This window comes from Arachis stenosperma, chromosome 7 (genome assembly GCF_014773155.1).
Source record: "Arachis stenosperma cultivar V10309 chromosome 7, arast.V10309.gnm1.PFL2, whole genome shotgun sequence".
NCBI classification, from domain to species: Eukaryota; Viridiplantae; Streptophyta; class Magnoliopsida; order Fabales; family Fabaceae; genus Arachis; species Arachis stenosperma.
Genome location: NC_080383.1, coordinates 19,378,278 through 19,450,366, shown reverse-complemented (window position 1 = coordinate 19,450,366; position 72,089 = coordinate 19,378,278). Strand labels below are relative to the sequence as shown.

Sequence of the window (72,089 nt, the reverse complement as noted above, 5' to 3'; positions counted from 1 at the left end):
CCAACGTTCAGAATAAGTTCCAAAATTGTCCCTAATGTTTAAATCGTTCTATTTAAGTCCTCCAATGTTCCCAAATTGGCTCAATGTTGTCCTATTGTTAGGGATCTGTTAACAGAATTGACGGCGGGACAAAATTGAGACGATTTTGAAACGTTAGGGACTTAAATAGGATAAAAACGTTGGGGATAAAAATAATACATAAAAATAATTTTATCCTTCAATAATATCAATTTTTTACTATACATAGTTATTCAATTTTTAACCACATCTAAGTAAATTAAACTTAATCACATTACTTTTATTCTAAATAAATTTATTTTTTTTATAATTTTACTCTTAAAGATTTTTACTCATCATAAAATATTTGTAGAATGACTAGTATATAAACTTGTGAAAAAGAAAAAAATGATACATATACAATAAAGTATAAATTGTATCTTTTATCTCTAATGTATCGAAATTCTTTAATGTGTAAGGGTAAAAATCTTTAAAAGTAAAATTATATATCAATATTTTTAGAATAAAAGTAACGTAATTAAGTATAATTTACTTAGATGTGATTAAAAAATAATTGAATAACTATATACCGTAAAAAATTGATATTATATTAAAGGATAAAATTAAAATTTATTTCTATGTATCGTTTTTGTCTCCAATATTTTCTTCTTATTTACGTCCCTAACGTTTCAAAATCGTCTCAATTTTGTCCCGCTGTTAATTTCGTTAATAGATCCCTAACGGCAAGACAATATTGAGCCAATTTTAAAACGTTAGGGACTTAAATATGACGATTCAAACATTAGGGACAATTTTGGGACAAACTCTAAACGTTTGGGACAAAAACGATACTTTACTCAAAATAAAAAACATTCCACAAATTACCTAAATAAAAAATTTCACTTAGTTATTCTAAAAAAAAATAACCATCTCAAACCCTAATTTACCAAAGTATTTCACTCCATATCCTCTTCTTTCCCAACCGGCTGCCACCTCCACCTTCATCAATAATTATCCCACTTCACTGTCGCTACTTGGTTTGTCACACGCTGGTGTCCCTTACCCCTAGTAAAAACAATCATCCACTTAAGGATAAAAATAATCATCCGCATGCCTAATGAATTGAACATCTAGCATGTTTTAATTATATATAACTAAACCCAATCCAATAATCAAAATAATCATCCACATAAAAATTAAAATAACCATCTACACACCTACTAAAATGACCATCACAAACTGACTATTAAAGTAAAAGAAAAAGAAAATGAATAAACAAAAAAATGTGACTAGAATTAGGGGTGTTCAAATCCAAATCGATCCAAATTAAACCGCTCATCCAATCCAATCCAAACCGAAACCGATTAAAACCGCACTAATTTGGATCTGATTGGATTTTATTTTTTACAAACCGCTGGATCGGATCGGATTTCGGATCTACTTTTTAAAACCGATCCAATCCAATCCAAACTGCACAATGTGTTATAATATTATTATTTTATTATTATATTTATAATTATACTTATAACATGTTTAATTTATTATATATTTTTATATTATTCATGTATTATTATTATTTAATAAATAGTTTATATTAAAAATGTTATTTATTATTTATTTTAACTAACCTATAATTTTATTTTTATGTTATGTTATCGTTAGTTTTTTAAGATATTGTTGAGACTTATTATGTCATTGTTAATTATTTAAAATTTGATGTTAAGACTTGTTATATGTATTTAATTTTTTTAATTTACAAAACCGCAAATCCAATCCAATCCAAACCGCTTGAAATTGGATCGGATCGGATCGGATTTTTTTTAAAACATCATCCAATCCAAACCGCACCACAAGTAAAATTAGTGTTCGGATCGGATGAGTTTTTGACTCAAAACCGATCCAAACCGCACCGCGAACACCCCTAACTAGAATACATTCAAGCAATATCTAAAGAATCACCGTCCACTGTTAACACTGTCCCGTTGCAGCGGCATACACGTGCTAGAATTTCTGTGGTACTTGGATCAATTTGGGAAGACGAAAGTGTACAACAATACGTGTGCGACTTTGGGAACTCTCAGCCTCCGGGGCCATGCTCGTGTCCGTTGAAGTAAGCATGGGGAAGCCTTGATGTCCTGATTGGGTGGTTGCAGAGTTCATCGGCCTTTGCTACAAAGGAAGACTGCAGCGGTACTGGTAAGGACCAAAAAACGATGACGATGAACGTATGTTAAAAATTATGGTGACGTAGTGTAAATAAGTTTAAATATTAATCTTAATTTTTTAAATTTTAAAATTTAAAATTAAATAATTTAATTTTTTTTTAGTTTTACCTTTCTTTCTTAATCCATTCTTCATATAGTTCACAATTAACATTATTTTTCATACTTTCTCGTAATAAGACACTGCATAATTCTTCTAAGACCCCTAATTCCCACTCCCATAATTCTATACACCAATGAAAATTTCACACCAAAACTAATATATCCCAAAAACCACATTCTACTATATATGACTCTCGTTGGTTCGACACAAGAACAATTGAATAAAGATGTTCATTTTCTCTCATTTTGTATCCACATATCGTTTCAATATCTAATTATTATGTGATACGTGCTTCAAATGTTCGAGATATAAAGAGTTCAAGTATTATTTAGAAGATATTAGTTTACATGTTTAGAATATTTTAATTTAATGTATTTTGATTTTGTTTATTTAATTACTAGATTGGGCCTTATGATTATGGGCTTTAGGGTTTTTCTTTGTTTTAACCTAATAAGAGGTTATAAATACCTCCTTAGCTATTGTAGTGGCAGAATAGAATTTTTAGAGGTTTCAAAACCCCTTTTTGGTTTCGTGATGAAACCATGGTGTGGACAATTGAGGTTGAGGAGTCCCTCTCTTGTTACATCGGGGAATTGAGTAGAAGGTTGAGGAGTCCCTTCGATTCAATTTCCAAACTATGGCGTTGGCAAGTTAGGTTGAGGAGTCCCTTTCTTGTTGCGTCAAGAAATTGGGTAGAAAGTAGAGTGATTCTCTTTGTATTCAATTTCAATCTATCATTTTTATTTTTATTTTAATTTCAATGTATCTTTTTATTCAGTTTGAATCCTTATTTTCTTGTTTATCTTTTATTTTCCATATCATTTGGTATCAGAGCTCAGGTATTAGATTAATTCTTATTAATCTATATTTGTTCTTCTTTTATCATAAAAAAAGAGTCCAGTATGTCGCATCTTTCTTTAAGTTTTCGTGTTCTTGTTTTTCGTTTGTGTTTCATTATTGTTTTGTCATCATTGTTGATTTTTATTGTTTAAAAAAAAAAGCATACAGTGCAAAAAAAAAAGAAATATATACAAAAAAAGAAAAAAAAAAGAAATTATCTTCCTTGTAATTTTTGTGCTTTTCATATTCTATTTTTTTCACCTACAAGATTCGAGGACGAATCTTTTTTGAAGAGGATGAGAATGATACGTGCTTCAAATGTTCGAGATATGAAGAGTTCAAGTATTATTTAGAAGATATTAGTTTACATGTTTAGAATATTTTAATTTAATGTATTTTGATTTTGTTTATTTAATTACTAGATTGGGCCTTATGATTATGGGCTTTAGGGTTTTCCTTTGTTTTAACCTAATAAGAGGTTATAAATACCTTCTTAGCTATTGTAGTGGCAGAATAGAATTTTTAGAGGTTTCAAAACTCCTTTTTGGTTTCGTGATGAAACCATGGTGTGGACAATTGAGGTTGAGGAGTCCCTCTCTTGTTACATCGGGGAATTGAGTAGAAGGTTGAGGAGTCCTTTCGATTCAATTTCCAAACTATGGCGTTGGCAAGTTAGGTTGAGGAGTCCCTTTCTTGTTGCGTCAAGAAATTGGGTAGAAAGTAGAGTGATTCTCTTTGTATTCAATTTCAATCTATCATTTTTATTTTTATTTTAATTTCAATGTATCTTTTTATTCGGTTTGAATCCTTATTTTCTTGTTTATCTTTTATTTTCCATATCATTATGTTTCTATCCCCTATTTCTGTCACCGTCCCCCTTATCATTTTATGTTTAATTTGATCATTTTTGAATTGCAAACTTCGTAAATTTGTCTAAGTACCAAGTACCAACCTCTCAAACTAGTATTTGTGACGCAATCATTATGTTTAGATCCAAGATGTTGTAAGAGCATATGATCTTCTTTCAAAGAGGATATTCCTCATTGAATAATAGTCAAATTTTTCAATAACGCATATTTAATTCCTAAGCCTTCCTTCTTTTTTGGAGCATGCACTATCTCTTATTTCACTAAAGACATCCTATACTTTTCATCCTTTTTTTCCAAAAGATTTTATTTTTTTTTGTAAAGCATTTATTTTATGCACAACAACTTTTAATATTGACAAAAATATTCAATATTGACTTAATGAGAACCAATTGTTATGCCTTGTTAAGAAATTTTCTTTCCATCTCTTTGGTTTGTTTTTAACTTTTTCTATTATACGCTTTCATGTCTCAATTCTTTTCAGATTTGCACTAAAAAACAACTCTAGAGCCACATAAATATTTTTTTTACTATTTTTTTCTTTATTTTTTTGTTACTCTTATTTTTTTTGTTTTATTTTTTTTTCTTTGTTTGGTTCTTATTAAAACAAGAGAAAAAAAAAGAAGAAACGAAAAATACAAAAATAGAAAATGCTGAAAATTAAAAAGGAGGAAGAGACGAAAACTGAAAACAAACAAAAAAAAGCGTAAGAAGAAGAAACTGTGTATACGTAAATATACATTAAATGTCGCATGTCGCATGTCGCATGATATGGTTTAAAATTTAAAAATGTGAAAAATGTTACTAAAAAAGATACTTCATCACCATTTCAACTAAATCGTAATGGCTTGGTATTTGTCTTTTTTGTCTGGGATCTTTCGCATACCATGGACATGGAGAGGGGGAAAAGGTTCACACTTGACACGTCACCACGTACCTGAGAATTCACCTTTCACTTTCACGCCTCAGCTGCGTGTGTCACGTGTATCCAATATTATATTATTTATTTACTAGGGGGAACATAGTCTCATTCAAAGACTCAATCCAGATCCAAATATTTTAAAGACTAATTTGATGTAATTTTATTGGATTTAAAATTGATACAAATTTTTGTTGGATTTTTGGGCTCCCTTCCTATGTGGAGAAAAAGCCCAAATGCTAGTATCCAAGCCCATGATTAGTTGAAGTGGCTGAGGTGAGTTAGGGTTGAGAGAGAGAGAGGTCATTTTGCAAGGAGAACACCAAACACCAGAGAGAAGAGAGGAGAGAAAGTCATTTTCGCACATACACAAAGCTGTCTCTGTAAATTGGTCACTGCAGATTCGTTAACCGTTGGATCAAGCTCAAATTTGGACAGTGCGTTCTACACATCTGATTCTTTGATTTCACCGTTCGGATCTTCAATTTGACATCTGTAGCTGGAGATATTGGCCACGCACAGTAGCTCTATTTTTGTGGTATTTTCATCTTCTTGTTCTTGTTTTGAAAGCTTTGAAGCTTGGGTTGTTTGGCTTGTTGTATGCACGTTTTGTGCAGTAATTTGTGACTCTCTTGTACCCTATTTTTCATCATAGTGAAGCTATATCCTGGTCTTGGTGACTCGTGGTTTTTACTTCTCTCATTGAGGAGGTTTTCCACGTTAAAAATCTTGGTGTGTTAGCTTGCTTATAATTTTTTGGTTTATGTGATTTTTCTGCTGCTATTGGGTATTATTGTGCTGGTGTTAATACTTCTTGTGAGTGGATATTGTTGCTCCTCTGATTCTTGCAAGTAGGAAATTGTGTTTTATTCCTATCAATTGGCATCAGAGCTCAGTTTTGGGTATTTGGCTATAACTTGCTTGAAAGATGGAGGCAAATAATTCTACTAGGATGATAAGTTTGAATGGCACTAATTACCATCTATGGAAGGGCAAAATGAAAGATTTGTTGTTTGTCAAAAATCTACATTTACCCGTATTTTCTACACAAAAACCAGAATCTAAAACAGATGAAGAATGGGAGTTTGAACACCAACAAGTTTGTGGTTTTATTAGGCAATGGGTGGATGATAATGTTTATAATCACATTGCTAATGAGACTCATGCTAGGGCTTTGTGGAATCAAATTGAATCCTTGTATGCTTCCAAGTCTGGCAACAATAAATTATACTTGTTGAATATGTTGATGAATTTGAGATACAAAGAGGGGTCACAAGTATTAGATCACTTGAATGAATTTCAAGGAGTTCTGGATCAGTTGTCAAGCATGGGAATCAAGTTTGAAGATGAGGTTCAAGGATTGTGGTTGCTAAATACTCTACCAGATTCTTGGGAGACATTTCGTATCTCTCTCACTAATTCTGCTCCGAATGGTAAAGTGAGCATGCAACTTGTTAAAGGTGGCATTTTAAATGAAGAGATGAGAAGGAAGACGCAGAATTCTTCGTCACACTCTGAAATGTTAGTCACTGAAACCAGGGGGAGAAATCAGAATAGAGTTCAAAATGGTAGAGGTAAAAGCAGGAGCAAATCCAAGGGAAGATACAAGAATGTTGAGTGTCACTACTATCACAAAATGGGTCACGTTCAAAAATATTGCTATCTTTGGAAAAAGGAGAACAAAGGTAAGCAAGAAAAGAAGGATGATGGTGGTAATGATCGTGTATCTTCTGTTTCAGATGATCTTCTTACTGTTGATATTGCTGATTATGAGTACAAGGTCAATCTTGTTTCTGATGATGAGTTCAGTTGGGTAATTGATAGTGGCGCATCAATACACGTTACACCGAAGAAGGAGTTCTTCACTTCTTATACTCCAGGTAATTTTGGAGTGCTTAAGATGGGTAATGATGGTTTGGCCAAGGTTATTGGTGTAGGAGATGTTTGTCTTGAGACCAATATGGGAATGAAGCTACTACTTAAAGATGTTAGACACGCTCCAGATGTTCGCTTGAATTTGGTTTCAGTTAAAAGGCTTGATAATGAAGGCTTTGTAAACACTTTCGGCTTTGGACAATGGAAGCTTACTAAAGGCAACTTAGTGGTGGCTCGAGAAAAAGGTACTTCAAGTTTGTATGTGATGCATGCCATGATTGCAAAAGGTAGTGTGAATGCGATTGAAAGTAAAGAAGTTTGTAGCTTGTGGCACAGACGACTTGGTCATATTAGTGAAAAAGGACTTAGCTATTTGGCTAGAAAGGATGCTCTTTCAGGTTTGAAGAATGCAGAGTTGGAGAAATGTTCTCATTGCATGGCTGGCAAACAAAGAAGATTATCCTTCAAGAAGCATCAACCTTCAAGAAAATCAGAATTCTTGGAATTGGTGCACTCCGATATTTGTGGTCCTTTGAAGGTACGGTCTTTTAGTGGAGCTATTTACTTTATTACTTTTATTGATGATCATTCAAGAAAGCTTTGGACTTATGCTTTAAAAACAAAGAACCAAGCTTTGGAAAAATTCAAACAATTCCAAGCTTTGGTTGAGAGGCAAACAGGTAAAAAGCTTAAATGTATTCGCACTGATAATGGTGGTGAGTATTGTGGACCATTTGATGTGTATTGCAAGCAGCAAGGCATTAGGCATGAAAAGACACCTCCTAAAACACCTCAGTTGAACGGTTTGGCAGAAAGGATGAATAGAACACTGATTGAAAGAGTTAGGTGTATGCTTACTGAAGCTAAGCTACCTAAAGTCTTTTGGGGTGAAGCGCTACTTACAGCGGCTCATGTGATTAATCTGAGTCCTACAATTGCTTTGGACAATAATGTTCCGGATCATGTTTGGTCGGGTAAAGATGTCTCGTATGGTCACTTGAGAGTCTTTGGATGCAAAGCATTTGTTCATGTTCCAAAGGATGAGAGGTCCAAGTTGGATGTGAAGACAAGGCAGTGCATTTTTATTGGGTATGGTCAAGATGAGTTTGGTTACAGGCTTTATGATCCAGTTGAAAAGAAGCTTGTAAGGAGCCGTGATGTAGAGTTTATTGAAGACCAGACCATTGAGGACATTGATAAGGCAAAGAAGAGTCAATCACAAGAGAGCAGTGACTTGACTGATGTAGATCCAGTTCAGCCGCCTCCTTCGTCAGAACAAATAGAGAATCAATATCAGGAGCATATGCAACAAAATGAGCCTTTGGTTCCTGATGACCAGGAGATGGGAGATCCAATTGATGCTCCAGTTGATGATGATGCTGATAATCAACCTGAGCTACCTGAAGATCCACCAGGTTTCCATCCTAGGAGGTCTACTAGAGAGCGACGACCTTCAACGAGGTATCCTTCTAGTGAGTATGTAACATTTACTGATGGATATGTGACCTTGACTGATGGGGGAGAACCTGAATGTTATACGAAAGCTATGGAAGGTGACGACAATAAGAAATGGTTTGATGCAATGCAAGATGAAATGAAATCCTTGTATGATAATCAAACATTTGAGCTTGTGAAGTTGCCAAAAGGAAAGAAAGCTTTGCAGAACAAGTGGGTTTATAGGTTGAAGCATGAAGAAAATTCTCAGTGTCCAAGGTACAAGGCTAGATTAGTGGTCAAGGGCTACAGGCAGAAAAAGGGAGTTGACTATAATGAAATCTTTTCACCGGTTGTGAGAAGATCTTCTATTAGGACTGTTTTGAGTTTGGCTGCAAGTCTTGATTTAGAGATAGAGCAGATGGATGTGAAAACTGCTTTCCTTCATGGCGATCTTAAGGATGAAATTTACATGGAACAACCTGAAGGTTTCATGGTAAAAGGCAAAGAGGATCATGTTTGCAAACTGAAGAAGAGCTTGTATGGCTTGAAGCAAGCTCCAAGACAGTGGTACAAGAAGTTCGAGTCTGTTATGGCAGAACAAGGCTACAAGAAGACTACTTCTGATCATTGTGTATTTGTTAAACAGTTTGCTAGTAATGATTTTATTATCCTTTTGATATATGTTGATGATATGCTTATTGTTGGTCAGAATGCTTCTAGGATTGATATGTTGAAGAAGCAACTTGCAATGTCATTTGCAATGAAGGACCTTGGTCCAGCAAAGGAGATTCTTGGCATAAGAATTGAGCGTGATAGAAAGGAGAAGAAACTTTGGTTGTCACAGGAGAAATACATAGAGACAATGTTGCACAGGTTCCAAATGGAGAAAGCAAAGGTCGTTAGTACTCCTCTTGCTACACACTTCAAATTGAGTTGCAAGCAAAGTCCATCAAGTGATGAAGAGAAGAAAGACATGGAAAAAGTTCCATATGCATCAGCCGTGGGTAGTTTAATGTATGCAATGGTGTGCACAAGACCGGATATAGCTCATGTTGTTGGTTGTGTTAGCCGTTTTGTTTCAAACCCAAGAAGAGAGCATTGAAATGCTGTAAAATGGATAATGAGATATCTTCGTGGTACTTCTAACATGAAGTTGTGTTATGGAAGTGATAAGCCTATTCTAGTTGGTTACACTGACTCAGACATGGCAGGAGATATTGACTCTAGAAGGTCCATTTCAGGCTTCTTGATCAACTTTGCGGGTGGAGCTGTGTCTTGGCAATCAAGATTGCAAAAATGTGTTGCTTTGTCTACTACCAAGGCTGAGTTTATTGCCATTACCGAAGCGTGCAAGGAGATGCTTTGGATGAAGAAATTCTTGAAGGAACTCGGGTCTACTCAAGAGAGGTATGTGTTGTTTTGTGATAGTCAAAGTGCTATACATCTTGGTAAAAATTCTACTTTTCATTCTCGGTCCAAACATATTGATGTGAGGTATCATTGGATACGTGATGTTTTGGATGCTGAGTTGTTGGAACTTGAAAAGGTTCATACTGATGAGAATGGTTCTGATATGATGACCAAGGCATTACCAAGATGGAAGTTTGAAGTTTGTTGCTTAATCGCCGGATTGGCGGTTACCTCCACATAGTCGTGAGGGGGAGATTTGTTGGGTTTTTGGGCTCCCTTCCTATGTGGAGAAAAAGCCCAAATGCTAGTATCCAAGCCCATGATTAGTTGAAGTGGCTGAGGTGAGTTAGGATTGAGAGAGAGAGAGGTCATTTTGCAAGGAGAACACCAAACACTAGAGAGAAGAGAGGAGAGAAAGTCATTTTCGCACATACACAAAGCTGTCTCTATAAATTGGTCACTGCAGATTCGTTAACCGTTGGATCAAGCTCAAATTTGGACAGTGTGTTCTACACATCTGGTTCTTTGATTTCACCGTTCGGATCTTCAATTCGACATTTGTAGCTGGAGATATTGGCCACACACAGTAGCTCTATTTTTGTGGTATTTTCATCTTCTTGTTCTTGTTTTGAAAGCTTTGAAACTTGGGTTGTTTGGCTTGTTGTATGCACGTTTTGTGCAGTAATTTGTGACTCTCTTGTACCCTATTTTTCATCATAGTGAAGCTATATCCTGGTCTTGGTGACTCGTGGTTTTTACTTCTCTCATTGAGGAGGTTTTCCACGTTAAAAATCTTGGTGTGTTAGCTTGCTTATAATTTTTTGGTTTATGTGATTTTTCCGCTGCTATTGGGTATTATTGTGCTGGTGTTAATACTTGTTGTGAGTGGATATTGTTGCTCCTCTGATTCTTGCAAGTAGGGAATTGTGTTTTATTCCTATCAATTTTAAAAATAGACCTAATTATTATTTAAAATTAAATTCGAATTAAGACGAATTCAGTTTTACTTGACTCATGTGTATTTTAAGAGAACTAAAAAATATATATATTTTTTAAATTAATTCTAATATTATGTTATATTAATTATAAGTTTATTGTTTTATATTTAATTATATTTGTTGAATTAGAAAATAGATCAAAGAAATATTAAATTAGAATTTATAGACAAATTCAAATGCAAATATGAATATCAACTTTTTCGGTAATAATTTTTTTTATAAATAAATTTTTTTATAAATTATTATTAAAATTTTAAAGGACCAATTTTCATTCAATTTAGATTTAGTATAATTGTGACGTGAAAAAATTTAGATTTCATCGGGGTTTAGAATCGAATTAAGGTCTAAAAAATAAATCTAATGTATATTTAAAGTCGAATCAGGATTACGATAAACTCGATTTTACCCATCATGTACACCTCTATTATTTACTATTTAACTCTTTAAAAAAAGATATATATGTTTATTTGGATCGAATAAAGTTGATAATGTAATATAAGCATAGAAAATTAGTGATTTAGTAATTATCTTATAAGAATATAAAATTATATTATATTTATATTTGAATTAAATTTTATAAGTATAATTTAACAAAATTTTTATATATAATAAAAATACAAAAAATAAAATGATAACTATTTTTTATTCATAAAGAATATAACTATTCTGCTATATATAAAATTAATTATTCTATTGTAATATGTATTAGTGGTAGATTAATTTAATAAAAAAAATTTAAAATACATATAAAATTATATTGACAACTTTTTTTTATAATTGTAAAATATTTTTTATATAATAATAAGATTAATCTTCATTTTGGTACTTCATATACACATGTGAGTTTTTTTTATTTTGCAAATTAAATAAGTTAAAATATTTTTTTGAAGATAAAAATATATAATCAAGTTAATTTCTAAACATGAGTTAAATTATTTTTAAGATTAATTTGTCAAATGTTTACTAGATAAAAAATATAATAACAACAATAACAAAGAATTAAACTCTAAAATAATTTTGAGATTGATAATTTGTATTAATTTAATTCCTAAAATTTTAATTATAATATTTTAGTCTTTTAAATTTTAAAAAATACATCAAATTAATTCCTCATAGCGTTAGGTCATATTTATTAGAAGAAAATTAAGACTAACTTAGTACAGTTTCTTTTTTCGAATATGAGAAAGTAAAATAATATATTTGGAATCTTAATTAAAAGCCGAATTACTAAAAATGGTCAATTTGCTATATAGATGAGAGACTAATTTTAAAACTTAACAAAATTATATTTTATTAGGTAGGATTGGCCTAGACAAACTCTTAAATGAAATTTTGATTTGTAATGGATTAATTCTTGACTTATTAGATTAGGAAATGCCATGGGTAACAAAAAAAAAACTATATCAATTAGAATAAATCTCTATAATCAAACAAAATAATTAACCAAATTCAATCAAATTGTTATAATGTGTTTCATATCCACATTTATTTTACGTTATTATCTTCTTCTCCTCTTCCTCCTATTTCCTCATCTTTCTCTTTTATTATCATCGTCATTACCGTCATCTCACGACCACCTCCATCTCCTCCTTCTCTTCCTCTTCTTCTTTCTTTTCTCATTTGAATTTTTTCGATTTCTTTTCTTCATCCTCTTCCTCTATCATTGTTATCATCGTCGTTATTGTCATCATCATCATCTTCTTCTTATACGTATGACATTTTAAATTCAGAATACATCGAAATTTCTTAATAATAACGACATACAAACAAACTTAATTCAAAATAAGGTTAGACTAAAAGTGCACCTTATTTAAAATCACAATGCACCGAAATTAAATCTAAAATGTACCAAAATTACTTAATGATGATGATATAAAACAAATTCGGTTCAAAACAAACACAGACCAAATGCACCTCATTTAAATTCAAAATGTATCAAAATTACTTATTAATGACGACACGTCGACACACAAACAAACTCAATTCAAAATAAGCACATATCAAAAGTGCACTTTATTTAAATACAAAATGTACTAAAATTATTTCCCAATAAATTCTGCATAACTCAAAAGTGATTCTCTTTCTCCTTTTTCTTCGGCATTATCTTCTTCTTCTTTTTTTGTTTATCTTTTTCTTTTTGTTTTATATTTTTATGGTTTTTTTTATTTTATTCTTTTAACAAGAATAAAAATAAAAAAAATTAAATAAATAATAAAAAAATACATAATACTATAAAATTATTAAAAAAAATGCAACAATAAAAAAATAATAATTAAAAAAACGCACCAAAAAAAGAAACACGACGTTTACATTAATCAGAGCGTATATTCACAGTCTTATTCATAAAAGTTTATTTTTATTAAATTTAAATTAATTTAATTAAATTTAATTACTAAAAACTCTATACATTATATAAAATCCTATCATGCATCGTATCTACCGTTGTAAAATAACATAGTTGTAAACTAGTCGTTATTATTAACCAATAATAATAAAATTATCACGTTTATCACATCTATACATATATGACGAGTTCCTTTTGAATCCATAAGAATCCACAATAGAATAATATCTTCACTCCCACGAGTGTTAAGAAACTAATTTTCCGTGGAAAATTAAAAATTAAATTTCATTAATTCTATACTACTGTTACGGATTTTGATGAATCAATATTTTTTCAAAAATGTTCTTACAAGAGAGGGTTTACATGCAGTGATGGAACCAAAAAATTTATGTTAAAGGAATAAAAATAATACACATTATTATCAAAAGAGATATTAATTTAAATTTAATAAAATAAAAATGCATATTAATTATTCGAATACACAAAAAAAAAAACAAAATTATATTAGCCACTAACATTTTTTTTTCTTTAAATCTTAAAGGTACTTCTCTTTTTATTTTCATATTTTGAAAATAGAAAATAATTGTTTCATTATCAACTTGATTAAATGTCTCTCTATATATGTAACCAAACAATCATTACTATTTTAAAATATTTTTCTATTACTATTTTTAAAAATAAAAAATATATATTCTAAATTAATAAATTGATCAATTAACTTTAGAAATTTATATACAACAAAATAACATATAATAAAATAGAACGAAAGATAAACAAATAAATAATAAGGATCACTAAATTGAGAATAAAATAAAATATATAAATTCATGAACAGAATTAAAAATTAGATTAATACCTAAATTATAATTATTTGAATTAAAATTTTTAATTGAAAATATTAAAAAAAAAAACAATAAAATTGAAAGATACATAGATTCATAGAGAGGTATATAAAAAATAAAAAATTTAAAATTTATCTTTTGACGAAGAGAAGATAACCAGTAGACAAAAAAAAATAAAGGTTGAAAATATAAAAATGAGAATTTAAGAGAATAAAGGAGTGGTGACTGTTAGGATTTGAGAATAGGAGAAGATTAAATTTGATTAGGTTAACTAATAGTCAAAATGATAGAAAGATAAAATAAGTTTGGGACTTTAAATAATTGGGCTTAATTTATTTATAGTGGAATCATTTATAATTTAAAATAAAGACATATTATATATATATTTAAAAAATAAATAATGGAGATAGTAACGAATGTCACGGTACCTATCAAGAATAGAAAGGGGGTAAAAACCGTCCGCTACCAACGCAGCTTCCACACGCCGTTCTACTTGTAATTTTTAATTGACTATGGATGGACACCTGACGGTTCAACCCGTCAGCCCCCCAAGATTCAGGAGCCCGTAGCGGCAATAAAGAATATCTATTAGAAATGCGTCCGACCCAAAAATAAATGGTTTGTATTCATGTCGCGCTGAGGAGGTTATTAACCGTTTGGACGAGCTGGTCGAGATAGATGTGGTGTCCAGTCACTCACGTTGGTGAGGGCTGCGCTATGCCACCTGTCCTTACCCTGGGAGGAGAAAAGAGAATGAAATAGCATCCTTCCCTACCCCCATCAGATAGGATAAAGGGCCTCTTTTCAAAGAATAAATTCCTTTTCTTATGCTTAAGCCTATGTATTTTTTTTTTCAGTAGAATCTGCTGCCCTAGATTCATCGTCTAACCTTCTTTCAAAGCTCACTTCAAACTCTATACCTATTGTGTGATAAGGCCAAGAGTCCTCCGCCTTCAGCAGCTCTGTTATTTAGTTAGAATACGCTTACTAAATCCCACTTTTGGGGGCAAGCGCCCCTCTTTATCCTATGTAGGTCCGTCCCTATTTACATATAAAAAGAGTTCTATATAAAATTTTAGTAGTTAAATTAATAATATAATTATATTTTAATTTTAACTTAATTTAATTATAATTAAAAAATAATATATAAGAGAGATATAATAATAATATATAAGAGAGATATAATAGGTGAAAAAATAAAAAAGATAATTAAAAAAAGGAAAAAAAAGAAATTTTTTTAATTTATAAAAGAAATTTAATTACAATAAAAAATGATATATAATATATTTTAATTATAAAATTAATAATAAATAATAAATTATTATTTTCAGAGTCTTATAATTCATTATATTAATAATATTTTGGTTATAAGAAATGAAAGAGCCTAGCAGCAAAAATAACACAAATGTCCAACACAAAAATAGTATGGAAGCACTCACAATACAATATGGCAGTAACTATAACAAGCAAATATAGCAAGTAAAGCAATAACAAGAACACACCAAGATTTTAACGTGAAAAACCCCCCTCAATGTGAGAGGTAAAAACCACGGGTCGTTTAGACCAATGAAATAGATTCCACTATAATCAAATTAGGTACAAGAGAGTCTCAAACAAAGCACAAAAAATGTGCATATAACCAGCCAAAACATCAAAGCACCAAAGCTTTCAAATGAGAAGCAAAAAGATGAAATATACCCAAAAAATAGAGCTGCTGTCGAAGTCAATTTCTCCCTCTGCAAACCTTCAATTAGAATCTTCACCGTCCAGAATGAAGAACAAGATGTGAAGAATCTACCGTTCAAATTTCACGTCGATCCAACGGTGAAAGAATGAGAAATTTCTGTTCCAAGATTGCTACTCTGTGTAAAAATGGAAAACCTAATTTCTCTCTTGCGAAGCTAATTTCTCCTACTGAAAACCTCCAATCAACATCTCCACTGACCAGAATGAAGAACAAGATGATAGGAACACGCCGTTTAAATTTCAAGCCGATCCAACAATGAACAACTGAGAAACTGCCATTTGAAATTTACTACTTTGGACAAAAATGGAAATTCTGTTTTTTCCTTTCTTTTTCTCTTTTGGTGGCTACTCTCTTTCTCTCAAAAGACCTCAAAAAACTGAATTAGGGTTGTGACACTAGAATGTAAGAATACACCCCCAAAAAGTTGGGCTTGGACCTCACAAAGGAGAGAAAAATCCAACAAATCTCCCCCTTCTCGACTAGGTGGAGGCCCTCGTCATTCCGGCGATCAAACAACATGTTTCAAACTTTTCTCTTGACAATGCTTTTGTCATCATATCAACACCATTGTCATCAGTGTGAACTTTCTCAAGTTCCAACAACTTGGAATCTAACACATCCCGTATCCAGTGATACCTAACATCAATATGTTTAGATCTTGGATGAAAAATAGAATTCTTGGTAAGATGAATAGCACTTTGGCTATCACACAACAACACATAACGGTCTTGCTTGAAACCAAGTGCTACAAGAAACTTCTTCATCCACAACAACTCTTTACATGCTTCAGTTGCTGCAATAAACTCTGCCTCTGTGGTAGAAAGTGCAACGCACTTCTATAGCCTTGATTGCTATGAAATAGCTCCCCTGCAAATTTGACCAAATAACCTGAAGTAGACTTTTGAGAATCAATATCTCCTGCTATGTCTGCATCAGTAAAGCCAACTAGCAAAGGTTTCTCACCACTAAAACTCAAACTCAAGTTAGTTGTACCTTTGAGATATCTCATAATCCATTTAACAGCATTCCAATGTTCTTTACTTGGATTAGAGAGAAAACGACTCACAGTACCAACCGCATGAGCAATGTCTGGTCTAGTACACACCATAGCATACATCAGGCTTCCAACAGCTGAGGCATAAGGAATTTCATCCATTGCTTGTTTCTCCTCATCAATGGTTGGACACTGCTTGGTGCTCAACTTAAAATGAGGAGCAAAAGAACTAGCAACACATTTGGCATCATTCATGCCAAACCTTTGAAGCACCTTCTTTATGTACTTTTCCTGTGACAAATAAAGCTTCTTGGAATCTCTATAACGAGTAATAGTCATGCCCAAAATCTGTTTGGCAGGACCCAAGTCCTTCATAGCAAAGAACTTGCTCAACTGTTTCTTCAACTCATTAATCCTCAAAGCATTCTTGCCCAAAATCAAAATATCATCCACATAAAGCAAAAGCATGATAAAATCATCATCAGAAAATTTTTGCACAAATACACAATGATCTGAAGTTGTCTTACGGTAACCATGCTCCCACATAACAGATTCAAACTTCTTGTACCACTATCTTGGAACTTGCTTCAACCCATAAAGACTCTTCTTAAGTTTGCACACAAAATCTTCCTTTCCTTTAACAACAAAACCCTCCGGTTGCTCTATATAGATCTCCTTGTCTAAATCACCATGAAAAAAAGCTGTCTTCACATTCATTTGCTCAATCTTCAAATCAAGAGATGCTGCTAATCCAAGCACAGCACGAATGGATGACATCCTCACAACAGGAGAAAAGATCTCCTCATAATCAACACCTTTTCTCTGGCTAAAACCTCTAACAACCAATCTAGTCTTATACCGAGGCTTAGAATTGTGTTCTTCATTCTTGATTCTGAATACCCATTTGTTCTTCAAAACTCGCATACCCTTCGGTAGCTTCACTAACTCATAGGTATCATTCTCAAGCAAGGACTTCATTTCTTCTTGCATAGCTTCAAGCCATTGAGCTTTGCTTTCATCTTCAACAGCCTCTCCAAAGCATTCAGGTTCTCCCCCATCAGTCAACAAAACAAACTCATGTGGAGAATACCTTGATGAAGGCTTTCTCTCTCTTGTAGACCTTCGGAGTGCATTTGCAGGAATTTCCAAAGCTGGTTCTTCATCTTGATCATCATCACCAACTTCATCAAGTATCGGATCAACTGTTCCATCTTCACCTGCACTTGTATCATGCTCATTATTTTGAGCTTCAACTCTACCATCTTCTACCATAGGCATAGAAGGAGTAATATCCAAGTCAGAAAAATAGTCACTAGGCTGAACCATTGGCTTCTTCGCATGATCAACATCCTTCAATGTTTGGTCTTCAACAAAGACAACATCTCTACTTCGAATCACCTTCTTGCTAACAGGATCATAAAACCTGTAACCAAACTCATCCATGTCATAGCCAATAAAAATACACTGCCTAGTCTTTACATCAAGTTTAGATCTCTCATCTTTGGGAATATGAACAAAAGCTTTACATCCAAAGACTCTTAAATGATCATAAAAAATATCTTTACCTGACCATACCTTCTCTGGCACTTCAAATTGCAATGGAACACATGGTGTCCAGTTCAAGACATGAACAACAGTGCTCAAAGCTTCACCCCAAAAGGATTTTGCCAATTTAGATTGTGACAACAAGCACCTAACTCTTTCAACCAATGTTCTGTTCATCCTTTCAGCCAAGCCATTCAATTGAGGAGTCTTTGGAGGAGTCTTCTGATGTCTTATACCATGCTCTTTACAATAAGCATCAAATAGACCTGAGTACTCACCACCATTGTCAGTACGAATGTATTTCAACTTCTTCCCAGTTTCTCTTTCAACAGAAGCTTGAAATTGCTTGAACACATTCAAAACTTGATCTTTAGTCTTCAAGGTGTAAACCCATAATTTCCTAGAATGATCATCAATAAAGGTTACAAAATAGATAGACTCTCCAAGTGTTCTTGTCTTCATCGGCCCACATACATCAGAATGCACCAAGTCAAGTATCTCTGACTTCCTTGAAGGCCGATGACTCTTGAAAGAAACCCTGTTTTGTTTTCCAGCAAAGCAATGGTTGCACTTTTGCAAAGCAACCTTGCAACCAGATAAAAGATTCCTCTTGGATAACATATTCATACCTTTCTCACTCATATGACATAATCTCTTATGCCATAAATCAGTTTTATCAACAAACTCAGCAGCATTAACAACATCTTTCACAATCTTTGCTTGAGTTAAATAAAGAGTAGAGTGTCGAGTACCTCTAACAATAACCATGGAACCCTTGGTGAGCTTCCAACTATCACGAGAGAATGAGCTATCCAAGTCTTCATCACACAACTTACCAACAGAAAGTAAGTTCAACCGAATATCTGTAACATGCTTCACACGCTTCAAAGTTAACTTGGTACCGTTGGAGGTTTCTAAGCAAACTTGTCCAACACCGGCACATTTTGCAACACCTTGATGAACCATTTTCACATCACCAAAATTACCAGGAGTATAAGATGTAAACAAATTCCTCCTAGATGTAACATGAATAGAAGCACCACTATCAATCATCCAACTAATGCTATTATCAACAAGGTTAACAGATTCAAACTCCTCAACAACAAGAAAATCATCATGAGTTACATTAACCTTGTCTTCCTTGCTACCATCATTTTTATTTGTGCTCTTGTCTTTACTTGTCTTGGCTTTCTCTTTCTTTAGTTGCCAACAAAATTTCTTCACATGTCCTTTTTTACTACAATGATGACACTCAATATTCTTATACTTTCCTCGTGACTTGCTTCTGCTTTGATCTCTACCTTTAGGACCTTGACTTTTGTTTCTCTCCCTAGACTCAAAAACAAAAACATCTGAATGTGTAGTTGATGTACCTTGTGACTTTCTTCTCATTTCTTCATTCAAAACACTGCTCTTGGAAAGATCCATAGAGATTACACCATCAGGAGCAGAATTAGACAATGACATTCTGAGAATTTTCCACGAGTCTGGTAAGGAGTCAAGAAGTAACAATCCTTGAACCTCTTCATCAAACTTGATACCCATGGAAGATAACTGATTCATAATTCCTTGAAAATTATTCAAGTGATCTGTCATTGATGTCCCATCTATATATTTCAAAGCCAACAACTGCTTGATCAAAAACATCTTGTTATTCCCAATTTTTCGAGCATACAACTGTTCAAGCTTAATCCAAAGGGTCTGAGCATGTGTCTCTCCAATAATATGGTTTAACACATTATCGTCAACCCACTGCCTAATATATCCACAGACTTGTCTATGCAACAAAGTCCAATCATCATCAGATTTATCATTAGGTTTCTCTGTACCAAAAACTGGTTGATGAAAATTCTTGACATAAAGCAAATCTTCCATTTTTGACTTCCACAAATCATAATTAGGACCATTAAGAGTGATCATCCTACTAGTATTAGTATTAGCTTCCATTATTCACAGAATCACAAGCCCAGAAAAATACCAACCAGCTCTGATGCCAGTATGAAAGAGCCTAGCAGCGGAAACAACAAAAATGTCCAACACAAGAATAATATGGAAGCACTCACAATACAATATGGCAGCAACTATAACAAGCAAATATAGCAAGTAAATCAATAACAAGAACACACCAAGATTTTAACGTGGAAAATCCCCTCAATGTGAGAGGTAAAAACCACGGGTCGTCCAGACCAATGAAATAGCTCCACTATAATCAAATTAGGTACAAGAGAGTCTCAAACAAAGCACAAAAAATGTGCATATAACCAGCCAAAACATCAAAGCACCAAAGCTTTCAAATGAGAAGCAAGAAGATGAAATATACCCAAAAAATAGAGCTGCTGTCGAAGCCAATTTCTCCCTCTACAGACCTCCAATTAAAATCTTCACCGTCCAAAATGAAGAACAAGATGTGAAGAATCTACAGTTCAAATTTCACGTCGATCCAACGGTGAAAGAATGAGAAACTTCCGTTTTAAGATTGTTGCTCTGTGTAAAAACGGAAAACCTAATTTCTCTCTTGCGAGACTAATTTCTCCTACTGCAAACTTTTTGGTGGCTACTCTCTTTCTCTTAAAAGACCTCAAAAACTGAATTAAGGTTGTGATACTACGATGTAAGAATACACTCCTAAAAAATTAAACTTGGGCCTCACAAAGGAGAGAAAAAACCAACAAAAAAGACTACTTGTAAAAAGATTGATGTAAAAGATTTGGATTAGAAAAAAATTGAGTAAAATATTGCAGTGCCAACCCATAAAGATGTCAGTCCTTAAAAGAAAATGATATGTTCTGAATTTCGAAGATACCTAAAAAAGAGTTGTACGATGAGCCTACCATCACTTAAAAACGAATCTTACAAAATTTTGAATTCTCTTAGTATAATAGTTAATTTTTATACTAATGATTCTTCTAAGGTCTTGTAATTCATTTCAATAACATCAAGGGTTACAACAAAAATTTCATATACCAAATTAGAATTGCAGCAATCATTTTTTTCTTTTTGAAAAATATTAGATAAATAAATTATTTTTGTAACTAAATTTAACCAAAAATTTTTTATACGTCTTTTTTTTTTCTTTAACTAGTTTTGATTGTGTTAATAAATTATTATTAGACCAACTTAATTGAATTTAGTTATTAAAATAGCTTAGTCATGTAATGTAATTATGTATTTTTTTACAGACCTATAAAAAGTTATCATTACACTATTTTAAAAATGTATTCAATATTTTTTTTAAGAATTTATAGGTTAATTATAATTTTTTTTAAAGATTTACTTTTACTATTACTAACAAAAAATACTCCACCTTACATTCTATATGTCACGACAAGCAAAAAGATTGAGCTTTAGCAGGTAATAGATGATGACTTCACTCTTCACTATAGTACCCCAGATACAATATGATGCTGATTTTATTACAGATAATAATCTTGAAAAGCAGTAGCAGCCAGCAGGTAGGGTTCAAATTTAATTCATATGATGAAATACTGTTTTTTAAATTGGTCTAAAGAACTAAAATTGGTGAAAGCAGAAAAGCTGAATTATTGGAAAGATACTGATAGAAAAGAAAGGAATGAATGTGCTAACTTTTTTATAAGCTAAGGTTGTCAACATTAGAAAGCTGATAGTGATGCTGCATACTCCTCCAATGTAATAATTTTATGGTGACTTCATGTGAAGTTGATAGTGAGTTTTATATCATACACCGACCTAACTCGTACTAACTTTATTATTGAAAGTAATTGATTTAAATTTAATTGTAAAATGAAAATATCAAGAATCTACCCAATACACAAAATAATACATTTATCATTATTATTCCTCAAATTAAAGGCGAGACACAGCTTGTGAAACATTATTCTTGTAATTGGTGTTGTTCTCTGATTCCACGAATGCCTTAGCGATTTCCCTCAACTCAAACTTCTGAACCTTACCGGTTGAAGTCTTTGGAAGCTCCTCCACAAACTTGACCATCTTTGGAACCATGTAGTGAGGCAAATTCTCCCTACAATATGCAATAATCTCATCCTCACTCACTCCATCACAATCTGTCACCTTCTTCAATGCCACAAATGCACAAGGGCTCTCCCCCCATCTTGGGTGTGGCATTCCGACCACCGCGGCTTCCGATATCTTGGGATGCCTATACAGAACGGATTCCACCTCAATACTGCTTATGTTTTCTCCTCCAGAAATGATTATATCCTTGCACCTATCCTTGATTTGTATGTAACCGTTAGGATGCACAACCCCTACGTCTCCAGTGTGGAACCAACCGTTTTTAAATGCCTCAAAAGTTGATTGCTTGTCCTTCAAGTAACCTTTCATTAGTCCACTACTCCTTAACACAATCTCCCCCATTGTTTTCCCATCCCTTTTCACACTCTCCATTGTTTCCAAATCCTTCACATCCACATCCTCAAGCATCAATGATCCAATCCCTTGAAACGATTTCAACCTTGCTTGTTCCTCTCTTGGTAGTTTGTTCCACTCGTGGTTCCATTCACACGAAAGCGCGGCCGCTGTTGACTCAGTCAACCCGTAGCAATGTGTGACGTGGAACCCAATTAACTCAATCTGATGGAGCAGAGTCGCCGGCGGAGGCGATCCTGCGGCCAAGATTTGCACCGGGGATTTAATCTGTCGGCGCTCGCTTTCCTTGGATTCCAAGATAATACTAAAGACTATAGGGGCGCAACACATGTGTGTCACGTGATGATCCGAAATGTTTCTAAAAATGTTGCCGGCTGTAGTGTAACGTAGGCACACATTGGTGCCGCCACGCGCCGCCACACCCCAGGTGAAGGCCCACCCATTACCATGGAACATGGGTAGTGTCCATAGGAGAACCGGTTGTGTTCCCATACCCCATGTTAATATGTTGCTTAAGGTACTAAGAAATGTTCCCCTGTGAGTGTAGACAACTCCTTTGGGTGACGAGGTAGTCCCTGATGTATAATTCAATGCAATTGGATCCCATTCATCTTTGATTTCAATTGGGACATAATTTGGGTCACCCTTTCGGATCAATTGTTCATATTCATAATGATCATCACCAAACTTGGTAATTTTGGTGGGCGAGTTACTTTCTAAATTTGTGTCTTGTATGAGAATGACTAGTGGAAAATATTTGGGGGCATAATTGTTGAGTAATTGAAGTGCTTCTTTTGCCTTGGAGACATATTCATAGTCCACAAAGAAGAATTTGGCTTCGGAATGATTGAGAATTGTGGCTATGTTATGAGCATCAAGACGAGTGTTAATGGTGTTGAGTACACCACCTGCCATTGGCACAGCAAAATGCATCTCATACATTGCCGGAATGTTAGGGGCCACCACTGACACCTGAAAAACCAAATTGGTCATCTTCAATTATTACCAAACTTTAACCTTTTTCCCTTTTTCTACAAATCTATACGTGCATTCAATTATTTAAATAATTACTCTTTTACATTAATAATAGTATAATGATCATCTAAAAAACCGATATAAAAAAAAGAATATAATTATATAAAACGTTATTTGAGTAGTAAAAAGCCCTTTGTCATATAGGTTGCATTTGTTTACATATTGAGATTGGGACACTGAGACACAAAATCGTGTTTGATAGAAGAGACATAGACAGAGATAATGTGTCTAGAAACACTGTATTAATGTATTTTGTGTCCATTCTGACAAGAAAGACACAGAGACACTAACAAAGAACACAACTTATTTTTTATTTTTTCTTTCATTATTTTTGTTAATTTTTCATAATTATATCTTTTATTGTTATATTTTTTATCTCAAATTTTTTGAATAAAAAAATGAGAATAAATTGAATTTTCATAATTTATTTTAGTTTATCACCAAATAGAATATAAGAACACAAAATTTTGTGTCTCTATTTATCAGTATTTTACCTTGTTCTCAATGTTTTATTCTATTCTATTCTTAGAAACAAACCTAGAATGTGTGCCTCTTGAAAAAAAATGTAGGGGGCGTGATTTAGAAAAAATATTTGGTGAGACAGTTGGAATTTTTTTTGTTTTTTTTTTTTTTTGGTTGCGGAAATGATGACGTGTTTTAATTATTTTTATTTTTTAAATTTTATAATCTTTAGTCTTTTAGCAAAATATTTCCATACTTAGTACCTTATTAAGTATTTTTAGAACACTACTTGTTAACTAAACTCTTAAAAAAATATTTATACTCTTGTTAAGCATAGAATATCATGGTTAGCTATTAGGTGGTGATTAAATTTCATTTATTAGAATAAGTTTACATCTCATCTGATGATTAATGGAAAAAAATGACATATATAATCTCATATTGTAATATACAAATAATTAAGATATACACATACCATCAATGACTTAATGTCATCTCAGTGTGAAATGAAGGTTAGGGAAAGCTCATTGTTTTTTAAACTCTTTTTTTTTTTTTACTGACTTTAACAAATATCACCTTTTTTCTTTCTATTTTTTTTTTTCAAAATGTATTTAGCTCTATCAACACAAGAAAAATATTGTTTCGTCCCAATATACACTTATATTTGGACTGTTGGACACTATACTTTTGATTGATCTTTTTATTTTTAATAAAGAAATTGCAAATGTTAAATAAAATAATTGAAAACTGACCAAAAATAAAAAATAAAAATCTTGCTTAGTGTCAACTTTTATATGTGAAATATGGGGTCCATATTCTCAGGACATAATAGTAAAAATACAGTAAATATAAAACTACATAAAATAAGTGACAGAAAATATAATATATATAAAACTACATACATGAGGTGGGAGCATAAATAATGTGGAGTGTTGATCAGTGTTCATGGAGAATCTCTTCTAGAGATCAGATTTGAAGTTTAACTAGATTTTATTCTACGTTTATATATGTTAGGCTATTGCAATAATAGGAAAAAATTTTAGTGTTGTTAAAAGTTTAGTTTCGAGGATTTTTGAAGGGAGAAAATATTTTAGAAAGTTAAATCCCCTTCACAAATTTTATTATTTGGAAAATGAGGGTTTATTTGAGATTTTAGTTAGTTTTTCAAAATTCCCAAACTCTCTATTTTCAAGTTTCTCCACATTGAAAAAAATTTATTTGATTTTAATTAAATTTATTATTTTATCTCTAATAAATTATCATATTGCTGTTTGTCATAAAAAATTTCTCTTAAAAATTTAAGTTTACAAAAAGAATAATATTATGTTATGAAATTATTTTTAAAAAAAATTAAACTAATAAAAATATATAAATAATTATATCTCTAATTATTTTGGTATACGTATAAACTTTTTGAAGTATAAAAATATGTATCAAGCCTTCTAAATTCTTCCTTTCTATATTTATTTTAAATTTGTGGAAAAAAAAGTTTAAAAAAAATATAGGTAGACAAAAATATTGTTGAACAATGTAAATGTGAATAATAGAATTAAAAAAGTAAATTAATCTTAAATTTAATGAGTGACATGAGTAATTAATATCTAATAATAACTAAATTTAAAATTTGTTGTTCATGTTATTCAAAAAAATTATTAGTTACATAACATAATTTTTTAAAAATTATTCTTTCCCCTCGCAACTGACGTACCTTAGATGTATGACTATTGGACATTGGTCGCATACGTTAGCTTTATGCTGAATTGGTTAATTATTAAGATTTAAGAAGATTTAAAAAAAAAAGGACACATCCTGAAATATACTATTTTGTATTCAAATTTCTAATGCCAAATATATATATTTTTAATAGTTGGTCAAAGTTAAAAGTTAAAACACTAAAACTCTCTATCCAATGAGAAAGATAACAGTGTTTGAATCTAAACTACACTCTATGAAGCATTACACTGTATTAATCTCAGATTCTCAGCTATATATTTTTTCTTTTGAGCTTAAATACTAAGTTAATTATAATCAAGTTGTAAAAGATAACAAACCGCTGCAGAGATTAAAACTAACAAATTAAATAATGGCTTATGCTACGTGTATACTAAAATCGTTCACTAAAATATATGCTGAAATATAAATACACATTAAAAATAAATTAAACCACACATATATTTATACACAATATATTAGTAACTATTTTTAGATGTTGATTTTGGTGTACAAATAGTATTTTTCTTAAATAATTATGATAAAAAATGAATCAGTTGAGATCTTAGAGCTTACAACATCATTCTTGGCAATGTTGAAGGAACGGAGAGAAGAAGCAAGACGGCGACAACGTTCGTAGGTTTGTTGCCACGTGAAGTGAGTTCCTTCATAAATGACTGAGGTTTGGTTGGCATAGCATGATGATGCTCTCTTCAAGAAATTTATGGGGCTCAGAGCACTGCTATTGGCTTCGTATTTTGGAAGGTCATTCATTATTATAATAGGAACCGAAAAAAGTGCTTCTATATGGTTCTGAATCTGAAATTAAATGATATGTATGCGCATATATATATATAGATAGATATATGATGTATGAGATATTATGAAGTGAGAGAGGGTGGTGGATACGATACGAAAGAGGCAAAGAAGGGAAGGGAAAGTGATATAGGAATGGCAAATGAGAACTCATATAAATGGCTATTTATATCGAAAATAAGGTATAGGTTAATTAAATCGAATACCGAAAAATAAGGTATAAATTAATTAAATATAGTAGGTGTGGTTAGTTACATGTCCTCTTTTACTCTTTGCATTAAATCTTCCGAACCAGAGAGTCCATACTTCTAAGAAATGATAAAGAAATTATGCTATTTGAACTATTATTTATTGGTGAACCAAAAATTTATTAAAGTGATAAAATTAAATATCAATTATTTTAAAATTGAAATAATAAACATCACATTTAATAAAAATTATAAATTTAACGATGATTAATTTTTTATTTTATCACTTTATTAGTTTTTTTACAAGATTTAAAACTCTTAATTTTTTAATTAAGAGATTGGTTGCATCAAATTAAATTTTAATTTGGATATAAAAAATATTTTTATAATTAAGTTTTTAAAAAGTTGTTGATTTTTTAAAAAAATATTTTTTTTAAACCAATTCTAAAATTTGTTTACTCAACAGATAAATGTAAAAAGAATACAAATTTTCAGATAAAAGTAAAAAAAATGGTATGAATCGGAACAAAAAAGAAAAAACATGTTAAGATGAAAAAGAAGGGAAAACTGCCAAAAAAACGAACACTAGCAAATCGAAGAAGGGGATAATTAGTAAAATAATTGATAATATTGTATTATATTTAAAATTTTATTTTAATTTATGTTATGTATGTGATGATTGTTATATAAATTTTTTGAAATTTAATTTCATTTATTAGATTTTAATAATTATAGGGGCGGGTACCCGTAGAAACGGACTAGAGTTCAATTTTTTACTATCTGAAGTGGGACGGGTTTTATGCAGATTATTGTAGAACAAGATAGGTCAGGTAGAACAAAAACTCGTCTTTATCCGTCCCGTTGTCACCCCTAAACAAAAACAAGCGAATAAGAGCATGCAACAACTCCTTTTTTTTTTTTTTTGGATTTTTTATGATATTTTTTAATAGGACAATGATTAATTCGTTGTGGGAGTAAAATTTAAATTTCTGACACTTAATTAAACAGACTAATAAATTAATTACTAAACTAACTCAATTGAGTTAGCATACAACAACTTTAAATCTAAATCTAGATAATAACAATATAAAAATATTTAATAATAAAAAAATTAACAAAAACATCAAAATTTATTTTATTTAATATTTATTAATTATATTAATAATAATTAATAAATATTAAATAAAATAATTTTTTTCCTCCCTAGCACGTAGGGGTGCACATGGGCCGGGTGAAGCCGGGTTTGATGTGACCCAGACCCGGCCCGAAATATACATCGGGTCTATTTATTAGACCCGAACCCGGCCCTAGACCCGATGAAACCAATACACTTTCGGGCCACAATTATACCGGGTGAAAACCGGACCGTTAACATTACATTACGTTGATACCTTCTTGTAAACTAGCATGTAAAAATATCTAAATTTCCAAGGCTCCAACCATTAGTTAACATGGTAAAATTCACTTAGAAAAATATAACAAGAACCAACCATTCTTCAAAATTAAAGCATAACCACAATCAATATTAAAGCATAACCACAATCAATATTAATATTGTCTAATAATACCAAATATTTAAATCAATAAAAATAACACAATCTTATGTATTAGTCTAAAATCTTATGCATTCTAAACATAAAACATTAACTTATAGTCTTATAATGACTAATAACACAAAATATTAAGGTTTACAATACTTAAATTCCACGTAAGAATAGTCATGATCTATCACTAATAACACAAAATATTAATTGTGTATGTTGACCGGGCCACCGGGCCAACTTCGGGTGACCCGAGCTATGGTCCGGACCCGACCCGAAATAATGACCGGGTCTATTTTTGAGACCCGTACCCGACCCTAAACCCGATGAAATCACTCCAAATTAGTTCCTAAAGTGTTCAGGACCGGACCGGACCTTCGGACCGGGCCGGGTCTGTGCACCCCTACTAGCACGGTTACAACTTCAGATTTGGAAGTCAAGATAGACAACATTGGCAACAGTGGCTCTAGACTCTAGAGCAAGGACGGAGCCACATAGAAGGTAAGGGGGGCAATGGCCTCCCCCAACCCTTAATTTTTCTCTATAAATTATACATAAAATTTAATTTAGCCCCCCTAAATGTTTTATTTTATTTTATTTTAAATATAAAATTAATTTTTTGGCCCCTCCCTCACATTGAGGCTAGCTCCGCCCCTGCTCTAGAGATGTGTCCAAACTCATGTTCATCATGGAGCTTGTTGTTGACGAAGTCAAGAGATGATGATGGCGCACGTAGTAGGCAGGGGCACCGCCGCTGGGAGCTTTGAGACGACGACATGTAGAACACTACCATGCAGGAGGCAGGTTCTGCCACCACGTTTTTTCTTGACTTTTCCCCCTTCTTTTTTTTTAGTTTTAAATGTTCAAATTGTGATATATATTAATTAAGTTTATTAGTTTAGAGTCATTAGTTTTTTATTTATGTAATTAAGTTATTAAATTTTAATATGTAAATTTTGTTTATAATTAAGACATATAATTATTCATGGTTATAATATTTCTAAATTTTGTTGTCAAATTGTGATATAGACTAATTAAGTTATTAGTTTAGAGTAATTAGTTTTGTGTTTTTGTAATTAAATTATTAAATTTTAATATATAATTTTTATTTATAATTAAGACATGTAATTCATGGTTATAACAATTTAATTTTTTTTATATAAATATTAATTGCCAAAATATTTATTCTGAAAGTAGGTTATCACATTATAAGGATATTGAGCATATGCAACTTTAGGGGAAAAAAGATTACTGTTTATTATCGTTGGATTTAGAGAGAAAATTTTGATGGTAAATGTTTATTTTATTTTCTAAATATAATGACGCTCATTGATTACCCCCAAGTTTAGTGACAGACAAATTCTAAATAGGCGTAAAAATTTTATTCAATGCGAATGTTATCGTTTGATAAAAAAATAATTATTTGATAGTTTCGTCAATCTAATTCATTATTACAATCGAATTAGTTAAATCTGACAATAATATTTTTTTCCTCGAAATTTATTCCGTTGGATAGATGGAATGTGACGATAATAAAATTATTATTAAATTTATTTTAAAAATATGACAGTAATTCTGACAATTTTGAGCGATTTGTTTGCAAAAGAAGTTGATGAGCATTTTATCGAAGATAATGATAAGATTAAAGCCGGTAGAAGGAGGCTCAGTTTTTTCAATATTGGACGGGTGGATGAGTTGTGCAGAGATATGGCATATGGTGGTGTTAGACAATGGTGTGGGGCAGCTTTTTCTGACCCATGGCAGGGGGGAGTCGGACCGAGCGATTGGCTTGGGCGGGAGAAAAAGTTGAACTTGTAGGTGGGAATCGTAGGGTCCGATTCCTTAAGGGACCAATTTTAAGTTTTTTTATTTTATGTATGAAAGTGGAATCGCAGGGTACGTTTGGAGGTTTTTTTTTTTTTTTTATTCATGGATTCGTTGGGTCCGTTTGCTGGCAGAGTAAATTTTTTTTTTTCATGGAGTCGTTGGGTCCGTTTTCTTGGAGGAATTTTTTTTTTTATGGAGTCGCTGGGTCCGTTTTGTTGAACAAAAAAAAATTAACTTTTTTTAATAGGATTCAGCGGGTCCGATTTGAGTGTATATATATATATATATATGTGTGTGTGTGTGTGTTTTGGAAACTCGGATGCACTCCTCATATCTGATTCCTCTTCGTTGTTCTGCGTCTTCTTCCTCCCCCTGTTTCTCTTCTACTTCTCCTTGCGTCTCTGTTATTTCATTTGAACTCCAAGAGTAAATGAGAGTTCACTAGATATTTATGTATGAGAGTATGAAAAATGGTTGATAGAGTTACAGTTAGAGTATATTATTTTGGTCAGATTCTATTACAAACATCTGAAGGAGTGAGATTTAGTTGTGAGAAGCCGTTAGATATTGTTATTCCGTTCACAATCTCATTTGAGGAGCTAAAAGGTGTGATTTGTGAGAAGATAGGTTTTCAGATATCCAAAAAAATATCATGTATGGTATATAGATATCCCATACCGGTATTTGGTGGTTTCGTGCAGTATCAAACCAAGTATGTAACCGACGAAGCGAGTATGCAGGAGATGTTTTCAATGTATTTTGAAAGTCGCGGTCAGATATCGGTGATAGAGTTGTACGTCGAATTCGAACAATCTGAAGTGGACCGAAATATTGAAGAGGAAGAATATGATAGTGACAGTGAGGAAGAGTTTGAAAGCAATTACGAAGCTGTTGCTCCAGAAGGAGAAGAAGATCAAGGTGACGGGGTGGTGGCTCCAAATGTGGGAGACGTTGCAAATGCACTTGCAAACGAAGATCCCTTTGAGGAGCCGTCCTTCATGCGGGTTCTGGACTTGGAAGCCATGCATGCGCCGGAGTTTCCGGAATATATGAGTGCCGGTACGTATTAACATATAAATATAGAAAGTAGTAGACTTTGGGAAATAATCTATGTTGATAGATGTAAATAAGAATATAAGTCACGTGAAAATTAATTTGTGTGCATTCGTCCAAAGTTTTTTATGTGTTTATGTTTGTATGATGTTAAAAGTGGGATGACAACATGATAGATAGGAATAATATTTATATTGATGGGGATATAGGGAGCTTGACGTAGTCTTTCAGTTATTAAATGTATTTGCCTTAAATTATTTTGATTTGGCTGTCGTTGTGGTAGAAATTCCTATGGTCGCAGATGGTGAATTTGCAATCGGAATGGAATTCAGTTCTAGGGAAACTGTTATGATGGCGGTGAAAGATTATACCATCCGAAGAGGCGTAGACTACCGTGTGTATGAGTCGGAGCCGTTGACCTTCTATGCGAAGTGTACACAGTATGGATCAGGGTGTGATTGGCTTATCAGGGTTAGCATGATCAGCAGAAAGTATTGTTGGGTTATAAGGAGGTACAACGGTTCTCACACTTGTACTAGAGCCACTATTTCTCAGGATCATTCGAAGCTGGATTCGAACACAATTGCGGAAGCAATAAAGCCGTTGGTTGAGGCTGACCCGTCGATAAAGGTGAAATCAGTTATTGCGGAAGTGCAGTCGAAGTTCAATTACACCATTAGCTATCGAAAGGCATGGTTGGCGAAGCAAAAAGCAGTGGAAAAAATATTTGGCGGTTGGGAAGCATCATATGAAGCTTTGCCTATATGGTTTCAGGCCATGTGTAACAAGGAGCCATCAGCAATCGTCCATTTCGAGACTATGTCTGCATATCAAGGTGATGAGGAAGTAACTAATATCCGGGTATTGCACAGAGTCTTCTGGAGTTATTACCCCTGCATTAATGATGCAGTTCCGGATTATAAATTCTTAAATTAATAACAAAAGTAAATTAATAACAAAAGTAAATTAAGTAATTCTAAATTCTAAATTCTAAATCTATTACAAAATCAGAATTATAATTTCCAACATTGATCACAAAAGTTAATTAGTTAACTACAATATCTACTCGTATTACAAAAAGATTTCTAACATATTCTCCAACAAAAAATTATAATAAATCCTAAATATATAATTTCCAACAAAAATGTGTGGAAATAATTCCTAAACTTATAATTTATAACATGAATCATAAAAACTAACTTACTAAATTATAATTTCTAAATCTATTCGAAAAATAATATCTTACATTTCTTCCAACTAACTAACAACATCTATACATAATAACAAACAATTTACAATCATAATTTATAAGTTTAATCATCAAAATTTATTCATTAATCAAAATAACCGTCTTACAAAAATTTTTTTAACATATTTTCCAATTAACTAACAATATCTAAACATAATAACAAAAAATTATCAAAATTGCTAATATTATAATTTTTAAATTAATCATCAGATTTTATTAATTAATTAAAATTTCTAATACTACTCTCAAAAAATTCTTACAAAATCTGTAACAATCAACATTTACATATCTATCTACCTAACTGCAACATTTAACCATAAAATACAAAAAAAATTTCTACAAAATTTAATTAAAATACAGAAATTTGCAAAAAATTAAAAAATTTAACTTACATAATCAGGATCAGACAGATAATTTACAATGTGAAGTTCAGGACGATCAACATCTCTAACTTTGTGTCTTTTAGCCATTTCCACAGATTCTATTGCATGCAAAGTTTTTGAAGAAGAAGGGAGGAAGAGGATGAACTCAGAGATGAAGAAATGGGGTTTCACGTTTGAAAAGGATGTTTCGGACTGAGGGAGTGGGGGAAAGGGGGGTATGCTGCCTGCTGGGCCACCGTTCTGGGGAGGAGCTGGTGTCCGACACGTGGAAGGTGGCGCAATCGGACGGTCCGATTGCTCCAAACGGTGGGTCCGATTGGTGGGGGGAATCGCTGGGTCCGATTGGTGTGGGGGGGGGGGGAAACGCTGGGTCCGATTCCTTTTATACCATCCTTCCTGACACCACACCCTTGTTAATCACCCACTCACCCCATATCAACGCCTAACACCAAACCCTCTCCAATATCAAAATTAAAAAGCGGTAGAAGGAAGGCAACTTTGAAAACAAAGAAAGAAATAGAAAAAAAAATTGTTCTCACACAAACAAAGAATGAAAAATAGGATTTTTACACTTGGCTTAAGTAGAAAATTCGCCTAATTAATTTTACACTTATATATAAAAAATTTAATTAAAAAATTAGCTTGATTTAATTATTAAACAATTGATTTTATATACTTTCTCAACTAAGAAATCACTGTTCATATTTGATTTTCTTTTTTGTCAAGTTGACTTTGAATTAAAGAAAATAATTTTTTTAAAGACTTTAGGGAAAAAAAACTATTCTTTTTATGCAAATGGTTTCATAAATAAGGTTTCACTGTATTAGAAATATTCTAAAATAATATTTTAATTTATTATGACTTTTTATTTTAATTACATGTCCTAATCTAAGACTAATGTATTAAACTTAATTAAAATAATATAAATCAATATTTTTTGGCTGCTCCAAACGCACTGGTTAGTTGGTGCTACTCATTCATTTTTCCCAGCGAGCTATTTTATTTGGTGAGGGGAAGTTGGCACTTGGCTGTAACAAATTAATAAGATAACGTGAAGCTTGATGAAATGTAAATTAAGTGATTAAGTGATATGAAAGCTCCTTTGAAAAAACCTGTCATTTTCTTTTTGGCTCATCATTATGGAGCTAGGAGAAAGTAAATGGGAAAATGGTCCAAACTGATGAACAATCTTTTTATTATCATTATTGACATTGAGGGAAATGTGACTGATATTACTGTTTATTTGCAATAATTAATTGCATAGTGTATAGCTTATTATTATTAAACAACATGTTTTAGACATTCATCTTGACTTTTGAAAATTACGTTTAAACTAAATAAATACATTTCTTCTAAAATTATACCACTGACCATTTTCGAAAACGAATACTGTGCTACCAATTAAAATTGTATTTAATTTACCTTAACAATAAATTATTTAGAAGTAATTATTATTAAGCTATTTGACAGTTTCAAAGTAGAAATTGTGTTTTTAAAATTTCTATACAGAAAATAATTAGTATTATAAAGAGAGTAAAGATAATCATTTAGCCCATACAATTAAATACTTTAAATATTGCAAAAAAATTCTCTAATTAATATATATATATATATATATATATATATATATTCAATGACTCAAGGCAAAAAAAATACAATAATAAGATACTGGTCATGGTCCTACATATTCTTTTTTGTCTATTGCTTCGGGTTATAAGGTTTATATTGTCAGCTGCATATATAAATATAAGGAAAAGGTAGATAAATTAAATGAGAAAAAAAATTATACAAATGTTATAAACTAAATTTAGTATATGTGTATGTTTTGTTAATAAATTTGATTTATATTTTTTTAATATAAATTAAATTATTTGAACTCAATTTAACATGAGATACACTAAATCGATACAATTAGATTTAATTTATTAATTATAAGTTTCTGACAACACACAACAATAATAAATTGAAGCAACTGAGTTTGATTTATAAGAGAATGAAAGAAATAATAAATCGATATAATTTGTTTCGATTTTCTAAAATTATAGCTCCAAGGTAAATCGAATCTAATTGATTCAAATTATTACTGGTTACAATTTAAAAATCAGTATTTCGAATTTACTTAATTCGATTAACTACGAATATATGTCCTATATAAATACAACTAAAAAGTTTATTACTCATTAGAGTGGCTCTCACAATGACTAGTGATGATAATTTTTTAGTTTTTGTGCACTATAAAGGGATGATTAAGAAAAAATTACGAGAGAGAATAAAATTTACTTATAAGAATCTATTGAGTGTCTTTATCAATCCTTCTATGAGTTTTGCTCAATTTCAGAATACTATAATCCAAAAACTGGGAGTTAATGGCATGAAACGAGTGAAGAAATTATTTTATAGAATTTCAATTTTTGTTTTCCGAGATGGTGTGAAGTACGATTCCTTTGTAATAGATAGTGACGAAGATTTGCAAGTTTTGTTTCATGGTCGTCGTCAATTTTTCGAGGTCAAAACCTATGAACTATCGGCCAAGTTTGGAGATGTGGTATCTAGTTCAGGAAGATTGAATTGGATTCCTTAATCTAGTTCAATGTCTGTTGTTGCCTTTTCATCTGTGCCTGTAATTGCATCCAAAGCAGTATTGGCGGCATCTCCGTCCTTTACAGTTAATCTAAATTGCGTTAATGATGGAGAAATTAGTGATAATCGATCTTTTGATGAGCTTGTGATTGTGATGATAGATACTCCTGTTATTATCCCAGTTTCAAGAGACGGTGGACAACCGAATCCCGTGGAGGATATATTGTGGGATGACGATGATGTGGATCCCGTCATAATAGATGAGGACAGCGATGACAATCTAAGGAAGAGTAGTCCAGTTGGTTGGGGTAGGACATTAAGTTAGAAAACTCAGCAATGTCTCTCGCACTTTTCAACTTTAAATCTGAAGACCATGGCAAATCAGGGTTTTTCATATGTATAAACTTTACGTAATAAACAAAAAAACTATATTAAAAGAATTTTAAATCATGCTTTTGGCTGCGCCACTCTGATAGCAAGGGATATTACGACGACTTTATATACTTAATAAAAAAATATGAGCTTTTGACGTGAAACTGTGTCGCTGTTTTCTTTGAAAAACCCGAAAAAATGCTTTATTTTGAAAACCATTAAGCATATTCATATATACAAAACTTGTTACATAAGTAGCTTATAAATATAATATATATCAAGGTTGCAAAAACCGGACCGGTCATTGAACCGGTCGAGTAACTAGTTCAGTGGTTCAATGGTTAACCGGGATGGAACCGTGGTTGAACTGATTTAATTAAAAGGCCAAAAATTTGGTTTCAGAAGAGTTATCTTAGCAATAGACAGTCTCAGCGCATACAAGTTGTCTCTCAAATGTTGATACAAAACATCATCAAAACAAGTCTTAAGACACAAAATGCAGAAAAAAATATTCTTCTTTCCAAGCTTACGTAGGGATGTCCTTGAGCTCTAACATTTTCTCCAAAAGCAACCAAATCCAAGATTCAACACTGCAGACTTCAAGAACCACCACAAACACTCAAATACAATGAGAATTGCTCTGAAATTACAAAAAACGCATGCTTCTAACGCTTCTTCCAGATCAAGATTCCACAAAAACTCATGCTAGCTCAGCTCCAAATCCTAGGGATTCCAATTTCCACAACAGCAAGAAAGAAAAGATTTCTCATACTGACAACAGTAGGAATTCAAAAATTGAACTCTGCATTAAAAAAAATAAACAAGCAGATGAGCAGAAACTAGTACCTGACAAACAGATCAATGGAGTAGTGGGTGAACGGGAAGGAGAGGTAGATCTCAGATCTGGCCGCTGTGATAACGCTGGATCTCAGATTTGGGGAGCTGTAAACTTGCTGGCTACTGCTACTAATTGAGGGTTAGAGTCGAGGAGTTTACCGCCAACGACATTTAAGAAGCATGCAGGGACATTCGCCGCGGAGAACGGAGAGGTGAGCAGAGAGGCGATTTGGGCGGCGAGCTGGCGACAGAGACGAAGAGGCGAGACGACAAGATGACCGACGTGCGATAGTAAAGTGGGCGACGCGAGCGACGACGATGTTCCACGATGAGGAGAAGAGGGTGAGTCAGTGAGAAGCAGCTGTTGGTGGGGGTTGCTCTTGTCTGAGTTCTCTGATTGGGGTTAGGTTGTGTGAATTGTGAAAGTGAAGGGAGAGGGAGGCAGGGAGCCTTCTGTACTAACCGTATAGGTTTTCTTTTTTTTGTCTGTGTCAAAAACGACGCTGTTTCAAGCAACAATAAAAAACTGGAACCTTTAAAAACTCAGCCGGTTCAGTTGGTTCACCGGTTAACCATCGATTCGATCGGTTTTTTACTGGTTTTTTGTAGAATGATTTTAGGTGTCAACCGGACCGGCCAAGTGACCGATTTTCGGTTAACCCAGTTGAACCGGCCAGTCCGGTCCGGTTTTATAACCATGATATATATACAAAACATACAAACTTCTATCCCTCTTACAATATTACAATAATAAAGGCAAGGGAAGAATAATTATCTAACTAAAACAGCAACATCATATAACAAAACACAATAAAGCTCTTCGTAAGCTCCTTCATCCGATTCTTGAAAAGATAAAGCTGTAGGGCAGTGAGAACCTAACCACACAGTTTCACCATGGAGTTTCAGAATTGTCGTAAGAAGATATTTAATAAGAAAACTGTTTTCAAACAGAATGATCGTCGCTTATCTTATGAATCTTTTGAAAACTGACAGTTTAACCATAAAAAATTCAAAACCTTTTTAAAAGAAATCAGTTAATTATTCAAATCCAAAACCTTTCTTTTCGTATAAGAAAAATCTTAAAGAGTTTTCTAGACTGTATGAAGGACTAACCTGTTCCAAGCATAGGTTCATTAAGTCTATGTTGAACCAGCGTGATTTTTCATACTTAACTAAACCTCAATCAGAAACCAATTACGGCCTCACGTCCATTCACACAATCAATCAGCAATTATCATCAATTCAGCACTAAAATTCAATCTCAAAAGTACCACACCAGAGCAAACACAGGCAAAACAGACAAGAAAAATACAAGTATAGATAACAGTTACAGTAAGTAGCTCAGATAGCAGTTAATAACAATTAAACAATTAAACAAACCAAAACAAATTCAAACTCAAACAAAGCATTAAAATGCATATGATGCATGTCTACCCTATGGTTAATGAGGTCATCTGTCGATTATACAGCCAACCCGACATGTCCTGGTAGCTAACCATGGACAGAACACCAAACACGGAACAAGTGGGACAACACTGCAACCCTTGCATCTTACCCGTGTACCTGGAGCAGGGGACAATTTTACCCTGCCTCTTATCTAAGTGGTGTTACAATTCTCAACTCGGAGCAAGCGGCGACAGAACTCAACCTTTGCATCTTACCTGGAGTCTCGAACTCTTATCCAGAGCAAGTGGATAGCACCATTACATCTTACCCGGTCACATATATCTCAATCAAAATTCAATTTCATTTTCAACTCCATTCTCAATATCATTCAATTTAATTTCATAATTCAAACTCAGTTTTCATCATTCTTATTTTCCATCTCTTTTCCGGAACAAGTGAACAATGCCACTGCCTCTTACCCGGGGTCATATATCTTATTCATTTATAACTCAACGTTTCCGCAACCACAATTCATTATTTTCTAAATAAGCAAACTCAAAATGTAATCCTTTTTTAAATAACTCAATCAAATTATGAAATCCTTAAAAAAATTCAAATCTTTCTAATAAGCACTTCAAATGGAATCTCCAATTTTATAAAAATTTGTACAGCATCTCTCCTAAAATTCGAACTTTGTCACTCCTCCAGAGTCCCAACCAAATCATTTCTCAAGCTCTTTTCAAATCATTTTAAAAAACAAATCAATTTCAATATCAAACCGATTTTTAATATTAAATCTCTTTTAAATCAAACCAATTCCAACTTTGAATCTTTTTTAAAATCAAATTATTTCCAAAATTAAGCTAAATTCCAACATTAAATCTCTTTCGGTAATTACAAGAAAATAGAGAGGAAATTATTATTATTATTATTGGCTACAAATCTCAGGACATCTATTGCAATTCTTGGCGACAAATATAAGTAAGATGACTAGATCTATTTCTGTCTGTTCTTATTTATTTTTATAATAATTATTTGGACAGTTGGAAGATGCTCCACACCCAAAAGACTAACTTCCAAGTATTGGTCACAACATTAATGTGCAGCAACACCTTATTTCTTTTTTTTTTTTTTTGTGCGTGTGTGTGTGCAAATTTTGCAAATTGCATGTGCTCTGCTATATTCTTCCTCTCCAATTTTCAGACTGCAATAGCATTACTCTCCAAACAAAATCAAGAAAAAAGAAACTATAATACTAAATACCAAGGGTGCTTCTTTCAGTTAAAAAAAAAAAAAACACATTAAAAAATTTATCATACACAATGCATATATTCTTTATAATTTAGATAAAATCTTCACTCTTTACTCAGTTCTATTCTTCACTAAAAGAATTCCTAAATACTAAATATAATAGAAATTGTATTAAATTTGTTTAAAGCACCAACATTTCTATTATACTAAGTTACTAACAGTGAAACAGTATTCTATAAACTCTGTTCAAAGATAAAATCACTTACTTCTGCATTCCTATTGAGATGCCATGTGTATATCTATGCAACAAAATTCTCATCAACTATGTCAAAGTGTAAATTTTTTTCAGTTTCTGCTAAAGGTAGTGTTACCTTTCCTTTTTCTTCATTAACCATCAATAAGCTTTTAGACGGTATATCAATTTTGATGATACTTTCTTATCATATGGTTTTGTTGAGAATAATGTTGATAAGTGTATCTACATGAAAATTGGTGGGAGGAAGTTTAATATAGTGTTCCTATATTTTTCGATGACATTCTTCTTACTACTAATGATGTCGGTTTGTTACATGATGTATAAAGATTTTTCTCTGATAAATTTGAAATAAGAAAAAATGAATGAGACATCTTATGTAATAGAAATAAAAATGTTCCTTGATAATTTACAAAGTGTATTATCATTGTCTCGGAAAGAACATCAATAAATTATTACAGAAATTTAGAATGAAAAGTTGTTCCTTAAAAATAATTTCAATTTGTATACAAGACAAATTAAATCAAATGTAATGTCTCAAGAATAAATTGAAGTAAAAATCAATGGAGTCTATTCTTTACTTCAAGAACTAGAAATCTATTGTCTGCTCAGACATGCATTAAACCAGAAATAAATTTTATTATTGGAATGTTAAGTGAATATCAAGATAATCTTGTAATAGAAATAGATCTTTTTAATTTTTTTTTCAATTGTTGTTATAAAGTGTAATATCTTGATTTATATTCTTTAAATAAAACTAAAATATATATAAAAAAAATATTGGATAATATAAGATTATGTTTGACAATATCAATTAAAAAAAATCACTTGAAGTAAGAGAAAACATTAGAAAGGATTTTTGGCAAGAAAATAACAACAAAAAAGTACACTGATTTTCGCAATTTGCAAAAGTATTTATTTTAAAAAAAAAATCCTTTTTCATAGACTACAACTACAAAAAAGGGCATATCCTAGATTTTACCCATACGGCCCATTTTGAGACATTTCCCCAAATTGATTTTCGATGATCATTATTTTCATAATCAAATTTTTTAGCCTTCCTTCGTTACTCTTTCGGTCCCAAATTATATTATTTTAGTCAACATTTTTTCTATAATATTTGTTACTTTTATTTTATTTTATTTTTTATAAAATTTATTTTAACTGCCAAGTATCCCCATAAATTAATTGTTATGTTAATGAAAAAGTTAAATAAGATTTTATATTTTTCATATACAATCATACTATATAAACACCAAATATCAATTACTATTTACAAGTCAACTATTAATATAGGATTATTAATATTAGTATTAGTATTCTTGATTTGTTATGTGAATACCCTTAAGGTTTTTTTAGGTACTCTACTGGGACAAAAGTGTTTTTATGAGCTTTTGTGAAAAAAAAATTAATTCTAATATGATTAGATTTGTGTAACAAGATAAGATGGAGCAAGAGAAAACACGAGACACCAACACAATTAGGTAGAAAATGAGAAAGAGACAAAGACAGTTATAGTAGTAGGAGAGGATGACATCCATCAAGGCATCAGGGCATGTTCCAAAAGTCTTATTAGGAGGATAGTGGTGGTAAAATTATTCTCAGCAAGAACAATGACTAATGCTTTAAATGTTAGAGAAAAGGATAAATAGGTTCCTGATCTTTTGCTTCACAGATATTTTTATCTCTGACCATTAAAAAATACTTTTAAGTTCCTAACCTTCACAAAATTTGGACGGATCAGTTCCTGACGGAGACATTTGGACGGAGGGACTGATCTATCCAAATTTTGTGAAGGTCAGGGACTTAAAAGTATTTTTCAATGGTCAGAGACAAAAACATTTGCAGGACAAAAGGTCAGGGACCTATTTGTCCTTTTCTCTAAATGTTATTTGGGAGAGACCAAAAAGGTTTAGAGTTGTTGAAAAGAGAGGGAACCAATTCCAATTCTTTCTTCAATAGTGAATTGGATATGCTGTGAATAGAGAAAAGATTCCTTTGACTTTTTAAGGATTTCATCTTCTATGTCCGACATTGGAAGGAGACGGATCAGGTAAAAGGCTATTTGATCCATAGCTTTCGAGTATGAGTACAATTGTGGGAACTACCTGAGAGCTACAAAACCTTAGAGGTGGGACTATGTGGTTAGGTTCTCACTTTCCTACAGACTTCTCTTTTCAAGAAACGAACGAAGAAGCTTATGAAGAGTAGTTGAGTTTAGCTTATGCGATAGAAGATATTTTAGTTTAGTTATTATTATTCTCCCCTTTCCATTAATATTATAATTTTTGCAAGAAGGATATGAGTTTTGATATGTGAAGTTTATATATTGGTATGATGTGTGTGTGTGTGTCTATATATATATATATATATATACGTATTGTAAATTGTATTGAAAAGTATGGAGGTGTATTTTAAAAATTCGGTTTTAAATTTAAGCAGACTCATATTTTAGTATTAAATATTTTAAGAGTCGTAATACCTGAGCTATCATCTGGCATTCGGGGAACTATGAGACTACCTATATGGAATTGTTGGAGTTTGGAGAGACCCCCTGACAATCCATATTCTTAAAGGGATTAGTAAATCCTACTCTCCCGAGATTGGTTTTATTAGTAAAATCAAAAATCAATCTCGACAAGTGGAGGTAAAGATGAGAGAATGTAGCTTTGCAAAGTGGTACATGGTGAAACCAAATGGGAGGGATGATGGCTTAGTTTTGGCATGGAAAGAGGGTGTGGATGCAAGATTTTTGAAGCTAAGGAGTTCTTTATAGTAGTGAGAATTAAGGATATCTATTTGGGAGAGATATGGTTATTCATTGGTGTGCACTTCAATCATAACGATCAACTCCGGCATCAACGATTTGAAAAGATATTAGCACCGATCAGATAAAACAGAGAAAAAATTATTGTTGTAGGAGATTTCAATGCCATTACCAACCCAAGTGAAAAGAAGGGAGGAGAAAAAAAAGTCCCTAGTGAGTATGGCAGAATTTAATAGTTTCATTGAAAAAAATTATTGGCTAATTTAGGTATGATTAGCAGGAAATTCATATGGAGTAATAGGATGAGGGAAAATGAGTTAATTCAAGAGAGACTTAATAGGTGTTTTGCAATTGAGGATTGGTTATAGCTATACCCTAATCTGATGGTTCTTTTCCTATCTGATACTGCTCAGATCACGGCCTATTGCTCATAGATTTCTCTCTCCATTTGAAAAAATCAAAATGCAAGTTTAAGTTTCAAGATAGATAATGTAAAGTGGAAAAAATTCAGCGTTTAATTGAGGATGTCTAGAAGACTAGCATAGAAGGCTCGACAATGTATGTGGTGGCTTAAAAGATTAAATTTTGTCTCCATAAGTTGGTACAATGGCAACAGTCTTGTAATGCTAACTCTAAAAGGGCTACTAATTATTAGCTTGTCTCGGAAATAGAAGAGCTAAGACAGAGTGGGATTCAGGGAGATGTGAAAATGATGGAGCTAGAACAGAGGTTGAAAAAAGCAGTGCTTAATGAAGAAAGATACTGAAAAGAAAATCCAAAATCAAGTGGCTCAAGGAAGGGGTTAAAAACACAACTTTCTTTCATAGGAAGTTCAAAGGCAGAACCAGGAGAAACAAAATTTAGAGGTTGATTGGCCTTACTAGAAATACAGTTTTCACGCACCAAGGTATAGCAACAATTGCCGATGATTACTTCAAAAAAAAAATTTTCTCTACATGTCAAACAGTCCGAGAACCTATTTTTCAGGGCTTTAAGCCTAAAGTTACAACTCTCATGAACCGACGGCTGTAAAGACTTGTAGTTATGAAAGAAGTGAAGCGAGCCATCTTCAATGTCCATCTCCAGAGTGCTCCAGGAGATGATGGTATGATTGTAGATTTTTTTAGAAGTATTGAAGACATTGTAGGAGGAGATATTTTCAGGGTTGTTCGGAGTTTCTTTGGAGGAAGAAAATTCTTAAGAATTTCAACTCTACTCAGATTTGCTTGATCCCAAAGATTACTGATGCTAGCAACATGACTTAAGTATAGCCAATAAGTTTGTCTATAATTATGTATAAAATTATTTCTAAAATTCTAGTTCATAGACTGTAAAAATTCATGCATTTAGTGATAAGCCCTAGTCAGAGTGCTTTTATAAAAAAAAATCTTATCTCTGATAACATTCTAATAGCACATAAATGCATGCATTATCTTGAAAATAAGAAGAGTGGTCTGGAGACCGAAATGGATGTCAATTTGGATATGAGAAAAGTCTACGACAGAGTCGAATGAAGATTTTTATGGTTCATTATGGACAAACTAGGTTTTGGGGTAAAATTGATTGACTGGATTCGTGAACTTGTGTCAACTATTTCTTATTCTGTTATTGTGGAAGTTCAACCCTTTGGGTTCTTCAAACCAGAAAAGAGAATTTGACAGGGTGATCCTCTTTCTCCCAATCTTTTTTTTTCTGTACAGAAGGCTTTCCTTCTTACTACACAAAGTAGAACAAAACAAACAGGTCCCGGAGAATCAGATTAATCGGTGATGTCCTATTATAAATCACTTGCTATTTGCTGATGACTCTATCCTATTTTGTAAGGTCTTAGAAGAGAATTATAAAAATATTCTGAACTTGTTCAATTCATATGAATGTATTAGTGATCAACAGGTCAATTTGAATAAATCAGCTCTCTTTTTCAGTAACAACACCTCTCCTCAGATTCAGACATATATAGCAGGTAGATTAAATATCTCTTACTTGGAGCTCAAAATAAGTATTTGGAGTTTTCTTCTCTTGTCCAGAAATCCAAGAGTGAAACTTTTAGTGAAATTAGGAAGAAAATAAGAAAAAAGCTGCATGGATGACAGTGAAATCTATTATCAGCTGGAGGCTGACAAGTTCTAAGGGTTATAGGTGAGGTAGTTCTTATATACACACTATCATATTTCAAATTACCAGTTACTCTCCTATCTGAAATTCATAGTATCCTGACTAATTTCTGATGGGGACAGAAATGGACTGAAAAGTGTATGGCGTAGATTAGTTGAGACCAAATGACTCGACCAAAAAAGGATGGCGTCTCGAGTTTAAAGATCTCTGAGTTCAAAACCTAGCTCTATTAAGCAAACAGTTTTGAAGAATCACAACAAAATCACAGACTATCCTAACCTAGATATACAAAGGTAAATACTATATATATGGTAATATTATGTCTGCAGAAGTAAGGAACATACCTTCTTAAGGATGGTGCAGTATGTTGGAGGGACAAAAAGTAGTTGAAAAGGGCCTCCATTAGAAAGTTGGTTCTGTAATTTCAATTCGTATTTTTTTCAGACACATAACTGTCTCCTCCTTACCCAATGAGTATTTTTTCAGCTATGATTTTTCACACACAATCCTATCAAGTTGCCTATGTTAAAGATCTTTTAATAGAAAACAGAGAATGAAATCAGCACCTCCTACAGTAACTTTTTTCCCCTTTTATTATCTCCGAATTGAAATAATCAAATCGGATGAGGGTGAAATGTTTTAGAATGGGTTTTAAACAAGTCAAAATCATATGATGTTGCTTTTGATTACTGTGTTGCATATCAATTTTACCATTCTTACCCAGATGTAAACCCAAATCAGAATCAAAATAATTAGTATGGAATGATATTTGGAAACAATAAATTTCTCACAAGATTCAGATTTTTATTTAAAAATGCTTGCATGAACAACTCCCTGTTCTTTCACAACTGCACCGAAAGTTTCCTACAACAAGTCTAATCTGTCAAAGATGCCAATCTGCAAAAGAAACAATCAATCATTGTATCACTCAATGTCCTGAATCAAAGAAACATTGGTAACAAAGTAACTTTGGAGCAAGAATTTTTACTCACCAATTCTCAAGTTTTCGAGCATGGTGGGAAGCTTCATCGGCATCCCTACGTGGTGGTCATGGTGGAGAGAGAAAAATAGATCTACTAGCTTGTTTGTGTTGAAATGTATGAAAGGTCACGAACAAAGCTATTTTTGAGAATCAAACAAGCTCTCCAATTGAAATGGTTGCTGCCTTAAAGAAATTTATTGAAAAAAGGCGCTCGACGATGCCCACCATTTTTAATTGAAGAGTATTCTTACCTTATCTTTTATTTTTTATTCCTCTTATCTCTTTCTATTATTCTTTCTTATTTTATTTAATTGTTTCGAAAGTCTTTAATATCACTAAAAAAAACTTTTTTTTTTATTATGTCCTATAACTTGGACATTTATTATTCATTTTTAATGAATAAATTACTATTTTTTTTAAAAAAATTAATATAGGATTATGAATCTATAGAAGATTAACTCCTAATGATGCATTTATATAAAAATTCAAATAACTTAAATTTATGATGAAATAAAATTAAAGATAAAAAATTATAAATGTGACTGATTTTGTATGCTTATGAAAATTTTGATTATTTTCGTATTAAAATTTTTATTATTCTAATAATTAATTATTCTTAGGAAGCTTTTAAATAGAAAAATATTTTACAAACACTAATAATAAATCACCATATATTTATATATATTTAACTTGTGTTTTACACTTTCTTTTTTCTATTTGGATAATTAATCATTAAAATAATCAAAATTTTCATAATATAATAATAAAATTTTCACAATAGAATAACTAAATTTCTTTCACAACAAAAAATTAACTACTACTTTATTTTTATACTTTATTTCGATTATAAATATAGATACGAAGTGATTTTATATTTTTGTGTGAGTGATTATATATATTATAATTATTTTAAACAAAGATGGTTGCTTGTTTAATTATCAACTTCCCAACATTTTGAAATGGGATAAAATAACTCCACTCTTCCAGGCTCCATTTAACTTTTTCTGAACCCCACAATTAGCGGTGAAGAACACAAGAGGAATTCAGAAAGACGAAAAACGATGAGGATCTTTGGAAAGCACGTATTTCCAGGCCAAATCATACTCTTCGCTTCTGGGTCAGTCAGTACTTGATTACTAACTTATCATTATTATTCTCCTTCGAATCTAATTTCAATTCTTGTGTGTGTTGTGATGATCGAATAAGCAGGGTTCTGTTCTTGGCTTCAACAACTTATGATGTTCACAGGTCCATCAAGAACAACCAAACGCCCCCTACACAAGACCAGCTCAAGGCTCTTGAGGACTACCTCAAATCCGTCCGTCGATCCCCTTGACATCCAACGCGCCATATTATGCCACGTGGCCCCTTGACATCCTCAAATGTTTTGGAAATATAGACAGCGACTCTATGTATAATTAGGAAATTTCATTAGCGAAATTTTCTATTGTATGTAATATTTATACTTCAATAATGCATGTATTGGGGTAATATTTTCCTCAATTGTACGAGCCTAAAAGGAAGGTATTTGTATTATTAGTGGTTGGAAGAATATCTATACTGTCAAATGTCTAGGGCCATATACATGAGCTGCCACGGCGGTGCTAAAATATGAATTAATTGGCCCATGCAGGTCTCGAACCTGCGACCTTCGCGTTATTAGCACGACGCTCTAACCAGCTGAGCTAATAGGCCATATATTATTAGCTTGTTAAGCAAATTTATTAGGCTTATTATTTTCATCAATTTGTATTCTCATCAGTTGAAAAAATATTGCCAAAACAAATACAAATTGGCCCATGCAGGTCTCGAACCTGCGACCTTCGCGTTATTAGCACGACGCTCTAACCAGCTGAGCTAATAGGCCACTTGTTACTTAATTTTTAATTATTTTATTAGGGTTATTATTTTTCTCAATTTGTATTAGTAATGATTGGAAAAATATCTATACTGTCCAATGTCCAGAGCCATATACATGAACATAAATAAATTGGCCCATGCAGATCTCAAACCTGCAACCTTCGGGTTATTAGCACGACATTCTAACTATTTGAACTCATAGGCCATTTATTATTTGTGTGTTAATTAACTTTATTAGAACAATTATTGTATTATTTGAAATCACCAATAACATTTTTCAATTGGGTTAGAGTTTTACTATGGGAACCCTAAAGTGCTTTCTTCTAGAAATGTATTATCGAATTAACCCACTCCTATATGCAAGTCTACGATATAGTGATATCAAAGACCGATATTGATATTCTAACAAATAATTTGTTACATTGACTGATATGTTATCAAATATCTTAATAAATTTAATTTTGATATATTTTAATATAAGACTAATTTTATACGTGTATATAATTATATAATGTTATATTAATAAAAATAACTTTTTATATTAATTACATAAATAATTATCTAAAAATATATAATTAAATAATTATATGAAACATTTTACACTTATTTTAATTCTCACACCAAGACGAAGAGTTTACGCATGATGGAACTAGCTCCAACTAAATATAAACAAATACTATGCAGTCTCCGAAAATCGCTTTATATATTAGAGATTAGAGAAGAATGAAAATGGCAAAAATCCAATATCAACCACAAGCGGATAATGTACACAACACAATATTTCATCATATACAAATTATGCCCTTTTTGCATTTTTTTTTCCTACACAACTTTATGATGTTTGTAATTGTATCTATGCTTTCATTACAGGAGATAACTTCCTTGATGGAGGAACCATAGATCTTGCATAAGCAGTTGGTAAAGAAAATAACTTCTTGGCTTTGCTCACATAAGCCCTCTTGGTGAAATTGTTGTAATCATTAGCTTCAATCTCGTCCAATATTTGCCGATATAATAGCAAGGAAGCCCATACCTACAACAATCCCCAACGCCCTTTTAGTGTTCATATGATTATGATTAAATCATGAATAAAAAATGAACAATGAAGAACCACTTATACAAGAGTTAGCCTTAGCCAATAGTTGTAAATTCTATAGAAAGCTATATTCCCTCATGTCTCGGGCATGTCTTAGACACAGCCGAGACATGCCGGGACAAGGTCCGGCCCAATAAGGCCCAAGCTGTTTTATAGAAAAAAAATAATAGAAAATGCAAGACTTTTTGTTTGTTAGCTTGACATGTATTGTTTGGTTTCCTACGGTATTCCTCGACTCAACAGACCAAGGACTAATTCATCGCAGATTGAAGCTCTATTTGAGAGTTTGTTGTCAGTCAATGGGTTACTGCATGTACAATGTGGTATTCAAACTCCCGACACTTGTTTAAGCGGATTAGTAAACTAAACACTAGACTAACTTACTCAGGTTGGTTGACAGGTATTACTAGCATAAACATAAGTCACTACCAAAAAGTATAAACAAAAGTCACAAGGAAACCCTCTAAAACAAAATGGCTTGCAAGCACTATGAGGACATGCACATTGAACATCAAATTGTATTTATAATGGCATCAGACAACTTCCAGTTGATCCATTCAACAAATTTTTCCACACCGCAAACTCATAATTTTGTCATATCCAAGTTAGAATTCTGTTATGTTTATTTTTAACATGACCATATGTTAAAGTTCAAAGCACAGACAAGGTCATAAAAGCATGGATTTCTTACCGGCCACCGGCTAGCTTCGTTAAGCTCTGTCACTCCCTTTTCTGCCTCGTCAAAGAACATTCTCGCCCTTTTAATTTGGCTCTTCATGAAGTTCCTCCATTTGTCTGTCACTTTTCCGGCAAATATGTCCTCATCCGAAAGCCCTGCCTGAGCCAACTCATCTTGTGGTAGATACACTCTTCCTCTGCTAGCACTGTCGAAAAATTGAACTAGTTACAATAAGATCACAACCAAAATAAAATGCAGGTTCATTCTTGAGATGAGCACATTGGAAAAACAAAGCATCACTTGTTAAGTCCATTAGAATCCTAATAAGGTAAGACATTGCACATATAGTGAAACATCATGTAACCTTGTTTAAGTTCCATATATTAATATGGTATGAAAACACCTTGAAACTGAAACTAAAACTAAAACTATGCGAAGCATGAATGGTAGTTAACACCAATGAAAGCATCTCATACAAGTTTCGACAAGTCAAGATCTTACCAAGTACCAGAAAAGATACACTCAACTTGTATACTAACAAAGAAAGAGGAGTGCTAGGGGGCCAGCAAGTTGTGTGATTTATAGCCATCAATTAGCCATCATTGGTGATTTCAATGGTGTGAGATTTCATCCAAGAGTGAGAAATCATTCAGTTTGCTTTTGCTGGTTAACTGCTGGCCAGATTTCAATAAAACTGCTGGCCCCCTAGACTTTTCCAACTTTTAATAGTCATAGTGAGAACTGAGAAGTAAAATTGACGGTCTACAAGTACTTTTTTCCTTTGCTCAAGTTATCATACCATTGTTTACAAGAATGACAAAAATCGATGACTTACTCCTCTCCGACATCTCTGAGTATGTTTGTTAGCTGATTTGCAATGCCAAGAGCCAAGGCGGCATTATATACACTTTCGGTCGTGGCTTGTGAATCTGGCGAAATTCCCATGACTGGAACACTCATTAAACCGACTGTGCCCGCAACATAATAACAGTAGAGATATAGTTCGTCAAAGTTCTTGTATCGAGACTTCCGAAGATCCATTCTCATTCCTTCGATCATGTCTTTGAATGGCTGTGTTGAAGCAAAGGAAAAAATTGGACAATAAGTCCTCAAAGCTAGCTTGAGATTTGAACTTTGTTGCGGATGAAAGAATATAAAGCATGTAGAGTTAATCCTCATAAATGAATAAGTAAATGAAGGAATGCTCTAAACCAAAGACAAGAATATTAAGGATTTAATGAAATTTTACTGGAAAGCCAAAGCATGATGCAGGGCTAAAAATTCTTCCACAGCCAATACATTATGAAAAGACATTGATTTTCATGCAATTTTCTCCTTTGGTCAACAGAATCCCACACCGTACCTGAATATCAACGGGAAAATTGGAAACTGTATCAGATAAAGCAGCATCGAGCATATCAAATGGACGGCCTTGGAAAAGCTCTTCCAATCTTGCTTCCCACCTATCCAATGCACTTGGTGTAATATGTGAAGCATTGGGACCATCAACAAGTTCATCTGTTCTCCTACACCATACTGAAAAGGCAAGAAGCAACACAACATATTAAAGATCAGAAAGTTCCAATTGAGTTGGATGGAAGTGGAAGCTTCATATTTGAGGTCCAGTTATGCTAAGTTTTTAATCAACTTACAAGAGACTATGATTTTATATCGAAAAAAGGGAAAAAGGCATAGAATCTAAATACAGAGAAAGAGATCATATACAAGCCAAATGAGTATGATCACTCACCGTATATCGCCCAGATAGCTTTTCGCCTTTCAGGAGTCATCAGGAGAGTTCCTGAAAGATAAAACTCCCATGTAAAAATTGGACTAAAACCATGCTGCAATCCCAAATTAAAAGTTTAAAACTTTAAATCCTCACTTGAAGGAAAGATAATAGAAAGCTAACCCAAGTAAAATGTCTTAGCATATTCTGCACAAACTTCTCCGCAGCGGCTATAAGCCTCGGTCAACAAGCCCAAGTTCCCTGGCATGGCAATATCTGGCTTCATGTCAAGTTCAGTGGTTGAGCTCAGCTTCCTCTTGACCAGAGATGCTTGCTTCAGCACCACATCATAGACCTTCTTCTCCGATGAAACGGCTACTTCTCCTCCTGCAGTTGGGTTCGCAAGCACATTCGACAGCAGAGGGAAGTTACTAGCATTCTCTAGGCCGGATTGACCAACACTTGCATACTTCATATCAGTATTCAAAGAGCAATATCTAAATTTCCTTCTCTTATCCCTCTTTGCTCGAATTGACCCAAAGTCCCGGGACATAAACTTGGAAGAATCTAAGAGCCTCACGTCTCGGACAGAGTCAAGAAAGCCCATGGAGCTCGAGACCTCTAAGCTGGTGGAGGTAACAACCCATTGTAATGCCATAGACATGGCTAAAGCTCTTGAATTCTATCTACCTTCTCGTTGGACCAATTCCTATACTTTTCTAGTTCTTATAATCCTTCGGAGTAAAAAAACTCAAGGCAAATAATTAAACGAGACTTGCTTTTATCCAAAAATGGAAGTCCTGATTCCCGAAAAATCAACTAGTTCTACCAAAGCAATCTGTGATTGAAACAAAAATAAGAACCATATTCAGTATTTCACACAACCATTCTCATCAGAGAACTCATAAATGAGAGAATCCAAATCCAAAAACCAAAAACAGAATCTTTGCAATAAAGGGTATCAATATATAGTATTAGTTCACAGATAAAGCATGAGTTCTCTCATTCATTCCAGCACCACCCGAATTAGAGCAAAATACACAATATTATATTAAATTACATGAAGCTGATTGAACTCAACTATGCAACTTCCATAATCCACACGTATATCCAACCATTGAAAATGAATAAAATGGCAAAAGAGAAAGTCACACATACACACATAGAAGAATTGGTGGTTTGAGTTTTGACCCACTGAGATCACAGAAAGAGAGGTTGGCAACGTTGTTGCTCTCCCATTAACTGAACACATGGGTTGAAGTTGAAGGCATCAACATCATGGAGCAAGCAAGCACTAGATAAGAAACAAAACAAGGGCCACTTAGAGCAATTTACACTTTCCACAACACAACGTGATGACCCACCAAACTCTCCACTCTTCTAGAGATAGCACCCTCCTTGTTGGTGCTAAATGCTAATAATTGTTTACTTTGTCTCTTCCTTTTTCCTTTTTTTTCTTTAAATAATATAATGTCCCTTTGGTACAAGGAAGGAACTGCCGTTTGAACTGTGAATATTCCTTCTTCTTCTTCTCTCTCCTGAGTTGTGCGCTGCTTCTACAGTGTACTACTACGATGAGATATGTGGAATTTCTTGTATTCAAGTTGTCAACAATGCTTGGTTCTGGGTTCCCCACGTTTGTCACCAAGTTTGGAAAGCTGCTTCTTGTAGTTCAACTTGTCTTCTACAGTGCTACCTTTTGTTCCGCTCGTTTGTTTTCGGGTCGGGTTAAACCAAACCCGTATCTTCCTTACCCGAATGGTTTTGGTTTCTCTTTCTCCCCAACACAATCATATCTATGTTAATTTTCCAAAAATAAAAATGTTAACTAATATTAAATATTAAAAATTAATTTTCTATACTATTCGAAAAAAATAATAGGATTCATCGTAATTTGTCTCAAATTTTTGTGGGCATTAAAATTCAATCCGGAGCCGTAAAAGTGAATCGGGCATGACCCAAGAAGAGTGGGCGGTGAGAAGCGCGTTAAGAAAAGTGAAAATCCAACGAGGATAACACGTGGAGCCATCCACCCAATCAGCGGAAGATAACCTTATCACATGCTCCAAAGCTAACCCAAGACAGTGCTTGTGGGGCATAGTACACGTGGCGTTCTCTCATTGCTTCAACTTTGTTAGTCTCAGATTTCCTTGGATCACACATATTGGTCTCTCTCTTCAAAAGCTACGGTACCACCCTGTTACATTTTGATGGGTCAATTGCGCTTTTTCTCTTCTTTTATTATTAATTTAACGTGTGTTTGTGTTTGGACTTTGGATTAAAATTTGTAAATAATAGTTTTTATAAAATTGGTTTTTGATTAAGGGTGAATTAGTATTAATATGGTTTATATTTGATAATTTTTATATTAAAATAGATTATAATAAATTAAATATTGTTTGAATTATATTTATTTTATTTATATATATATTTAAATAATTATTTTATATTATTTTATTTTAATAAATTTTAATATTTTTTAGTATTTTTTTAGATATAATTTTTACTGTTTATGATTCTAATCTTATTTTATATTATTTTTTTTATTTAGTTTGGAATTAATAGAATTACAATAAAAATAAACAGAAGCTTCATACAAAAAAGGAATAATAACGGTAAAAAAATTATATAAACAAAAAATAATTAAAACTCTAAAAAAATAATAACATGCAAGAGAAAGGAGAAAAAATATTATAAAAAAATAATAAAATTTATTACATAAACAATAAAGGACAAAATTAATAAATAAAATTAAAGGTGTGTTTGAAGTTTCACACCCTTAATCTTCTACAATTTGCTTAAAATTATAAATTAATGATTAAAAATTAATTGAGCTTATTATTACTGTGTATGACTTTTTAATTTTTATTATGAAGTTTACTACAACAAATCTTTTTACAGACGACCCATCAAAATTAGTAAAGCAATGAAAATTAAATCGCATTAGAATTAAATATTTAAAAATTTAAAAATTCAATCCAAATTCAATTAGAATTGAATCAAATATAATAAAATAATATATTTATTAAAAAATTGATATTTTATTATTTTAAATTTTAAAAATTGATTAATTATTAAAAAATTAGACCAATTCAATCTATTTATTAATTTTTTTAAAATTTGACTAATTCACTAACAATTCAATTTTATTATAAATCAAATTAATTTATTAACTTATTTTTAGTTAATCCGATCAAATGGACCAATTCAATCTAATTCTCAATAACATGAAAATTAGAGGGAAAAAACTCAAACATATATTCATATATAATGCGCAACTCTTAATGTTTATCATGTGTATTAATTTTTACTTGTTAAACATTACTAAAATTTTATGTTAGGAGATGTTACGGTCTGGCCCAAAATCCGCACGGGTCGATCCGACCCAAGCAGTACCCGATCCGGACACGCGCCCCCACCCGACTCGGACACGCGTCCTGAACGGTTCACACGCGGCTGCAGGACAGCGTCCTTGGGAATATGGGCCTGTCCCCATGAGGGGCCCACTACTGACATGTATATAAAGGGAAGATTGGCTCTTCCCACGAGGTACGTGATATCCTTTCACCTCGTTATTCTGCCCGCCTGCACATTACTGACTTGAGCGTCAGAGTGTCTTTGCAGGTGGCACCTCCCTCATCTTCTCTTCAGACCAAGTGCTCGTCTGCTCGACTAGTTCGCCGCTAGTGTGACTCAAGCCAAGGCGTCCTCACCCCTTCACTCGCATACCCGACCTGTCCGGAAACCGACCACCGAACATTGGCGCCGTCTGTGGGGAACATTGCCTAAATGGAAGTCGCGCTAGGTCTCGGCGACCGAGCTCGAGCGGCTGAGGCGGAGAGGGCAGCCTCCGTCGCCTCGCAAAGGGGAGGGCGGAGATCCCCCCAACAACACGCGAGAACACGACCCTTCGGGGGAACGGGCGGCGATAGCGCCATAATAATGCAGGAGCTACGCCACAGAGTCCAGAACCTAGAACGACAACTGGCCGACCAGGAGCGGGACGGACGGTTTACCGATCCCAGCTATACCCCGTCTCCTGAGGAGGAAGACTCTCGCCGAAGCCGCTCGCGACGTGCATCCGCCTCCCGGACGGAAGCAGATAGCACGCGGGAGGAGTCACCCACAATGAGAAGACGAAATGACACGATCATCTACTCTCGCGGCAGACCAACCCGCCGAGCGGCAAGAGGTCATGAAGACGGGGAAGGAAGAAGATCCGAGAGAACACGACAACCCGTGATAATGGGCGTCACCCCGTTCCACCGATCTATCCTCGAGGTCCGGTTGCCGAAACACTTCGACAAACCAACGGACATGAGGTACGACGGAACTCAAGACCCTCTAGAACACCTCACGGCCTTTGAGGCCAGGATGAATCTGGAGGGTGTGGGGGACGAAGTAAGATGCCGCGCCTTCCCGGTAACCCTAGCAGGGCCCGCGATCAGATGGTTTAACGGCCTCCCACAAGGTTCCATATACAGTTTCTCAGACATCAGTCGTGCATTCCTGGCCCAATTTACAACGCGGATCGCGAAGGCTAAGCACCCTATCAACCTTCTAGGGGTAACCCAAAGACAAGGAGAACCGACAAGGAAGTACTTAGATCGGTTCAACGACGAATGCTTGGAAATCGACGGCTTAACCGACTCGGTGGCCAGTCTTTGCCTGACAAACGGCCTCCTCAACGAGAACTTCCGAAAACACCTCACCACGAAACCGGTTTGGACGATGCATGAAATTCAAACAGTGGCCAAGGAGTATATAAACGACGAGGAAGTCAGCCGAGTCGTGGCTGCCAATAAGCGGCAGTCCGGTTACAGCCAAGCCCGGCAACCAGTCGACGGAGAGAGAGCAAAGGAAAAAGCTAGGGAGGAAGCGTCAAACAGGGCACCTCGACCGTTCCCCCGGGTCGGGAAATTCAATAACTACACCCCACTCACTCTCCCCATTGTGGAGGTCTACCAACAGATAGCAGAGAAGGGAATTCTTCCGAAGCCCCGACCACTTAAGGACCGAACGGGAGGAAATAAGAACCTTTATTGTGATTACCACAAGGGTTATGGCCACCAAACGCAGGACTGCTTTGACCTAAAGGATGCGCTGGAACAAGCGATAAGGGAAGGAAAGCTAGCAGCGTTCTCCCACCTCATCAGGGAACCGAGGAGACGTTATCGCGATCAAGACGAGGAAGGAAAAGCCCGTTCGGCCAAACGGCGACAAGAACCCGAGGACAGAGACCACGGTCTCACTGTGATAAACGTGGTAACGGCAAAAAACGCTGCACCAAAATCACGGTCGGCACACAAGAAAGACGCCAAGGTTCTGGCGATCTCATCCCCACCGGTGCAGAGCTCCAAAAAACCTCCGTCCATTTCCTTCGGCCCGGAAGACCAATGGTTCAGCGACGCCCCGGAAAACCCTCCCATGGTCATAACGGCCAGAGTGGAAACCGGCCTCGTCAAACGGATCCTTGTCGACACAGGAGCTGATTCAAACATCATGTTCCGCAACGTGTTCGACGCACTAGGGCTAAAGGATGCCGACCTGACGTCTCACCAGCACGGGGTTATCGGGTTAGGCGACCACTTCATTAAACCAGACGGAGTCATTTCCCTGCCAATCTCGGTGGGGCAGATACAAGGCCGAAGATCGGCGATGGCCGAGTTCGTAATTCTCCGAGATTCCACAGCCTACAACATCATCTTGGGAAGAAAAACAATCAATGATTTTGAAGCCATAATCAACACCAAGCTGCTAGTGATGAAGTTCGTTACCGATGATGGATCCATAGGGACCATAAGAGGAGACCTCGAGACGGCGGTCGCTTGTGACAACGCCAGCCTTTCCCTGAGAAAGAAGTCCAAGGAAGCATCCGGCGTGTTCCTAGCCGACCTCGATGCCAGAATAGAGGACAAGCCGAGGCCAGAGCCAGAAGGGGACCTGGAGAAGTTTAGAATCGGTGACGAAGAGGAAAAGTTCACATTCGTTAACAAGAACCTCCCACATGAGCTGAAGGAGCCTTTGATTGAAATGATAAGAGCCAACAGGGACTTGTTCGCCTGGACACCAGCCGACATGCCGGGCATAGATCCAAAAATCATCTCGCATCATCTGGCCGTCAAGACGGAAGCACGACTGGTGGCTCAATGGAGGAGAAAGATGTCGGCGGAAAGAGCAGAGGAGGTAGGCAAGCAGACAGCCAGCCTCCTAGAAGCAGGCTTCATACGTGAAGTGGACTACTCGACATGGCTCTCGAATGTGGTATTGGTGAGAAAACACAACGGCAAGTGGAGAATGTGCGTGGACTATTCCGACCTTAACAAAGCATGCCCCAAAGATTGCTTCCCCCTCCCCAACATAGATGCACTCGTCGACGCCGCGGCAGGATACCGGTATCTAAGTTTCATGGATGCCTACTCCGGTTACAATCAGATACCGATGCACCGTCCCGACGAAGACAAGACGGCGTTCATAACGCCAGGAGGAACTTTTTGCTATAAGGTAATGCCATTCGGCTTGAAAAATGCAGGAGCAACATATCAAAGGCTGATGAACAGGATATTCCGCGACCTCATAGGGAAAACAGTTGAAGTTTATGTGGACGACATCCTGGCAAAAACAACACGACCTAACGATCTCTTGAACGACTTGGCAAGCGTATTTGCGTCCCTCCGTCAACACGGCATGAGGCTGAACCCCCTCAAGTGCGCCTTCGCCATGGAAGCCGGCAAGTTCCTGGGATTTATGATAACTCAGAGAGGGGTAGAAGCTAACCCGGAAAAATGCCAGGCAATACTCCAGATGAAGAGCCCGGGTTGCATCAAGGACGTCCAGAGGCTGGCAGGAAGGTTGACCTCACTGTCCCGATTTCTCGGAGCTTCGGCAACAAAGGCCCTGCCATTCTTTAACCTCATGAAGAAAGGGATGGCGTTTGAGTGGACACCCGCGTGTGAAGAAGCCTTTCAACATTTCAAAGAAATCTTGGCGGCACCTCCCGTTCTCGGGAAGCCAAAGGACGGGGAACCGCTATACCTGTACCTCGCTATAACAAGCGAAGCCCTGGCCGCTGTTCTGGTACGGGAGGACGGAAAAGCTCAACAGCCAGTCTATTTCATAAGCAGGGCCCTGCAAGGGGCGGAATTAAGATGTAGCAAGTTGGAAAAGCTAGCCTTAGCACTCCTAACTTCCTCGAGGAGGCTTAAACAGTATTTCCAAAGTCACCAAGTTGTCGTCAGAACGGACCAAGGGATCCGGCAAGTTCTCCAAAAACCCGATCTGGCGGGAAGAATGATGACTTGGTCCATCGAGCTCTCCCAATACGACATACGATACGAACCCCGGCAAGCCATTAAGGCGCAGGCCATGGCGGATTTCTTGGTCGAAGTAACAGGAGACCCAAGCGAAGACGTGGGTACACGGTGGAAGCTCCATGTGGACGGAGCCTCCAACCAGACCTTTGGAGGTGCCGGGATCATCCTGGAAAGCCCGGTTGGGGTTGTATACGAACAGTCGGTCAGGTTCGAGTTTCCCATCTCGAACAACCAAGCAGAATATGAAGCCCTTATAGGAGGCTTAACCCTAGCGGCAGAAGTCGGCGCGAGAAGACTGGAAATATGCAGCGACTCCCAAGTCGTCACTTCCCAAGTAAACGGTAGCTACCAAGCCAAAGACCCCTTGCTTCAGAAGTACCTGGAAAAGGTTAAAAGCTTGAGCCAAAAGTTTGAAGAGGTCACGGTCCACCACGTACCTAGAGAAAGGAACACACGGGCAGACCTCCTGTCGAAGTTAGCTAGCACAAAGCCGGGAGAAGGGAACCGGTCCCTCATTCAAGGCATGACGAGAGAACCCGCAATCACACTGCACGTGACGAGCCTAGGTTCTTCATGGCTAGACCCCATCATCGACTTCCTAGAACACGGCAAACTCCCTAGTGACCAAAAGGATGCGGCGAAATTGAGAAGGGAAGCGGCCAAATACGCCGTCATCCAAGGACAACTGTTCAGGAAAGGGCTCAACCAACCCCTACTGAAGTGCCTACATCCCGACCAAACGGACTACGTCCTCAGGGAAGTCCATGAGGGCTGCTGTGGGCACCACATCGGAGGCAAGGCCCTAGCGAGGAAGCTAATCCGAGCCGGATACTATTGGCCGTCGATGATGACGGACTCCAAAGAGTTTGTGAGAAAATGCGTAAAGTGCCAACAGAACGCCAACTTTGCCAGGGCGCCGGCCTCCGAGTTAAGCCTGCTAACGACCTCCCGGCCATTCTCTCAATGGGGAATCGACCTCTTAGGACCCTTCCCAGTCGGCCCGGGGCAAGTCAAGTACCTCATAGTCGCAATTGACTACTACACCAAATGGATAGAAGCCGAACCGCTAGCCAGCATATCCTCGTCCACTTGCAGGAAATTCATGTGGAGGCAAGTGATAACGCGATTCGGGATATCGGAGGTCGTCATCTCGGACAACGGCACGCAGTTTGCTGACAAAAAGTTCACGGAATTTCTCAACGGCCTGGGTATAAGGCAAAGGTTCTCCTCAGTAGAACACCCTCAGACGAACGGACAGGTGGAGTCCGCTAACAAGGTTATCCTTTCAGGGCTAAAAAAGAGGTTGGACAATAAAAAGGGTGCTTGGGCCGACGAACTAGCATCGGTCCTCTGGTCTTACCGAACAACCGAGCAATCCTCCACCAAGGAAACTCCTTTCCGGCTAACGTACGGGGTGGACGCTGTAATACCCGTAGAGATTGGTGAACCGAGTCCGCGGTTGCTTTTGAAAGGAGTAGAGGAAGCCGTAGAAAAGGACCTGATAGATGAAGCCCGGGAAATGGCCCATTTGACAGAAACGGCGCTAAAACAAAGAATGGCTCTGCGCTACAACACCAAAGTGCTCAAGAGGGAATTCGAGCCAAACGACCTCGTCCTAAGGCGGAATGATATCGGCCCGCTGACCCCCGGAGAAGGCAAGCTAGCGGCTAACTGGGAGGGCCCCTATAGAATCAGGAAAGTGATGGGAAAAGGAGCATTCAAGCTAGAAAGACTTGACGGCAAAGAAGTCCCGAGAACATGGAATGCGGACAACCTAAGAAGATTCTACTCCTAGAAGAAGGCCCGACAAACCGACCAAGCTAGCTAAGTAGTTAATTTGCAAATTTAACTTTTGAACTTCTCATAGCGACTTACGAGTCCTTTATACAACTACCGAATAAGATAGACTTGTGCAAATTTTCTCTCCTATTTTGTCACTTAATTTTCCAGATAAACCACCACGTCCAACAACGGCGCGCGTTCCCGGGACTGATCACCCCGGGAACCCGTCAACCACAATCGTAACGACTACGCAAAAGGCCGTAGGCCATTGATATGAGTGACGACAATAAACCAAAAACGGTTAAAAGAAACGGAAATACAATCAAACGAATGGGGAGAAATTCATCACGACAACATGAGAAAACGATTAAAACGGTCGTTGACAAGCCAAAAACGGCTAAACATCAAATCGTTCACAAGCCAAAAACGGCTAAAACTAAAATATTTTACAAGTCAAAACAAAGCGGCTAGACAAAAAACGTAAAAAGAGAATTCATTTCTTCGGGACATCGACAATCTTGCCATCCTGAATAACCTTGCGGACACCAATCGCCGACGTGTCGAATTCGGGGGCAACAACTTTAATTTGAGCTTTGAGGGCTTCCTCGGTAGCCAGGATCGCACCCTTGCCCTGTTTGACGACGTCCTTATACTTCGCCTTCCATGTCGACAGTTCGGCCTCCACGGCCTGCTTCTCTTTTTCAACTTCGGCCACACGCTTTTGCGCCGCGCCGACCTGACCCTCCAAGGCCATTTCACGCTCGACCAAACGTTCAACCGTCGCATCCGACTCTTTCTGTTTCTTCTCAGCAGCTGTTGCTTTCTGTTCGGCGGCGGTAGCTTTCTGCTCGGCAGTGGTGGCTTTCTTCTCGGCAGCGTCCAGCTTTTCCGAAGATTGAGTCAATTGTTCCCGAAGGGTTTCAACTTCACTTTTTAGCTCGTTATTGGCCTTCCCGGCAGAATCCAACCTCCTACGGAGAGACTCCATACTGGACAGTTCGAACTCGGCCTTTCGAGCTATGACTGCACCGCGCAGGAGAGTGCGATACATCCACCTCGCCTGCCCGGCAAGGGATGACTCGTGGAAATACTCCTCGGTACCGGGAATCAGCTGGGAGTCTATGAAGTGCCCGGCGTCAAAATTCCTTTCCATAACGGTGAGGACGCCCTCAGGGCTAGACGACGCCGTGGAGGCCTTCTTTCTTTTCTTTGGGTTGGAGACCTCTTCCACCTCAACATCCGCTTCTGGCACGGAACCCCCAGTTCCAATCACCTCGCGGATAGGGGAAGCATGGACGGCCTTGCCACCGTCAACCACGGTACCTTGAGCCGAGGTGCCGATCTCGTCAGTCTCGGCCCTTTGCTCGGGAACGTCCTTGCCCTCCAGGGGAGCATCAGGCCCCTCGGGCGTGGGTTGCTCGTCACCTTCCTCGTCGTCACCGTTGCCTAAGAAGGTCTGAAACAAGTCGGGAAGACCTGTCACCGACGCAGACATATCCACTGCAGGAAAACAAAGAAGGTCGGTTAATCACCACATAATATCAACAGAAGGAAAAAAGACAAAGGGTAAAGTAAAAAGGTTCTCACAAATATAATTACGACCGGACTCCCGGTCACCCATGAGGAGGTGGGGATTTACTTGGTTCTTCCCAAAAACTGCCATCAATACCTCGGCAATTTGCTTATCCACCTTCGACATACTCCTATAAGTTACTTTAATAAAAGTATTGGCCCCTGCCCCGAAACTCCAAAAAGTCGGGATGAGCCGTACCCCCTCCAAAGACAACCAAAAGGGATGACGACCTTTGACAGGGCGGACCTTAAAATATTTGTCCTTAAACCCATGATATGAATCTTCAAACAAACCGAAGATCTTCCGACCCTGGGCAGACCGGAAGGACATGAACCCTTTTTTGTGTTTCCCCTCCTTGGAAGGGTTTGTGAGGGTGAAGAAGAAGAGGTATACATCCACGGACACCGGCAGCTCGAGATATTCACAGACCATCTCGAAGCAGCAGATCGAGGCCCAACTGTTCGGATGCAACTGCGACGGTGACACGGAAATTCGATTTAAAAGTGCCATTTGAAAGGCTGAGAACGGAATGCGAACTCCGACTTGAGTGAACATGGCTTTGTAAAACCAAATCCAGTCGGCGACCTGGCGGGGTTGGAAGTTGAGTTCGTACAATCGCTCGTGAGGAGCCGGGACGAAAACGTCGTAGTTGGCCTCCTCGTCAGTCCCACCACACAAATACCCGGCTTGACGGAACTCGGTGAGCTCCTCCTCGCCCATTTGATTAGGCGAATCCTTCACGTCGGAAACGACCCAAGCATAGGGATCGTACGCCGCGGGGTTAACGGATGCCCGGGAGACCGTGCGAGCCATACCTACATGGGGGGACCATCCAGTCAGTCTAAGAGATCGGTTGCTCAGGCCGAATACAGACGCTACTCCCCACGACCCCCCAACCAAGGCCAATCAAGACTAAATGGCGAAAAGAACAAGAAAAAGCCTACCCTGGAATGGTACTTTCCCCCCTAACACATCTACTCGCAACTAAAAGGCTATACAGTAACGTCAAAGAACCAAGCAACAAGCATACAAAAATAATGCATAAAAAGGGGAATGATTCGAGAGTTACCTAAATTGATGAAGAGAGGATAGAGTTGCGAGTCTGGAAAAAATGCAAGAAGGACGAACAGAGGCACCGCAGCAACACCTTGAAACTTTGCAACAGGGAGGAAGAAAGGAAAAAATGGGAAGTGTAGAAAAGTACAGAAGCGTCGAGACCGATCGTTTAAAAACTGCTTCCCCAAAGCGCGAAACACCTGGGGGCAAAATGGTCTTTTCAAACGGGGTTTTCCACCCCATTATGAGCATTCAATGCTCGGTGCAAGAAACAAAGCGATGAAACGGTTGCTTGAGCAACCAAGGGACACGCGCGTTGAAGGCATATCCTCCCCACGAGCGGCTGACCAATCGAGATGCGAGACTACACGCCATTGGTAGCTCCCACGACTACCATTGGCGCGTGGGGGCACTGTTACGGTCTGGCCCAAAATCCGCACGGGTCGACCCGACCCAAGCAGTACCCGATCCGGACACGCGCCCCCCACCCGACCCGGACACGCGTCCTGAACGGTTCACACGCGGCTGCAGGACAGCGTCCTTGGGAATATGGGCCTGTCCCCATGAGGGGCCCACTACTGACATGTATATAAAGGGAAGATTGGCTCTTCCCACGAGGTACGTGATATCCTTTCACCTCGTTATTCTGCCCGCCTGCACATTACTGACTTGAGCGTCGGAGTGTCTTTGCAGGTGGCACCTCCCTCATCTTCTCTTCAGACCAAGTACTCGTCTGCTCGACTAGTTCGCCGCTAGTGTGACTCAAGCCAAGGCGTCCTCACCCCTTCACTCGCATACCCGACCTGTCCGGAAACCGACCACCGAACAGGAGAGAATTAATGAACTACTCAGTTATTTTTTAATTGGAGTATTGATAATAAAATATAGTTCTTTTTTTTTGTGTGTGAATAGTATTGTTTTATTATTGGCCTTTGGTGGGCTGGGTGGGCCAATTGTCGGTTTGTACCCCAAAATACTGCTAATAGTGGAAAATAACATTCGAATTTAATTAGAGCAAAATGCCTACACACATTCCACTCTTCATCCCTAACCATTTACTTGCCACGTACCCTATTCTTTTTGCACATTGTGTGGACCTCATGCCATAGGATTATATTCTTTAAATTTTTTTTTTTCGTTTTGGGTTTACAAAATTATATGTCTAGATTCAAAGTCCTTTACACCTGTGCACTGGAGCTAACTATAACTACCACTTTCTATTAAATTTGATTTAAAAAAGAGTGGGAGTTTAGGAGTATTTGTAATTCATTAATCAACTCATAAGGTAAGTGGGAGGGTGTCAATGAATCAGATCTCATTACTTGATTATTTTAATGGCAAAAGGTAGGTATAAGCTCAGAGTGCTCAGCGACCCATGTTTTTAATGATAGGGTCTAGATTGCTAGTCATGATTAATTAAATAGTCAAAGCTTTGGGGTAATCTAATCTTAGTAAATTTTATTGAGGAGATAAATTAAAAGAGGGACACATCTATCAAAGTCAAGGTCTAAATCTAAATATTTTAAAAAAAAAATTATTATGTCATCTGAGATAGTGGAAATATAGTGATTTATTCTGAGTTATTTCTTTAACAATTATCATTAATTATTTGGTTATTTGAATCTTTCTCTTTTTTAATGTTGTGCTCATTTCTGGTGTGTTGATTAGATTGGCATCTTCTTTTATTTCTTCAGCAATTATCATTACTTATTTGATTATTTAATTTGAATCTTTTTCTCTTTTAATGTTTCTCTTTTAATGTTATGCTCATTTTTAGTGTGTTGATTAGATTAGTATTTTTTTTTTTTGTTTTAAGGTATGAGTAAGATTCGAATGCGTAACTTTTAAATAAGCACAAAAAAATTATATTATTTGAATTATAATTTATTGGAGATTGATATCTTCCTTCATATTATTGGAAGATAATTTGGTCATATGTATTATTTTTATATAAGTATTGCTTGTATTCAAAGTATATATATATATATATATAATAAGCCAACTTAAAATATACAATTACATTTAATTAATTTAAATTTATTTATTGATTAGTTTATCAGTCTATTTAAATAAATACTAAAAATCTAAATATTATCTTGTACATATAGTAATTTATTGATTAACAACAAACTCTTAAATTAATCTATTATTTAGCAACAAACTCTTAGAAAATGCTGTGAAGGGTAAAAAAATATACAATTATTAGTTCAATAACTCATGCATGTATAATGAATGACACTATAAAATATGATATCTTCCACTTTCAGTTATTTCTTTTATCTGCTAGCAGCAAAATAACATAACAACATAAAATAAGCAATAATGATTTTTTCGCTGATCCTCATTTAGCTAGATACGCTATACGTACGATCCTCAAATAGAACTTTTATATCTCTTGATTCAGCACGATGAATCTTATTCCTATTGATCTATTCTGATCTCATATCTCCCAAATTTCATTTCTTTCCATTCATTAACTCTAAATAATAAATCAGAGTGATGGATATTCTTATTAACCAAAAACATTGGCTAACATAAAAAAGTATACGGATTCATGAACGGGGAAAGAAAGAAAAATTATATACATTGTATTTCCATATTTAGAATATTAGACAGCATGCATGAATTGCAAAGTTAACACCACATGTGTAACATGCAAGGTTTGACAATTAGAACCCTGTAAAACTAAGATGTTTCTGTCTTGATTGGCACTACAATGCTAGTCAATTTGCATTGTTAATAAATAATTAAAAAGTCAATGTAATTAGAATAAATAATTAAATATAAATAGTTATTAAACTTAAATCTCTCTGCATGTATGTATAGAATGTTACGTAAAAATTTAAACGAAGGGTAGTTTACGTCATAAAATATCCTAACATAGAAACCCCAATAATCAACCCGCCATTATTAAGACTGTTTTTAACTTTTATTAACAAGTTCACACTTAAGAATAAGATAACGAAAGAAAAATAAATAAATAAATAAATAAGGAAACGGTGTTTTGGTCTTTTGGGACATCTTTATTTAATTGGGTTGTGTTAGTTAGGAGGAGGAGGAAGATGGTGGTAATGACTTAAAGAAGAAGCAGACACATGAAGAATATGCATGTCACATAGCATAATAAAATGTAAATTAAATTCATTTGAAGATAGAAGAGCGTGGCAAAAATCGAATTCGCCGACAAGTTAGCTAGGGATCAGTTAATAACAGTATGGGTCGTATTCATAAATCATAGGTCAACAAACATATATGCCAATAATCTCTAATTAGTAATTAATAGGATAATATTAGCATGTTATCATCATAATGGGTCAAAGTCTCAAAGCTTACGTGCTTCTGCGTAGCCGAAACGAATATTCTCTTACAAATATGATGTGTGTATATATATTGTTCATTACTACTTTTATATTATCTGAATAACCACACCACCGTGCCTAATCTTTATACTTTTATATATATTTTACCAATTCGGGAGTCTCATTCATTAAATGGGAGTCTAATTAAGTGAGTTCAATATCAATCTATATATCACTAAAAAAGTTTTTATATAAATAATAAAGAGAAATCAAATTTACATTTTTTTTTTCAAATATGTGTTCCCGGTCTTTATTATTTTATCAATTTTCTTTGGCTATAATTATTCTACTTATTGGAATGAAACATATTTAATACTATTGTATAGATATCGTAATAGAATATAGTAATTTAATAGAGAAAAATAATATAACATTTTTCGGTTTGGTTCGTTATTCTCAAAAATATATAATAGTATTGGATGAAGTCTGTTCAATTCTTTTTCATTACACTACATTATTTATTTATTTAATAAAACAATAGAACCAGCTAAAATTCATTTCTTTTCCACTCCACTCCATTCCTTTTAATCTTCTAGTTTTATTTTTGGTATTATTTTTCTTTATCATTTTCCCTGTTTGGTTTAGAACAACTTTATTCTCTCATTCTCTCTCTCTCTATGGGACGTAGCTTCTATATATTTTTCTTTAAATAAAGTGACAATTAAATTTTTTAAAATTTGATATCAGATTAATTAGTCTTTAAAAAAAATTTGGTTATCTCTATGATAACAAACAATTGACACATTAATTATGTCTTTCTGTTAATCAATATGTAAAACTTAACAGTAGTTCCTATATATGTATCATTAATTACTGTAACGTGTTTATTTATAAAAATAATTTTGTAGATAATAATTTTTGGAGTGAAACTTCACCTGTTTTGGTAGGATTCGTAATAAATAAAAAATATTTAATAAAAGATATACGAAAACTCAAAAGATAATGAATGTTTCATTGTCCAAAACTATATCTTTTTATATTCATGTGCTAGCAACGAGACATGTATCACTGTAGATAACAAAATACATGAATAACTCTGTTTTGTTTCACTCTATCCATTGACAAAAGAACATATATGTCCACCATTTACTATTATGGAAGACTTAATTAGTACTTTTTTTTTCTTCAAAAACTAATTAGTCCGATGTTAAAATTTTAAGGATCTAATTGTCAATTTACTCCATTTTTTCTACCAAATAAAACGTATCTTTATTTTATTTTATTTTGAATTGTAAAATACAAAATTTCAAACACAACCTAAAATGCATTAAAACCTTCACTGATTATCTTTTAGGTTTGATGATGGAATGGCTTTTCAGGTGTTGTCATTGAATTCTTTATAATTAAAAAATACCAACTCTATTATGGTCTCAAAATAAATAATGTAGGCCATTTTTTTGTCTTGGCCCAAGGCCATACAACCCAGCAAATGCAGGTCGGGCAAAAACCGAATCCTCTTTTCTATCTAAGAAGATTCGGAACCTTAGCCGAATCCTCATATACTCGCATTGTCGTCCCTCTCTACAACTCGCTAATGTCTTTCGTTAGCTCTGTGGCCGTTGCCACCGCCATCGACGCCGGAGGTTGCATTGACACCGGTTCATCCCACCCCTCTGCATTGAAGCACCTGTTGCTTTTCTGTCCGAACCCATCTCCATTAATGTTGCAAGTTATGTTCGCTGCCCATGTCCACTAGTGACGTCACCGTCTGCATCTCTGCCGCCTTTCTGCATCACCAACAAAGCTCCTATTGGATTCTCGGCTGCGTCCAATCCTTCCTTTTCTGCTTGGCTACCATGCCTAAGCATGTTGGTGTTATTCTTGGTGGTATTTCTCCTCTCTGACATGATCATATCTGCACCATTCACGACTAATCGAGGATGGTCAAGTCTTGGATTTTGCATCAAGTTTCTCTGCCACAGTGATTCCACAAAGCTCAGATCCCCTTGCCTTTGATTTTCGAAATGCATTGTGATGTGAATTTTGCCCACTAAATGATTTCGATTGGAGCATCTGTATTGGTTTGTAGTCTCCCTCCTTAGTTGTTCTGCTATCTCTCGTAAGGGCTTCCATCTCCAGTTTTTCTCTAATTGACCTATCAGAAAAAATTTTGCCACTCCATCTGCCAGCTCATTTCCCTCTCTAGGAACCCATGTGCAACCACAACTAGGAAGATCCACTGCCAAAATAAGAATGTCTCAAAGAATCGGTTCCACATCTACTATATAAGTCTTTGATTTCACTATTTGTATGAGAGATAAATTATCCAACTTTATTATGATTTACTCCAATTTAAGATTTGTAGCTAAAATTAGCCATTCTCGTCGCTTCTACTTCTGTAGCTAGGCTGGAATAAGCTCTGATTCTCATTGATTCTCCTGTTAGTAGTCAACCTGAGTTATCCCGAACCACTACTGCAGTTGCTCCCTCCGTTATAGATATTGTGTACGCAACATCTATGTTAGCCCCCAGCCAGTTCTCTAGTGGAGGTTCTCTAGGTAATACTCTTTCTGCTTATACTCCTATTTTGGTTTTGTCTAAATTGTTCTTTTTTTGCATTACTTCTTTGATTTCTAATTCTAGAATTTTAGCTTTATTGATGGTAGCACTAGGATTGGGCTTGGTGTTTTGAAATATGGTTTGGTTTTTCATTTTCCAAATCTCCCAACTTAGCACTCTAACTCTTCCGATTAGATCATCTGTCTCTTCCCTCCCTTCTCTTCTGATTTTTCTGAACATTTCAAGCAACCATTCTACAAATGATTTGACTATTTCTGGTGTTGGTAAACACTGACTTTATGCACTAAACCACGTCGCTCTAGTCTACAAGTATAAAAGAATAGCATGTTCTATTGTCTATATCCTTTCCCTATAAATTCAACAGATAGGACTATTAGTTTTTTTTTTTTTTGAATAAGTCATTATAGACTGGTATTATATCATGTGCGGTCTTCCACAAAAACATTCTTATTTTCGATGGAATGTGTATTTTCCATATTTTCTTCCAAAGATCAGTCATATTTATGCTTGTTGAAGGTCCCGCTTTTTCTCTGTCCTATTTTTCTTTCTTTGCCACATGATATCCCATCTTAAAAGTCTATCTCCCATCGCATCTGAATGACCATATTAATCTGTCTTCACTTCTTAGTAAACTGATGGGCGTTTGCAGAATTTTTTCACTTATGTTCCTTGGAAATAAGACTATTATTTTCTCTTGTTTCCACCCTTCTCCTTCGATGATAAACTCCTTAAATCTGTCTACTAAGAGACCTCTGCTCATAAGGATTTTACTCATACCCATAATCCAATTGTCCTCCCATACCTTTACTTCTGAGCCCCTTTTAATATCCCATCTCCCATTCCTTCTTAAGAAACTCCTACCCTGAATAAGACTCCTCTATGCCCATGATGTTTCACTCCCGACATTTGCTTCCCAAAAAATTGTTGTCCTCAAAATATATAACTTTTAAAATTTTTACCCATATTGTATTTGGATTTTTAATCACTCTCTATGCTTGCTTGACTAGATAGGCTAAATTCTGACACTGTAAGTTCCTGAAACATAATCTGCCATCTCTTTTGCTTTTGCAAACTTTGTTCCAGCTTTTCTAGTGAATTCCATTCTCTCTCTCTCAGAGTTTGCCCACTAAAATCTTATAATTTTTTATCCTATTTTCTGACAAAAATATTTGGACAGCAAGACAATATTCATAGCATAACTGGGTATGGCTTGAATAACTGCTTTAATCAAAGTCTCTTTCCTTGCCTGATTAAGCAGTCATTCCTTCCACCCTTCAATTTGTTGTCTATCATTTCTTCTAACCATGCCAACACTTTGTTTTTTTATCTTTTCCAATGTGCCGGTAATTTGAGGTATTTCACCAAATTTTTCCAAGCTTGCATGCCCATTATCTCTTCTATATTAACCCTCGTCTGAATAGATATCTGCTGTCTAAATACTATGCACGATTTTTCTAAATTTATCTTTTGTCCCGAGACATCCGTATATTTGTTTAGAATTAATATGCTTTGATATAATTCCTCTTCTTTGGCTTTCACAAGAAAATGCAATCATATGCAAAAAGTATATGAGTGATTGCTGGTGTAGTTGGGGCAAGTTTGATGTCTGAAATTCATCCTTCCCTTTGTGCTTCCTTCATAAGTGCTGTGAAAACCTCTGCTGTCATTATGAAAAGGTATGGTGATAACGGATCACCTTGCCTAAGACCTCTTTGAGGTTTTATTCTTTTTGAGAATTTACCATTTATTTTAAATTTGTAACTAACACTTTTGACACACTCCATCACTAATTTATCCAACTTTGTTCAAAACCAAAAGCATGCAAAATATTTTTCAAAAAATTCCACTCTAACCTATCATAAACTTTGTTAATGCTTACTTTCACTGTTAAGTTTTGAAAGTCAAACCTGCCTTTTTATTTAAATTACGGAAGGCCTCCAGAATGATAACAATGTTGTTCTGTATGAGTCGGCTTCCTCCCACGAATGCACTTTGGATAGGTGAGATCAGCTTATCAAGAAACCTTTTTAATCTAAGGACAATAATTTTATTCACAATCTTGTAAATATAATTACAACAGTTAATTGGTCTTAATTGGTTGAGACAGTCCGGCTATTTAACTTTGGGAATTAAGACCATCATAGTCTCTCCCATGTCTCCAGGCATTCTCCTACTTGTAAAATTTTTTTTATAACCTCACAAAACTCTCTACTTATGATATCACAGTGCTTTTGAAAGAATAAATTATTATGATCATTCGGGCCAGACGATTTAAGGCTTCCCATGCTAAAGGTTGCATCTTTTATTTTCTTACCCGACACTTCTTTAAGAAGTTCACTGTTCATCTCCATTATGACCTTTTTCGGGATAACTCAGGTACATTTCTCTATATTGCTTTTTGTAGTTGTAGCAAAAAGATTAGTGAAATGTTCCTCCACTAGCCTCGTGATATCCTTGCTCCCTGTAATCCAGTTTCTCTCTGGGTCTTTAATTCTTTCAATTTTATTCAAGTCTCTCCTTCGAATTGTTGTGGCATGGAAGAATGAGATATTTTTGGCCCCAAATTTTAGTCATTTTAATCTTGTTCTTTGGCCCAAGTACTTCTCTTTTCTCTTCCACAGTTGTGCTATTTTTGCCTTTAAATCCTTGATCCTTTTCTGCTATTGTTCTGAAAAATTTCTGATTCTATGGTTTTAAAATTTCTTCCTTAAGTCGGTTAATTTCCTTATCTATTTTGGAAAAAGTTCTCTTGCTCCATTGTTCTAACTCCTTTTTGCAACTCTTGAATTTTTTCTGTAGTTTTTTCTATTCATTCCTTTTATTCCCATGGTTTTTCCATCCTTTTTAAAATGATCTTCTCACAATCATCATGATCTTTCCAATATGCTTCAAACTTGAAATACTGTTCAAACTTCTCTTTCAGTCCCATCCTTAATTCCAAAGGAGATTAGATCCTATCGCCAGAAAGGCTGTGAGGGTTACATTTTGATATAGTCTCCTCCACTCCTAGTTGACAAGAGTCCTATCTAGTCTCTCTCTTGTTAGGAAGTCATTTCTAAAATTACTAAATCACGTGAATTTTTCTCCTTAAGATCATTGTCCATCAATTTATTGTCATTCACAAAGTTTCTAAATTCTTCCACCTGTTCTTTTGGTTTCGGATGTAGACCCACTTTTTCTTCTTGATTAAAGAAATCAGTAAAATCCCCAATAAACAACTGTAGTTCATTTTGATTTAGATTCTGAGCTGCTAAATCCCTTAATTGCTTCATTTTTTGTCTAAACTTAGGGTCTCCATATACAAAATAACAATGCCACTTATTTTCTTTTCTATCTATGATATGAGTTTTAATAAATTTATCACACCAAGAATAAATTTCAAGATTTATGTTTTTATTCCATAAAAGACTTAGACCTTCAAACAAGTCCAAGAGTTCTACACAAAAGGATTTATCAAAACGAAACTTATTTTTTAGCTTCCTGATTTTATACTCCTTAACTCTTGTTTTCATGAGAAAAACTATGGCCGGCTTGATCTTTTTACAAAGATCTTTTAATTCGGAATTTACTATAGTTGCCACCACACCACGACAATTCTAACTTACTATAGTCATGGCTAGAAATTAGGGCTTATATGGGCCCACCTCCTCGGTCATTGCTTTACTGAAAATAACTTGCATTTTCCTCACAACCATGTCTTTCTCTGTTACCTCTTCTTTCTTGCTCTTTTTGGTCTCTGTGTTGTCTTGAAGTAATTTGTCTTCTTCCTCCCCTATAACTTTTATCATCGAAACGTCCTGTTCTG

The 72,089-nt window shown here is 35.0% G+C and overlaps 2 protein-coding genes, 1 long non-coding RNA gene and 2 other non-coding genes across 6 annotated transcripts; all 5 read right to left on the bottom strand.

Annotated features, from left to right (window-relative positions):
• Positions 1–21,704: 21,704 nt before the first annotated feature.
• LOC130941416 (trans-cinnamate:CoA ligase, peroxisomal-like) lies at positions 21,705–26,651 on the bottom strand. The gene is made up of 2 exons (XM_057869910.1): positions 26,294–26,651; positions 21,705–23,482 (listed from the first exon to the last, which is right to left on the bottom strand). Exons 1-2 carry the CDS (start codon positions 26,489–26,491, stop codon positions 21,965–21,967), a joined length of 1,716 nt encoding a protein of 571 aa, XP_057725893.1. The 5' UTR covers positions 26,492–26,651; the 3' UTR covers positions 21,705–21,964.
• Positions 26,652–34,884: 8,233 nt separating this feature from the next.
• On the bottom strand, positions 34,885–45,579 carry LOC130940843 (uncharacterized). The gene is made up of 3 exons (XR_009070425.1): positions 45,328–45,579; positions 36,573–45,232; positions 34,885–36,449 (listed from the first exon to the last, which is right to left on the bottom strand). It is a non-coding gene; the product is annotated as an uncharacterized LOC130940843 (long non-coding RNA).
• A 1,359-nt stretch (positions 45,580–46,938) lies between these two features.
• Positions 46,939–47,012, bottom strand: TRNAI-AAU (transfer RNA isoleucine (anticodon AAU)). Its single transcript has one exon. It is a non-coding gene; the product is annotated as a tRNA-Ile (tRNA).
• A 98-nt stretch (positions 47,013–47,110) lies between these two features.
• On the bottom strand, positions 47,111–47,184 carry TRNAI-AAU (transfer RNA isoleucine (anticodon AAU)). The gene has a single exon. It is a non-coding gene; the product is annotated as a tRNA-Ile (tRNA).
• A 717-nt stretch (positions 47,185–47,901) lies between these two features.
• LOC130941151 (phytoene synthase 2, chloroplastic) lies at positions 47,902–52,340 on the bottom strand. 2 transcript variants are annotated; one of them, XM_057869553.1, is made up of 7 exons: positions 51,840–52,340; positions 50,865–51,519; positions 50,703–50,753; positions 50,316–50,488; positions 49,788–50,023; positions 48,965–49,157; positions 47,902–48,210 (listed from the first exon to the last, which is right to left on the bottom strand). In XM_057869553.1, the coding sequence occupies exons 2-7, from the start codon at positions 51,343–51,345 to the stop codon at positions 48,031–48,033; spliced, it is 1,314 nt and encodes a 437-aa protein (XP_057725536.1). In that variant the 5' UTR covers positions 51,346–51,519; positions 51,840–52,340; the 3' UTR covers positions 47,902–48,030. The 2 variants fall into 2 exon arrangements, with proteins under 2 accessions (XP_057725536.1, XP_057725537.1); XM_057869554.1 differs by having other exon boundaries at positions 51,844–52,340.
• Between the last annotated feature and the right edge of the window lie 19,749 nt (positions 52,341–72,089).

Bases quoted from the DNA above. Each gene is read 5' to 3' on its own strand.
- LOC130941416 (XM_057869910.1), bottom strand. From the start codon at position 26,491: ATGAATGACCTTCCAAAATACGAAGCCAATAGCAGTGCTCTGAGCCCC. The intron at 23,483-26,293 runs GTAAGCTCTAAG...TTGGTTTTTCAG, and splicing joins ACATTGCCAAGAATGATGTT to GTGTCAGTGGTGGCCCCTAA.
- LOC130941151 (XM_057869553.1), bottom strand. From the start codon at position 51,345: ATGTCTATGGCATTACAATGGGTTGTTACCTCCACCAGCTTAGAGGTC. The intron at 50,489-50,702 runs GTGAGTGATCAT...TTGCCTTTTCAG, and splicing joins AGCTATCTGGGCGATATACG to TATGGTGTAGGAGAACAGAT. The intron at 49,158-49,787 runs GTAAGTCATCGA...ATTTTTCGACAG, and splicing joins CTCAGAGATGTCGGAGAGGA to TGCTAGCAGAGGAAGAGTGT.